Consider the following 72,089-nt stretch of genomic DNA (forward strand, 5'->3'; position numbering starts at 1 on the left):
AGGGGGTGTGGCTTCATAATATTCAGTAGTGAGCCAGATTGCTAGCAAAAGAGGGTTGCTGTTTTATGGCTCAGGCAACCGCTTTTCCGGTGTAGCTCCCTTCCGGCCAACCATCCTCTCTCCACTCCCGTACCCCAGAGTCTGCACCGACTGGCTGCGCCCAGCACTGTCTACACCCCTCGAGCAATTGCCCAAGAGTCTGGACCCCTGGGGGACAGGCCTCCAGATCTTGGTGCAAGAGGGGAGCATGGGGAGTGCTGGGAGCCTGGGGTTGTGGGCAGAGAACACACACAGCTTTACACAGTTTTATGCCTGGCCATATTGTCACCAAAAGACGGTTGTCGCACTGTGCCTCAGGGAACTGCCACTCTGGTGTGGTCTCCTCTCCGCCGACTGGGACTGGCCTCCAGACCTCAGTGTGAGTGAAGGGGAGTGCTGGGAGCTCAGAATTCCAGGTAGAGACTATATACAGTTTATACAGTTTTATGTCTGGCAGGAGGATGCCGTGGCACCCTAGTAGGGGAGGTAGGTCCAGTTTTTAGAGAGTCTCTCTCGTGGAGTGTAGTGGGAGGACCTTTGAACTCTGCCCAGTTGTTTGTGGGGCACTCTGAGCCGTTCTCATGGAGGAGGGCACTCCCGTCCGTTTGGTGATGGATTTTGTAACTTTTGTTTGTATCCTTGTGGTCGCAGCTCACCTAAGCTGGGTTAACGTGCGTTCTTCAACCTTCTCTCTTAGTGCAGCTCAAATCCACCAGGTTACTTGCTGAATTTTTGTCCTTTAACTATCCTACTGGATGGGAGCCTCTGTGGAAAGCTGGCTTCAGTCAGCCATCTTGTCCCCTCCTGTTTCTTCTAATGTTGTGGTGTGATATAGAGGTTTTAAGTGTTATTTATTTTTCATTAATTATAATTGAAGGTAACAGTCTATATTGCATGTGTCCACTGGCCAAGTAGCTATCTGCACTGTATTGGGAGCACAGGACTATATTTCATATTAACTTCTTGGAATTATGAGGTTATAGAATATTCTTGGGAAATCTTCCATAAGAAGTTAAAAATGTGAGTATTCTATATTGGTGTAGTCACATCGCAGGGGTCCTCAAACTACGGACTGTGGGCCACATGAGGCAGTGTGATTGTATTCGTTCCCCTTTCATTTATTATTTGTTTTACTTCAAAATAAGATATGTGCAGTGCACATAGGAATTTGTTCATAGTTTTGTTTTTTTTTTTAACTATAGTCCGGCCCTCCAATTGTCTGAGGGACAGTGAACTGGCACCCTGTTTAAAAAGTTTGAGGACTTCTGGAGTATATGTTTACACATGCATGCTTATAATGGTTATTTGTCTAGTTTAAACCTTCCTATAAAGAAACATCACTTAAGCCCAGAATTTTGAGGTTGTAGTGATCTGTCCTCATGCCACTGTACTCTAGCCTGGGTAACAGAGCAAGACCCTGTCTTAAAAAAAAAAAGAAAGAAATAAAGAAAAAGAAAAGAAAAGAAATAAAGAACTAATCAAAATCCCTGCATCTGGAGGAATTGTGGGACAATGCTGACTAGAAGCTGCTTTCGCCAGAGGCTTATGCCAAAAAGGAGAGATGTTGGACTGAAGTGGATGGAAGCTGAATGTGAGGAGCTGAGAAAATGCCATGAAGGCTACGTTGAATAGTTTGATGAGAATATTTCAGATTGTATGAAACCAGCACATTGTACCCTATGATTGCACATGTACACAGCTATGATGTAACAATAAAAAAAGAATATAAACATTTAAATTTGTTCAATGTCATTGCATGTACATTATCTTTTCTGCTTTTAATGATTATAATATTTTCTAGCATGTAACACATAATATATTAAGCATGATGGTGACCAGTCACATCTCAAAAGTTTCTTATATATCTTGACTCTCCAGAAGCATTACTTCAGTGTTTAGTATAAGAGATTGATATAAAGAACAAATCTACAGACAAGTATACCCCAAATCTTTGTAAATAACCAGTAAGACACATTTGCCAAACTTAGCACAGGTCTTTTTTTTTATATATATATATATAAATGGTCATTAACTTTACCAATATGATAGTCAAAAAGAATAATCTTTAGTTTTTAAAATTTAATTTACTCGCTATCAGTAAGAATTAGCATTTATTCACATTTTTAATTGATTTGTGATTTTTTAGTTCATATTTCACATTTCTTTATTCTTTTTGCCCATTGGTGAAGGGGTAAAGGTTATCTTTTCATATTTGTTTATTTATTTATTTATTATTTTGAGACAGAATCTCACTCTGTCACCCTGGGTAGAGTGTCCTAGAGTCAAAGCTATAGCAACTTCAAATCCTGGGCTCAAACAATCCTCTTGCCTCAGCCTCCCCTAGCTGGGACAGTCCTCCTATAGCTGAGACAACAGGCTCCAACCACAAGGGCCAGCAAAAAAAATGTTTTTTTGTACAGACGGAGGTCTCAATATTGTTCAGGCTCCTGAGCTCAAGCAATCCACCCACCTCAGCCTCCCAGGGTGCTAGGATTCCAGGCGTGAGCTGCTGCACACAGCGAGTCTGTCCTTATTGATCTCTATGTGTTCTTATATTTGACTTTATACTAGTAACAAATATTTTTTTCTAGCCAAATTCATTTTTTTTAGTGTTTATTTCCATTATATTTTTTCTTAGTATTTGTCAAAGAAAAGTAAAAAAATACCTTAAAGTTTGTGACAAAGACCTAGGTTTCCTGTAGGAGTGATTGGCCAATGCAGAGTGGAAATGATTTGAAGGTGGGAAGCAGAGACTGAGCAGCCAGAGGGCAGGGGCCTGTGGGGATGACAGTGATGGGGGTAAGGTTTGTGGTTCACTGCCTTTGGTGAATGGAGAGGTTTCTGGGTGTTCGCTACAACAATAAGAAGAGGGGAAATGAACTGCGATAGGACAATAAAGTTAATTTATAAGAAAAATAAGTGAGGAGGCTAGAGGAGAATGAAGTCAGAAGTTTACATTAGGTAGTAAGAAAGTTTACTACCCACAAGCTGATGTCCATGAAGTCTCTCAAATTATATGTTATATAATTTATTACTGTGTCAAACCAGACTACATTAGACTACATTAGGCTATACTAAACAAAATGGAAACATTCTACAGTGGGTTCTGATATAGGCTATGGGTAAGGATTATCATTTATAATTTACTGGTGAGGCTAAAAATATAATTTCTATTCTAACAAATCAACATACTTTTCTATGTTTTTACATGTAATCTTTAACACAACACCCAATATGATTCTTTTTTTTTTTTCCTTTAAAGCCTCAGACTTAATATTGGGAGGTTCTCATTAAGCAATATGTAAATTTAATATTCTTCTCATTTTTGGTTGAAATATTTATGATTTGTGAAATATCTTTCAAAGTACCAAAAGTCATGGCAACACTCTAAGCCTCAATGGATATTTGTGGAGGAAAAAAACTACAAATCAGCAATTACATGAGAACTTCCTTTGTAGTTTTTCACAGACTCTCATTAACAAAGTATTCTAATATCATTACTAGATTTTCTAAAAGTTTCTCCTGTAGGTTCTCAGATATTCTTCTGTACAATAAATTAACTCTATCCTGAAATAATTTTATACTGTTTTACAATTTGGATTCTTCTATGAAATTTTTAATTTTATTTTTCAAGTAGGTGAGCATAATTGCTTTCACTTATTTGCTTCTTTCAAAAAGTTATTACAGAAATGACTCCTGGATGTTAATTTCAGCTCTCAACCCAGAATATACTTAATCATAACTGAGAGTAAAAACAATGTCTTTAAATGCATGAGATGTCCTTTTATAAACTAGACATAAGGCTTCAATTCAGCTATTCCTTCTGGGATTTTTTTTTGGGGGGGGGGGTTTGTGATATCTTCTTGTTTTATTTTCCCAACCATATAGGTGCTTTTTCCAAATCAACCTGTTTAAAACAGAATTATTTTTCACCATCTTGAACTGTGAAAACAGTAGGTTCATAAATATTTGGGGTTTTAATATATACTAATAAATTTCTTTCCAGTAAAGTGGCGCGGAGTCATAGATTAGGAGAAGCTTCTGTGAATGATGGCTGGTTTCCTTCCCTAAACATCGTCCAAATATGGGTAATTATATTTGGTTTTCAAATATTTACTCATAGATAAAATTTCATTGTCTTAGTTTACAATTATATTTTATTTAATATTTACTGATTTTATAGATAAAATATCAATATTCTTTTTATTTTGTTGATTAGTGATGAAATAAAGTTATTTAACATGATTACATCTAAATAACATGGTGATAAAAAATATTTTTGTTAATAATTATAATGGTATATCTATAGCTCAAGCAAAATTTTTCCTCATTGTTGTGTAGTTATAAAGTTATAATTATTAACCCATACTTTCTTTTAGCTCTTTAAGTGTCCTATTGTTTAACTTTAACATTTTGGTTTAACTGAAATGTAAAGCTGCAATTTTGAATTGGATTTCCATGTGATTCGATCACCAGGCTAATTCTGCTTTGCATTCATTTCTTTTTTTTTTAATTAAAAAAAATTTTTTTTTAATTTCAGCTTGCTTGTTCATTCTTCATTTGAAGTACTTTTCTTTTGTTCACTTTCTTTCTTCTTTTTTTTTAGATGTTCTTTCTCTGGCGATGCTCTGTCCCCTTGCCTCCCCAGTAGTGGGGATTACAGACGCCCACCACAACGTCTGGCTAGTTTTGATGTTAGTAGAGACGGGGTCTTACTCTGGCTCACTGCTGTTTCATACAGGTCTCCAACCTCTGAGCTCAGGCAATCTACCCGCCTCGGCCTCCCACAGCGCTGGGACTACAGGCGTGAGCCACCACGCCTGGCCTCTGCTTTGCATTCATAATAACAATGGCAATTTTATTGCTATTCTCTGCTACAAAAAGAATTTAATTATCCTAGATATTTGGATTGCAATAACTGATAATTCCACCATCACATTAAATTAAATAACATTATCTTCTGGTGGATTTATGAATTGACAAAACACTTTCAAAAAACAATTGTACAAATATAAAAATCTTTAATTATTTTCATATTTTATTTTAGTTTTTCTTGAAAATTGACTCTTTGGAAATAATTATGTATATAGGAAAGGTATTCGATATAAATTTAGTTGTCATTCAATATTTTTAAACATTCAAAATTTTACCTTTAAGAAGCTTTTAACATAGGCTTTAATTTTTAATAAAATAGAAACTAATACAAATCTTTTGAAATGCTATCCATATATAACCAATTCAGACACAGAATATTACAATCTATTGTTTTGCTGTACATATTAAGGACATTTGTTACATTAAATGATTACCGGTGCTCTATTTATTAATCATAATTATTTTCGTTGCTAATCTCATTATTTGTTTTCCTGGTATTTCCATTACAGAAAAGTAAAAGAAGATAAACCCCTGTGCTGCATACCTTTTAATATGTTCTTAGAACTTACACAGGAGAAATTATTTAAAATGGAAAGTGAAAAGTCTGCATATTTTCTTTTAATAAATATAGATAAGTAATTTTCTATTCACATTAATTTGCCAATTCAAAAGCTTATCAATTGTTTAAAATATTTAGTGTTGTCACAAGTGAAAACTGTTCCCATTTTTAAATTTTCACTTATGAATTTCTAAGTCAAGATTTCATATTTTTATTGGACTTTGTGAATATGTGTTTATCTCCCTTCTTTGTTTTTAGTGGTTTATTGGTATTTTCTCATAAATACAGATATTCTATTTGTGTGCGCCTCTGTACATATGTTTGTGTGTGTGAGTGTATTGAAATATGCTCTGGTTAGGTTAAAAAGAAAATGGTAGGCTGGCAAATTTAGAGATACCTGGTTATTTTTCAAATACAGATTATACTTTTAATTCCTGAAAAGGATGAGTTTTCCTCTATTTTATGAAAGAATTCATCTAATAATAGATTGTTTCAGTGATAAAATAAACTTTATGTCAATTAGATAGTAGGTTTACCTAGTATGCTTACATTTTTCTACAATGTGCCTGTGAAACAATTAGATTGGATTTGGAAGTAGTTGCTATCACTTTTGCTAATAAGCCAAAACCTGGCTAAAGAGCCATGCTACCTGTGTGAAACTAAATTCTCATCTTCTGAAGATAGATACTGAGAAAGAATTGGTACAACTGTAGTCACTTCTACTTTTGTGTTACACCATAGCTATTTGGCTTGGAATCATTGGTATATAAGTCCCCATTTAATCTAGTCCTTTGCTGACATTTTATAATGTTTGTGTTTTTAAAAATTTATACTAGTCTGTTAGATTTGAAATTATTTGCTTTTATATAATAAAAACTTTCCCTAACTACATTGAAAGTTGAGCATCTTTGCATGTATTAATCATACTTTGCTTTCAGAGCAACACCTCCTTGAATCCTTGTTCCCCAATGGACTCCAAAAGACTGCATGGTCATCCTGTTGGTTGCTTATTCAGTTTCTTATGCAGTCCATATACTCCGCTGGGTATTTGTGTAGAACATAAATATTTCTACATTTGTTCTTATTCTTAGAGGCCTACTCAACTTATTGCCATTTTACCAAGACTGATTAGCCTGCAACTCTTTAGACCCTGGCATTACACACAATGAAAATCAGATGGGCTGCTTGGAGTTCTCACCACTGGCTTTACTTTTACTTTTTCTTCCCACTTTCTTTCAAGGTCATGTCTAGCACAGCAGAGAAACATCTGGAAACAGAGTCAGTAATTTGTACAGACTTATCTGCAAATCAGTTCAAGATTTTTTCAATCATCCTAACTTGTCCTAGGTAAGTGAGCCAGTCTTATCTCTGAGAGTTACCCCATGTACGTGACAAGCCAGGAGTATAATGGATTATTCTTTCACGATTCTAATGGTTGGAAGTACAAAATAAATATCACTGGACTGAAATGAAGGTGTCGTAATGACCATACTCCTTTTGGAAGGTCTAGGGGAGAATCCTGTCCTTGTTTCTTCCAGTGCCTGGTGGCTGTAGCATTCTTTGGCTTGTGAGTGAGTCACTTTAATTTTCAAATCCAATATCTTTGGATCTCTCTCGGCTCCATCTTCACATTCTTTACCCTGAGTATCATGAAAGAGTTTTGAATTTTTTTCAATTCTTTTCTTCTACATCGCTCAAGATAATCTAGTAGTTTTATCTTTTATTTTATTAAGGGTACATTGCATTTACTGACTTTCATATATCCTAATGTCGTGGTATTTCAGAAATAAATCCCACTAGGTCATGGTGTTTTATTCTTTAAATATGCTATTGAATTCTATTTTCTACTATTTTTTGGAGAATGTTTACACCAATATTCATTGTAGATATTGGTCAGTAGTTTCCTTGCATATAGTATCCTTGTCTTCTGTTGAGATCAGGGTTAAATGTCTTATTTTTTAAGTAGGGGAAATACAAGGCCTAACAGGAAAATATCCAGCCATTATTAATACTGCATTTCATAGTATGTGGCTAGATACCTTTCAAACTGCCCTCATATTTTAAAATTACTTCCTTTCCACCACTTAGTTTGACTCAGGCTTTAATCACTTACAACAAATAATCCTATTAAAATAGAGATAATTAGTCATGCTAGAAAATGAATCAATGAACACTATAATGAGTAATTATTAATAATTTTAATCCCTGGCCTGCTGATGTATTTAAAAATTGAGTAATGTTTTGTCTTTCTCAGAAAAATTTATTTTTGTCATATTTTAAAAATAAAATTAAATGAAAGATGTAGGAATTAAGGCAGAAAAATGAATATAAGGTTGGAAATGATGGATTTTGTGACATCTACAATAAATTGAAACTATAGTAATTTCTCAGTATAATTAATGACAAATATCAGTAATTATCAGCTGACAATGTTACTATGAATTTTAGAGTTTTTTCCATGTGAATAGAAGTGACATGACAAAAATATGGAAAGAAGTATGTTAAGTTTTAACAACCTAGTCTAAAAGGGAGTCTTAGCCATCTGAGGCATACTTAAAGCTAAGGTGGCATATTCATGATTGAGATGAAAAAAAGTGACCCACAAGAGCGGTCAAGTTGCTTCCCCCATATTTTGTAGAATATGAACACAGCTTCTCAGAGTCACTTACAATGGACAAACTTCAGAAGTCTACTTTGTCCTTGCAGTAAGACCCCAGTGTCTCCTGTTTTGGGAGGTGTCTGATCAGATAAACTGATTTCAAATTAGCCCGTTATGTGAGAATTTCCTGTGCAGAACTTAAGTGACGCAATGATGAGAAATCTACTTTTTCCACTCTTGCGGCACTCTGAGCCTTTGCAGGGCACTCTGTGAAGATCACAGACATTGTTTTTTCTTGTCCAGAACTGATGCCTTTACATTTCACCTTTTATTTCTCAGCTGCCTTGGGACTTTTCTGAGAGCAACCTCGGCTCTGCACTACAGAATGCATGACCCATGGACGCAGAAGGTATGTGTTGCTACCCTCTATCTCTCAGCTAGCCTTCCTCATTTAGTGGAAGATTCCAAGTACCAGGTGTGATGCCTCTGAGGAAATTAATATGCAATAAAATCAGAGTAGAAACCAATTTCCTTATTTGAATAATTCAGGTTAAAAATCTAAAATATGGAATATGTTAGAGGATTTCCCAAGTTTGCAGATTGCTAACCTTATCAATTTTATTTCTCTGCCTTAGTTTCTGTGGAAACATCATCAAGACATATACGTCGGCTAGTTAGCAAACTTAATTTAAGGGAAGCCCCTAAACATCAGCACAATGAAGAGTTAACTGAGGATTAGCCATCATTACATTGTTTGACACTGAATAATAACATAATTTTTATTTATTAAATATAATTAATCAAATATTGCAGAAAGTGCACTACACTGACATAAGCAATTTGTGTAATGATTTATTTTCCATGCGTTTACTGACATGAATCAGAAACAATAAAATAGCAATTGTGAATAAAATAACTACGTAGGTAATTTTTACAGAGAACTCTAGGTGCCGGCTTGAGTGGTAGATGTTTTACATACGTTATATTTTGTATGCTCTTATTCCTATTTTAGAATATGAGGCCAGGTTATTAGATACTAAGTAACTTTTTAAAGGTCACACCGTGTGAATTGCAAAGCCAGAATTAATTCTAGATCTCAGGGACTCCAGAGCCCAGTGACTAAAGTATTACATTCCATTATATGAATTAATGAAAATACTCAAACTACTAATGTGTGCTTTGTTGACACTGACTAACATAATAACTTTCTGGAAGTTTGAAATAAAAGTGTTCTTCCATAGCTGATATACATTTTCTATTTATAATTTATGGTTTTATATTTTAACAATAAAATTAACTGCCAAATCTTCTATAAATAAGACTCAAAAATATTTTATAGTCTTTCTAATACTGTTTCAGTTAATGATTTCTCAATACCCTCTGTTATTCAAACGAAAGCCCACTTAATAACACTGAATCCATTTTAATAAAGAAGTGTAAAGTACAAAATAAAAGTAATTTAGTGCACAGGCTAAAAGGCATGTCAACTTTCCTATTCTCCATTTTAAGATCACTCAGTCTTTAACCATTATTGGCTTTCAAAATTTGATTTTCAATTAGTGCATATATTTTCATACATCCATATTAGTTTTAATAATTTTTAATAAAACATTTTAATTTTGATATAGATATATATATTAATGTAAAAATATATCTTTTGATCAGACTTTTAAAAATATGTACATATTTATGGAGCTCTTTATTACTTGCTACTTTTGCTTTTCCTTATTCCAACAGCAATGTTGGAAAAATGTAGAAAATCTTATAAAAAATATTTTATCTTAAGGTGGCAGCTGTGGCTCAGGGAGTAGGGGGCCGGCCCAATATGCCGATGGTGGCAGGTTCAAGCCCAGTCCCAGCCAAACTGCAACAACAACAACAAAATTATCTTAAATAAATTGGGTAAGCTTTAAGGAAATTACAGTGAGAAATTTAGATTCTTCAATGCAGAATGAGAACCAATACCCACTCTCCACCTCATCCTTTCTGATTGCACTAGGTATCTTGTCCTTATATAAACCATTTACTACTTTCTTAAAACCAGGAACCATAAAGCACAGTCCTGACATCTTACAGCTGCAGGGATGGATAACCAAAGAGTGATCTACTCTGATATAAATCAGGCTAAAACCCCAAAGAAGCAGCAAAGGAAATCTAAGTGCACCAAAAGCTCCATTTCAGAACAAGAACAAGAAATAACCTATGTGGAATTACGCCTTCAAAGAGAAGCTCAGGATTTTCAAGGGGATGGCAAAGCTTACCACTGCAAAGGTAAAGCTCTAAATAGCTCCTGCAAACTGTTCCAGGATGGACAGTTGTGGTGCAGGGGTGTGGGGAAAGAGCAGGGCGTGCTCACATAGTTTTATTCATAAAGATGAGAGTTCTAAGTTGACATATACTATTTTAACGTGAAATAGGCAGACTAATTTTACTCACATGTTGTTGAAAACTGTAGTCTTTGTCCAACAACTCATGGGGCACGACATTTACTGAGAATGCAGTGCTATATCCTCAGAGGAAGATTCCTCTGGTGGTAGGTGTGGGTTTGGTGATTCTCTGTGTATCTGGGGTCTCTTGTACATATTCTAACAGACTGCCTCCATCTCTCCTTTCTCAGTGTTTCCGTTTCTCTCCCCGCAGGTTTACCATTCCCTCCAGAGAAGCTCATTGCTGGGATCCTGGGAATTCTCTCTCTTGTCTTGCTATTCACTGTGGTAACCAGACTTGTCATTCCCTGTAAGTATGTTTTGTTCTGCAAGAATTGTTGAAAGTACCTCTAAACACTTCATAAGATCAAGCCATACTAGAATTCTCATTTTTAAGTATGTTTTAGACTAAATGAGGAATGATTATTCAGAATTTTTCAAAGTATAAATAAAAGAATAACTGTAGAAAGTCTTTGCTTTTAATTATATGTGTATGTTAAAATTTCATAACACGGACCTATTTTAAGAGTCTGAAAAACTTACTGAGAAATAGAAATTAATATTTGAAAGTGGTTAAATCAAATAATTCCAGTATTACAATATATGAAGTACACAAATGTGGTAAAAAAAAAAAAAAGTGGTAAGTTTGGTTTTGTAGTCTCTGAAAGATTTTTCCCCTCAAATCTTCTTTAATCTTATTTATTTTTTCTGGCGAAAATCAGTTTTACCATAGATAATTCTAAGCAATATACCAAATTTCAAAGACTAAAATTATCGTGTCTCATTTAGGCACTAATTTTTAATAAGGATTACTCTAATTTTTCTAGCTACAATAGCTCAGACACAGAGCAATTCTTCGCAGACCATAGGAACTCAGAAAGGTACTGATGTTAGTCATTTTATATTTTGTTTTGATCTTTGGCTGTGAAAAAATGATAATAAATATTCTTAAGGGTAATAAAATATTGAATAATAAATATCCAGAGCTAAAAGTAATAGGGGGGCATTCTCTTATCTTCAATAATAAGTATAAATACTCATTTGAAATCACTACAACCATTTTTTGCTATTTGACTCAAATTGCTACTGCTACCACTTGATAACATGTAATTTTGATTTTTCCAAGAAAAGTAATATTGTCAGTGATTTTTCAGATATATGGAGGGTGGGTTTTTATTTGATGTATTTCTTTTTATGACAATACGATTAGGGGATAAGAGGCTGATGCTATTCTGTGCATATGTATGAGTGCTTTTCTTTAAAATATTTATGCCTATGAGGATGTAAAGACAGGTACACACATTTTTGTACCTTTGAAAATATGTAAACTAATAATCTTTTAAAAAAATCATATTGTGGAGATAGTAATTCATAATTTTTCCTCAGCATATCAATGTGGTCATTGCCCAGAGGACTGGTTCACACATTCCACCAATTGCTATTACTTTGGTAAGGAATTAAAAACTTGGAATGAGAGTTTGAGGGCCTGTGCTTCTAAGAACTCCACTCTGCTATACATAGATAGTGAAGAAGAAAAGGTAAGATGTCAAATGTTTCGAACATTTTAGAAGCTTATTTCAGTCAATATTATATTTGTAGAATTCATCATATTCTTGTACATATTTTAGGTTAATTATTTACAGGTCTATACATTATTCTGTTGTGTGACTTTGCCAGGCACTATTTATTTCTATTCATAAGCTAATGTATACTTAAGTGTTACAAGTTTTTGTTGCTCATGGAAAACGATGCTTCTGTAAATGCTTTTATTCTAAATTAAATTATTCTATTTAATTATACTATATATAAACACACCATGAATGGGCAAACTTATCACAGAGTGAATGGACTCCTATAATACACATCAAATAACAAAATAGAGGATTTTAGCCCCAGAAGCCCTGCTCGTGTGAATGATCTCATCACTTCTCCCTCCTTCTCAAACCACTGTCCTGAATGTTAACATTACAAACTTTACCAGTTTTGAATTTTCATAAGTGACAGTATGCACTTTCCTGTCTGTCTCCTTTACCCTGTGTGATGTTCGTGCACTTCACCCATATTAATGCAGTGACTAGTTTGTTAACTTTCACTACAGTATTATGCACATAGAACATTTTAAAATCTATTCTATCTGGTGTCTCTGCATGGGGGATGTGAGTCTCATGTCCCTGGGGACACAAAGGCTTCCTAGATGGGGTACATGTAATCATGGGATTCATTTGTTGGTCCCCTCAGCCACACCCACCATGGTGTATCTTGGTGGCAGAGCAGAAACTCTTCCTCTGGCTTTTTATTATTAGGAGGTCTGCTGTTAGATCTCTCTTGCTGGTGGTGCCAGCATTGCTGGTGATGCTGGTAGAATGCCCTCTCAATACAGAGAAGACATGAGCTCACTGAGGCACCTATCATTGCTGGGTTGAGTGCTGGGAAACAGCAGGGCAAGGTCACGTTCTTCTGTTGGGTAAGATGCCCAGACACTGTGTTGATTCTTTATCCTGCAGTCACAAACCATTCCACCTTCTCCTTACTCCTTTCAGAGTCTCCTTTGCTTGAGTCTTTCATAAATTTCAGAGCTCATAGTTGTATTTGGTAGAGAGTAGCACGTGTTTGGGGGCCACTGGTGTTCTACCTACACCAAAACAGACAACAGTGGGGGTTTAACTAGTTAAAGAATGGTGCGGTATGCACAAACCACTATTTTTGGCTTCCACGTCTCTTATTTCCTTAATGCAAACCCTTTCAATTCCCTTCAAGACCCCAAACTCTGAGAAACAGTAGAAATGTGCATTGAGTTAGTATTAGCATCAGGAGAAATGTACACAGTGTCTGAAAATTTATTTAAATTCGTGCTATATTTGTTTTGCCAACATAGTTTCCTATTAAATTACATCAGTCATAATTTTCAAAATTAATTCAAGGAGAATAATAAAATTACTAAGTATAAATGTTTAATAATTAATTTTAAGCCAGAATCACCCATGTTTGTGGATGTTTTTAGTAATATATAAAGTGGTTTTCAACTTTAATATACCTTAATATACTGATTTTGTTTTGGAAATTGTAGATCTAATGAAAGAACACAGTACTTGCACTTTTAAAATTTTGTAAAATCCTTTTTAAGAATTTTTTTAGTTAAATCATAACTGTGTACATCGATGCATTAAGGGGGTTCAGTGTACTGATTTGATATACAATGTGGAACGCTTACCTTGAACTGATTAACACATCCGTCACCTTGCTTACTGATTTGTTGTGGTAAGACAATTATACTCTTTTCTTGTGGACCAGCCATGACACAGAGTGGGTTTACTTCCTTGTGGCCTGGTGGTGTGAGGAGACCAAAGAAAATTATTAGTAAGAGTTATAGAATATTAGTACAGAGAAATAATAGACAGAGACAAGGAGTTAGTTTTAAGAGCAGCAGGGCTCAGGAGGCGGCACACACTTCTTAGTGAGGCTTCCAGTCTGCCACCCTGAGTGTCAGGCTAGCTCTGAATTTATTCCATACATCAGTGTTACAGTTCTTTATTCCATACATCAATGTAACAGTGTCCTGTTACAGTCATAAATCTCAAGAAAGCAAGGCAAACAACCCCGCCAAGGTTATTTGTGCACTTACACAAATTTCAAAGTTTAAATAAAAGAATAACTGTAGAAAGTCTTTGCTTTTAGTTATATGTGTATGTTAAAATTTCATAACACGGACCTATTTTAAGAGTCTGAAACCTCAAACTCTTCCTACTAACTAGACTAACTCTATAGCCGATTACATTAATTGCAAGGATTTACTTACTAATTTTTAGTGCTTCAAAATATAATGGTCTTAATGTAAACAAAGTCTTGACAAGGAAGTCAACCAGAGGCCAACTCAAGAACCAAATCCTAGCTGACCCACAGTCACACACCACAGATGTGATTTTTTTGTTTGTTTTTTTTTTGAGACAGAGTCTTATTATGTCATCCTTGGTAGAGTGCTGTGATGTCACAGCTCACAGCAACCTCAAACTCTTGGGCTTAAGCTATTCTCTTGCCTCAGCCTCCCAAGTTTCTGGGACTACAGGCGCCTGCCACAGTGCCCAGCTATTTTTGGTTGTAGCTGTCATTGTTGTTTGGCAGGCTCGGGCTGAATTCGAACCCACCAGCTCCAGTGTATGTGACTGGCGCCCTGGCCACTGAGCTATAGGCGCCAAGCCACACAGATGTGATGCTTTAATATTCTGAAGGCCTTGTGTCCAAACAGATAGATTCTTCTGGCCCAATCAAGGTGACAGAAGAGAGGAGATCTTTCTTCTCCTTATCTGATCCAGAGCAAGTCTTCCTGAGTTGGACAAAGTTTGAAGAATTCACATTCTTAACTCTCAAAAACCACTCCCTCAGAGCACACAGCCTTGTCCTGGCAGAAAGCAGCTTCAAAGCCTCCAGCCAGCTGCTGGGCTACAGCTGCGAGGGGAGGGGAGATATACCACACACTAGGCTGGAAAAATATTAAAGTGACAGGATCTTGCACTTTGTGCTCAGAGCCCAGAAAAATCAGCCCAAATCAAAACACTCATAAGTGTCCTCCTTTGTCTAGACTTTGTTCCCTATTCCTAATAATATGTCTAATTTACTAACCATTAATAATTGAGTATGAGTTTCCAACTTATAAAATCATTATTACTAGCAACCCAAGCTCATCAAGATATGACTCCTCCCTTAAGCCTTCCCACATGCGCGCTTCATTTTCTTAATAGTTTTGAAATGCAACATTGCATCATACATAAAAAATATTCTATATGTTCCTATAGAAATTTCTGAGCATTCTGTTATGGCATTCCTGGACTGGAGTCTTTCGTCAGAGCAGTGGTCATCCATGGGTGTCAATAAATGGCTCAGCTTTCAAACTTAAGTAAGTTTTCTTCACTGGTGCTATATAGTAGGAAAATAATAAACAGGAGAAAAACAGCAGACTAATACAAGTAACTTTAAATTGAATTACAGACAGGAAGAAGATGTTGAAAGTTAATGAAATGTTGACATAAATATTAAAGAATGGACCATATTAGTCTCCCTTTAACGATGGTGTCGCTTTCTTAGTTTGAGGTATATGAATTCAACCATGGTCAGAATATTTTGAAATGAAAATTCCAGGAAAAAACACTTTATGAGCTCAGTGTTCTGAGTAAGTGGGAGATTGAAATTACACATCGTTCCACTCTGTCTTGCCTGGGACTTGAACCATCAGTTTGACCAGCACATCTACACTCTAGAGGTGATCCTTCTACCAATCAGTTAGTAGCTCTCCGGGGAGCAGATCAATTGTAATAGTATTGCAGTGCTTGAGTTCAAGCACCTCCTATTTTATTTGATAATCACCCAAAGGCAAAGAGTAGTGATGCTGGCATGTCGTTATACTTACTCTTTTGTACCATTAGTTATTGCTTCTAATCCACTCTTGTACCTAATTTATAAATAAAACATTATCATAGGTGTGGATATGTATAGAATACACATAGTATATAGTAGAGTTCAGTACAATAAGTGGTTTCAGGCATCTACTGGTGGCCTTGAAGCACATCCCCTACAGATATGGGGAACTAACGTGTTCAGTTCTCATAATAGCCAACTCCTACTAATGCAGTGAAATGTCATTAATTGTATTCATAAAATTCTTTTCTTAAATTACATGGGAAATGCTTTTGTTTCATGGATTGTCCCCATAAAATATGACAGAAAATATGTATTTTTCTCCATTGCAGCATAACAGAAATAGAACCTGGTAAACGGAACTGTGCTGCGCTAACCTCAGGTAAACTTCAATCAGATGAATGTGGATCTTCAAAAATTTACATCTGTAAGCACAAGCTTTAGAAGTAAAGCACCTGAATTTGGATTTGGCTATGCAATTTTATATTTTGTGAAATGGAAATAGTATTTTTATTGAATAAGTCAAAAAATGTTATTTGTTTATAGATAAAAAGATTAAAAAATCTTTGCAGTATAATATACACACCACAAAGAACAGGATATCATTTCTTTGTGTCTGGCTCTTTTTGTGGAGCATTGCATGTGTGGCATGTCACCTTTTTTTTTTTTTTTGTAGAGACAGAGTCTCACTGTACCGCCCTCGGGTAGAGTGCCGTGGCGTCACAGGGCTCACAGCAACCTCTTACTCTTGGGCTTACGCGATTCTCTTGCCTCAGCCTCCCGAGCAGCTGGGACTACAGGCGCCTGCCACAACGCCCGGCTATTTTTTTGTTGCAGTTTGGCGGGGGCTGGGCCTGAACCCGCCACCCTCGGCATATGGGGCCGGCGCCCTACTCACTGAGCCACAGGCGCCACCCCAGCATGTCACCTTTTTAAAGTTGCATGTTATGTGTGTCTGTTTATATGAAACATCAGAAATAGACAAACCCACAGAGAAAGTGGAGTAGTGTTTGCCAAAGGCTAAGGGGAGATTGCTATGAGATGTGACCACAAATGACTACAGTTTATTCGTTTGGGGGTGACAAAAATTTTGTAAACCTTTGGAGCTGATTTTTTGTTGTAAATCTGCAAATATACTAAAAGTTTACATACTTGCACACTTAAATGGATGAAATGTATACAATCTACATGACATCTCTATAAAAAATATTTGAAAATAACTGTCCTAGGATGATATTTGGGACTGTCATATTTGAATATTCTGCCTCTTTATAAAGTTGACTTTCCAAGCAATTTCGTTCTATGTCTGGCAATCTATTAGGTTTTCTTTAATTTCTCTCTGTCATATTTTGTATTTTGGGTATTGAAGTCATGTAGAAATGCAGCTATTTCACATTTATGCTTTTGTAAATAGCATCCTTATTTTAAAATTTTCTTTAATTATTTTGTTGCCATAAATACAAATACAATTGAGGTTTGCATGTTGATCCTATGTCCAGTTACTTCAGGGATTTTGTGTATTAAATCCCACAATTCAAGTATAGAGTGTTCTGGATTTTTGATGTAAACTATTTTATCTATAATAGTCACACTTGTTACCCCAGATGCCATAATTTTTTAAAGCCACAGCACTCTGCCCAAGATGACAAAGTGAGACTCTGTCTCACAGGAAAAATAAATAAATAAATAAATAAATAAAAATTATTTTCAATGATGAAAAAGAGTCAATAATGGTTTGAATTTTTCAAACCATTATTAAATTTTCAATAATGGTTCTATGTATATTATACATTCATTATTTCCTGCTTTTGATGAGATTTCAACATCTCAATCATATTTAAAAAATTTTTATCATACTTTTCTCATATTTCAGTAATTTTATAATATTCCCTTTTTCTAATATATTTTTCATTGCATCGATGTTGCATTTTTACTCTTTTTGCAGCATTTGAAATTATATTTGTTTTCTCTGTATAATCCGTATAAGGTATATTACTCTTATTTCTTGTAAATATTAAACCAGTGTTGTGTTTCTGAGATAAACTCACCCTGGTCATTTTGTATTATCCTTTTAAAAAGATCAGTGCATGTATTATATTAGAAGTAAGATTTGTTTCTTCATGCATGTTCACAGGGAGATTGTATTATGCTTTTATTCATTGCTATGCACTTGAAAGTTCTTGCTATTGAGACTATGCTGGGAAGCATTTCTTTTTTGATACCCTGCAAGCCTTTGTGTAAGAGTATTATTTTATTTTGAAATGTTATTATTAATTAGTGATGTGATCTGAGTCTGTAGAATATATTTATGACAATGTTTCTATAACAAGCTCAATTTGTTTACTACCTGTAGTGCTTATTCAAGTATCTTTTCTTACTATATTTTGGTCATTTGTGTATTTTAGGATTTTTTATTTCAAATGGATATTAAATTGTATTTATAAGATGGATCATGCCTTGTTTTTCACCTGTAATATCCAAAAGATATACCCACAATTAATCTAGAAATAAAATATTTGTGCCTCATCAAGTACTTTCTTAAATAATTAATCTTTTGTTAATTTTATTAAGTATTTTCAATGAAAATATCACTGACTTTGAACCCGCCTGCTCCGGTGTATGTGGCTGGCACCTTAGCTGCTTGATACATTCTTCTTAGTAAAGTATCTCAAGAATGGAAGAAAAAGTATCCAATGTACTCAGCTCTACTGTGAAACTAATTTATGGCTTTCATATGAAAGCTATAACCCAGTTAAACCTAAGAATATGGGGAAGGGGGAAAAGGAGGGGAGGGAGGAAGAAGGATGGGTGGAGGGAGGGTGATTGGTGGGATTACACCTACGGTGCATCTTACAAGGGTACATGTGAAACTTAGTAAATGTAGAATATAAATGTCTTAACACAATAAGTAAGAAAATGCCAGGAAAGCTATGTTAACCAGTGTGATGAAAATATGTCAAATGGTATATAAAACCAGTGTATGGTGCCCCATGATTGCATTAATGTACACGTACACAGCTATGATTTAATAATAAAAAAAAAAAGAATTTTATGGCTAGACATGATGGCTCACGCCTGTAATCCTAGCACTTTGGGAGGCCAAGGCAGGAGGATTGCTTGAGGCCAGTGATTCAAGATCAGCCTAAGCATCATTGTACACCATGATTGCATTAATGTACACAGCTATGATTTAATAATAAAAAATCAGCCTAAAAAAAAAAAAAAAAGAAAATGTCACTGGCTTTGTTGACCCTGTCTATTGTGTCTTATGATTTTATACTATGTGTTATTTTCTTTCATCTATTTCACTTCTACTTAATTTAATTTCAACTTTAAAAAAATTTTTTGATGCATATTCAGATAATTCCATTTCTGAACTTAGTTTTTATAGTATATGTCTTTAAGGCAATTAATTTTTCACAAGAAAGAACTTTGCTCTACTTTACTCATAATTCAAATAATAGAATTGGTGACTATCTATTGTCTTAATGTTTGCCTCTTTCTGTAGTAACATGACAATTAAAAATCATGTAGATTTTTGAATTTTTGGTTATAAACTTCTATTTAAATAAACTGTAATTACAGTATTTATTGTGAAGCTGAAAAGATCTACATGTTTCTTCTAATGTGGTGGTGTGTAGAGGAACTGGTTTTAAGTGTTATTTATTTTTCATTAATTATTATTAACTGAATAGTGGCCATCATGACATGTGGGAGTTAGGTTTCTAGTGTAGTTCAGGCCAGGCATTTCTGGAGAGCTTATTGATCAGAGTCCAGGTTCTTCAAACCCCATAAGTACTGACACATCCCACAGAAGGCTAGGAATAGCCTGATGGTTCACACAGGATGTCTGGCACCAGGCAGCTCAGGGATAGCATTCTGGAGGTCTCATTTGACCAGAGTTCAGAATCCTGCTCCTCCAGGTGCCACATATGGCCTGACTGATATCTTGTGGCTGAGAATGGAACACTTAGCAACTAAAGAATACTATGCCTGAGTCTTGCCCAGTTGTAGATGGGAATCACTGAAATGAGTTAGGCAAGTTAAAGTTTACCCACAAATATGTAAAGTGTATGTTGTAAACATATGATGTGCTTGCATGATTTCTCGTCTTTTGTTTCCCTCTTCTGACTATTAATGATTACTTAGGGTGCTGTGCTTTAAATAAAAAATTAACTTTATGCTTTGTGTTGTCAACATGATTTATGGTTTTGGATTGAATAAAGAGACCTTTGGGATAATGGGCCGAGGCTGCACTTACTAGATGCTACTAGCTGTAGTATATGACTCTCACTAGCTCCCATCAGTTACATCACCAGAGATAATGATGAAGTCTTAGTCTTTTCTCACAGAGACTACCCTCAATGCAGATCCCAGCAATGATTGTGGGACCCAGGCCACCACAGTGACAGGGATTTAGTGTAATCACCTTTTTATTTTATTTTTGAGACAGAGCCTCAAGCTGTCACCCTGGGTAGAGTGCTGTGGCATCACAGCTCATAGCAACCTCCAACTCCTGGGCTCAAGTGATTGTCCTGCCTCTGCCCCCAATTAACTGGGACTACAGGCGCCTGCCACAACCTGGCTATTTTTTTTTTTTGGCCGGGGCTGGGTTTAAACTTGCCACCTCTGGCATATGGGGCCAACACCCTCCTCCATTGAGCCACAGGCACCGCCCCACCTTGTAGTTTTAATTGGCATTTCTCTAAGGATTAATTATGTTGAGCATTTATCATATTCTTCTTATCCATTTGTCTATCTTCTTTTTTAAAAAATCAAAATATTAAGTGGGTACAAATATTTTAGGTAAAATTGATTGCTCTTATGATGCTTGTTGAGTTCCGGCTCTAGGTGTGCCCATCATCCAAATAGTATTCACTGTACCCATGAGGTAGGTTTTTCTGTCTCCTCTATTCCCTCTTCCTTCCTGGTGGATGTTCACTGGGTTTTACTTCCCTCTGTGCACACGTGTGGTCCTTAGTTAGTTCCAATTTAATAGTGAGTATGCATGGTGTTTGTTTTGCCATTCTTGAGATACTTCACTTAGGAAAATGGTCTCCAGTTCCACTCAGATTGTTGCAAAAGGTATTAATTCATGGTTTTTATAACTAAGTAGTATGCCACAGAATACATATGCCACATTTTATTAATCGGCTCATAAATTGATAGGTAATTGAGTTAATTACACCTCCTTGCGATTGTTAATTGTGCTGCGATAAACATTCAAATGCAAGTGTCTTTTTGATGAAAAATCTTTTCTTTTTAGTAAATACACAATAGTGAAATTCGTCCTCAAACTTTTTAAACAGGGGGCCAATTCACTGTCCCTCAGACCGTTGGAGGGCCGGACTATAGTTTAAAAAAAAAACAAATTCCTATGAACAAATTCCTATGCACACTGCACATATCTTATTTTGAAGTAAAAAAAACAAAACAGGAACAAATACAATCACACCACCTCACGTGGCCTGCAGGCCGCAGTTTGAGGACCCCCGTGATTGAATGGTACATCACCTTTTAGTTTCTTTGAGTTATCTCCATGCAGCTTTCCATAGAGGTCATACTAAGATGCCATCCCATCAATAGTGTATAAGTATTATATTATCTTTGCTTCTATGTCAGCATCTATTGTTTTTTGACTTTTTAATAAAAGCCATTCTATGCACTAATGTATTATCTCATTGTGTTTTTAATTTGCATTCCTCTGATGATTAGTGACATTGACTTTTTTCATATTTATTGGCCATTTTTCTCTCTTCTTTTGATAGCTTCTGTTTATGTCTCTTGCCAAATTTTAAAAGTTTTATTTATTTGTTTGTTTCTTGAGACAGAGTGTCACTATGTCGCCCTTGGTAGAGTATCGTGGCATCATAGATAACAGCAACCTCAAACCCTAGGGCTCAAGTGATTCACTTGCCACAGCTGGAGCTACAGGAACCTGCCACAACGCCTGGCTATTTTTAGAGACAAAGTTTCACTCTGGCTCAGGCTGGTCTTGAACCTGTGAGCTCAGGTAATCCAACTGCCTCGGCCTCCCAGAGTGCTAGGATTATAGGCATGAGCCACCATGCCCAGACTGTTTTTTATTTCTTTATTGCTAATTTGCATAAGTTCTTTATAAATTCTGAATATTAAGTGTGTATCAGATAGGTAACTTGCAAATATTTTTTCCCATTCTGTAGGTTGTTTTCTCTGTGTATGTAGCCAGTATTACCTTGATACCAGAGCCAGAAAAAGACAGAACATAAAAGAAAATGATAGTCATGCCTTATAAAAAGGGATTTAAAAACCCTCAAAAAAATACTAGCAAACTTAGGGCGGTGCCTGTGGCTCAGTGAGTAGGGCGCCAGCCCCATATATGGAGGGTGGCAGGTTCAAATCCGGCCCCAGCCAAACTGCAACAAGAAAATAGCTGGGCAGTGTGGCAGGTGCCTGTAGTCCCAGCTACTCGGGAGGCTGAGGCAGGACAATCACCTAAGCCCAGGAGTGGGAGGTTGCTGTGAACTACGATGCTACAGCATTCTACCGAGGGTGATAAAGTAAAACTCTGTCTCTACAAAAAAAAAAAAAGAAAAAGAAAAGAAAAAAAAAATACTAGCAAAGTGAATTCAACAGAACATCAAAAGAAAAGAACATCCACCAGAGTGAAGTGGATTTCATTCCAGGGAAACAGGATGATTAAAGATACGTAAATAAATAAATGTGATTCACCACATAAACAGAAGCAAAAACAAAGACCATAAGATCACCTTAAAAGATGCAGAAAAAGCATTCAACAAAATTCACATCCTTTCATGATAAAAACCACAACAAACTAGGCACAGAAGGAAGATTTCCCAGGATTATAAAAAACATATGTGAGAAACCCACAGCAAACATCATACTGATTTGGGAAAAGTTGAAAGCATTCCCCCTAAGAAACGGAACATAACAAGGATGCCCATTGTTACAATTTCTATTCAATAGAGTGCTTGAGTCCTAGCCAGAGCAGTCAGGCTAGGAAAGAAAATTAAGAGTTTCCAAATCAGGCAGGAAAAAGTCTATCTAGCTATCACACTTTTCTGATGATATGATGTTGTATGTAGAAAACCCCAGAAATCCCAAGAACAGTTTTCTCTAATGTTACCAGAAATTTTTTCTGTAGTAAGTCCTTGGTATCAGAGTTTCAAAGAATGAACATCTGGACCACAGAGATCAGTGATAAGATAGGATTTATTAGATAGAATGGACTGAAGGAAGGAAAGCCACCAGAGCCTCTGGCAGAGGAGGAGAGATCTAAATGGAAAACCCTGCTTGGGTCTTTGATCTAGGAGCTCTATACTGTTTAGGGAATTACAGTTGGTCAGGACCTGGCAGACTTCAATGTTGATTAGTGACTGAGGGCATTAACAAATGAATGCAATTCCTCCTGCTCTGGAAAAAAGCAGCAGGAGATTTTTAGAGAGTGCAGTTTGGAGAGAAAAAGTATGTTTGCTTAGGCCTGGAAAATGGGGAAGGGTCCTCTTCCAGCTTTGAATGGGGGAACACGGTATTGGTAATGGATGAAGAAATTCAGCAAAGTCTCAGGATACAAAATCAATGTACATAGATTAATATAATTCCTATACCTTAATAATAGTTAAGAATCAAATCAAAGACTCAATGTCACTCACAATAGCTACAAAAAAAGTATCTAAGTATATATGTAACCAGGTGTTAAAAGAGCTCAACAAAGAGACTATGGAACCCATAGGAAGAAAATGTAAAATATATTAAACAAATGGAAAAATGTATCATGATCATGGACAGGTAAAATCAACATTTTTTAAATGTCCATACTATTCAAACTTATTTACAAATTCAATGACATTCTCATCAAATTGCCAACATCATAACAGATTTAGAGAAAATAATTCTACACTTCCTTTGGAACCAGAAAAGAGTCTGAATAGACCAAGCAATCTTAATCAAAATGAACAAATGTGGACACATCACTTTATCAGACTTCAAACTATACAATAGGTTACAACAGGTTATGGTAATCAAAACAGCATGTCATTTGTACCAAATAGAGACATAGACCAATGCAACAAAAACCCAGATATAAAAAACCATTGACCTACAACCAACTGATATTTGATGAGGTGGAAAACAATATACAATGGGGAAAAGATACCTTATGCAATAAACAGTGGTGGGAAAATTGGATAGCCATCCACAGAGGAATGAAACAGAACTACGACCTCTCAACACTCCCAAATATTAGTTCAAGATAGATAAAGGACTTGGATCTAAGGAATGAAATCATAAGAATTCTAGAGGATAATGTAGAAAAAAACTTTCTAGATATTGGCCTACACAATAAAAATTATGACTAAGACCCCAATGACAATCATAGCAACAATAAATATTAATAAATGGGATTTTTATATTTTCTTTAGAAAAGCTACTGATGAGATTGTTTGTAAAGGAAACTTCAAAGTTTCCAGCTTCCTAGATATTTGCTGAAGTTCACAGTTGTTAGGGATGGAAATTCTGGTTTATAAATGTTGTTCTTTATATGGGGTATGCAGAGGTGTTATAGGTATTGTGAAAGAGGCACATAATTTTTTTCTAATTCAGAGATTGTTTTTAAGTTGATTGCATTGTGTCATCTACAATAAATTGAAACTATAGTAATTTCTCAGAATAATTAATGACAAATGTCACTATCTGTTGATAATATTACTATGAGTGTTAGATTTTTTTCCATCTTAATAGAAGTGACATGACAAGAATATGAAAAGAGATATAATATTAAGATTTAGCAACCTAGTCTAAAAGGGAGTCTTAGCCATCTAAGGCATACTTAAAACTTATTGACATATTTGTGATTGAGATGAAAAAAGAAAATGACCCACAAGGTTGGTCAAGCCTTTTCCCCTGTACCTTGTAGAATATGAACGCAGCTTCCCAGAGTCACTTACAATGGACGAACTAAAGGACACACTTTAGAATCCTACTTTGTCCTTACAGTAAGAGCCCAGTGTCTCCTGTTTTGGGAGGTGTCTGATAGATAAACTGATTTGACATTAGCCCGTATGTGAGAATTTCCTGTGCAGACCTTCAGTGACGCAATGATGAGAAATCTACTTTTTCCACTCTTGCGGCACTCTGAGCCTCTGCCGGGCACTCTGTGAAGATCACAGACATTGTTTGTTCTTGTCCAGAATTGATGCCTTTACATTTCACCTTTTATTTCTCAGCTGCCTCGGGCCTTTCCTGAGAGCAACCTGGGTTCTGCCCTAAAGGATGCGTGACCTTATGGATGTGGAAGGTATGTGTTGTTACCCTCTATCTCTCAACTAGCCTTCCTCATTTTGCAGAATATTCTAAGTACTAGGTATGATGCATCTGAGGAAATTAATATGCAGCAGAATCAGAGTAGAAACCAATTTCTTTATTTGAAAAGTTCGGGTTAAAAATCTAATATATGAAATATGTTGGAGGAGTTCCCAAGTTTGCAGATTGCTGCCTGTGGAGACATCAAGACATTTATGTGGGTTAGTTAGCAAACATAATTTAAGGGAAACCCCTAAATATCATCACAGCGAACAATTAACGGTGGATTAGCCATCATTACATTGACACTGAATAATAACATAATTCATACTTAGCTTGCCCACTATAAAAGATTACTAAAAGGAAATACTTCTACGATGAAAGCTGCACATAATTCTTCAGTGACTTGTATTAAAACAAAGAATATTTTATTTTTAATTAAAATAAAGATAAGGTAAATTACATAAAATGCTGAACTTAGTTAATATACAATTGAAAGACGTTAAAAGATTAATCAAATATTGCAGGAAAATGTACCAGACTGATATAAACAATTTGTGTAATGATTTATTTTCCATGCATTTACTGCCATGAATCAGAAACAATAAAATAGCAATTGTGAATAAAATAACTACATAGCTAATTTTTACAGAGAACTCTAGGTGCCGGCTAGAGTGGTAGATGTTTTACATACATTATATTTTGTATGCTCTTATTCCTATTTTAGATTATGAGGCCAGGTTATTAGATACTAAGTAACTTTTTAAAGGTTACACCATGTGAATTGCAAAGCCAGAATTAATTCTAGATCTCAGGGACTTCCAGAGCCCAGTGACATTCCATTACATGAAAATACTCACACTACTAATGTGTGCTTTGTTGACACTGACTAACATAATAACTTTCTGGAAGTCTGAAATAAAAGTGTTCTTCCATAGCTTATATACATTTTCTATTTATAATTTATGGTTTTATATATATATATATTTTTTTTATTGTTGGGGATTCATTGAGGGTACAATAAGCCAGTTACAATGATTGCAATTGTTAGGTAAAGTCCCTCTTGCAATCATGTCTTGCCCCCATAAAGTGTGACAAACACTAAGGCCCCACCCTCCTCCCTCCATCCCTCTTTCTGCTTCCCCCCCCATAACCTTAATTGTCATTATATTTTAACAATAAAATTAACTGCCAAATCTTCTGTAAATAAGACTCAAAGATATTTTGTAGTCTTTCTAATGCTATTTAAGTTAATGATTTCTCGTTATGCAAATGAAAGTCCACTGAATAATACTAAGTCCACTTTAATAAATTAGTATAAAGCACAAAATAAAAGTGATTAGTGCACAGGCTAAAACACATGCCAACTTTCCTATTCTCCATTTTAAGATCACTCAGTCTTTAACCCATTACAGCCTTTCAAAATTTGATTTTCAATCAGTACATATATTTTCTAATACAATATTATAGTTTTTGATACATGTATTATATTAATGTAAAAATGTATCTTTTAATCAGACTTTTAAAAACATATATACTTTTATGGATTTCCTTATTACTTGCTACTTTACCTTTCATTATTCCAGGAACAATGTTTTGAAAAGTGTAGAAAATCTTATAAAAATATTTTATCTTAAGACAACTTGGTAAGCTTTAAAGAAATTAAGAGTGAGAACTTTAGATTCTTCAATGCAAAATGAGAACCAATACCCACTCTCCACCTCATGCTTTCTGACTGCACCAGGATTCTTGTCATTATAAAAACCATTTACTACTTTCTTAAGACCAGGTATCATAGAGCACAGGCCCTGACATCCCACAGCTGCAAAGATGGATAACCAAAGAGTGATCTACTCTGAAATGAATCTTCCCCAAAACCCAAAGAAGCAGCAAAGAAAGTCTAAAATCTCCTTTTCAGAATGTGAACAAGAAATGACCTATGTGGAATTGCACCTTCAAAATGAAGCTCAGGATTTTCAAGAGGATGGCAAAGTTTCCCACTGCAAAGGTGAAGAACTCAATAGCTCCTCAATGCAACTGTTCCAGGATGGGCAGTTGTGGTGCAGGGGTGTGGGAAAGACCGGGGAATGCTTATATAGTTTTATTCCTAAAGATCAGAGTTCTGAGTTGACATATACAATTTTAATATGAAATGAGCAGACAAATTTTACTCATGTTGTTGAAATCTGTAGTCTTTTCCCAACAACTCATGGAGCACTACATTTACTGAGAATGCAGTGCTATATTCTGAGAGAAAGATTCCTGTGGTAGGTGTGGGTTTGGTGATTCCCTGTGTATCTGGGGTCTCTGGGGTCTCTTGTACGTATTCTAACAAACTGCCTCCATCTCTCCTTTCTCAGTGTTTCCGTTTCTCTCCCCGCAGGTTTACCATTCCCTCCAGAGAAGCTCATTGCTGGGATCCTGGGAATTCTCTCTCTTGTCTTGCTGTTCACTGTGGTAACCAGACTTGTCATTCCCTGTAAGTATGTTTTGTTTTGCAAGAATTGTTGAAAGTACCTGTAAACACTTCATAAGATCAAGCGATAGAATTCTCATTTTAAAGCATGTTTTAGACTAAATGAGAAATGAGTATTCAGAATTTTTCAAAAGTATAACTAAAAGAATAATTGTAAAAAGTCTTTGCTTTCAAATATATGTATATATTAAAATTTCATAGGGGTGCCTGGAGCTCAGTGGTTAGAGTGCCAACCATTTGCTTCGTGGCTGGTCGGCTGGAATCCACCTGGGCCTGCTAACCAATAAACAAAACAAACAAACAAACAAACAAAACCAGCCAAATGTTTTGGCAGATGCCTGTAAGTTTCAGCTACTAGGGAGGCTGAGGCAAGAGGATCACTTGAGCCCAAGAGTTGGAGGTTGCTATGAGCTATCACACCACAACACTCTTCTAAGGGTGACAGGGTGCGACTCTGTCTCAATGAAAAAGAAAAAAAATTCATAACATAGACATATTTTAGGAAGAGTGACAAGCTTACCAACATATAAAAATTAACTTTTGTTAGTGGTTACGACAAATAATTCCTGCATTACAATATATGCAGTACACAAAAGTGGTGAAGTATGGTTTTGTAGGCTCTGAAAAGATATTTTTCCCTCAAATCTTCTTTACTTTATTTTTTCTAGCTAAAATCAGTTTTACCACAGATAATTCTAAGTGATACAGCATATTTCAAAGACCTTAGTTATTGTGACATTTTTAGATACTAATTTTTAATAAGGATTACTTAAATTTTTCTAGCTACAATAGCACAGACGCAGAGCAATTCTTCGCAGACCATAGGAACTCAGAAAGGTACCGATATTAATAATTTTATATTTTGTTTTGATCTTTGGCTGTGCAAAAATGATCATAGATATTTTTTAAGGGTAACAAAATATTGAACAATAAATTTCCAGAGATAAAAGTAATAGGGGGGTATTCTCTTATCTTCAATAATAAGTTTAAATACTCATTTGAAATCACTGCACCCTCTTTCTGCTATTTGACTCAAATTTCTACTGCTACCATTTGGAAACAGTTAAATCATTTTGATTTTCCAAGAAAAGTAGTTTTGTCGGTGATTTTTCAGACATTTGGAGGGTGAATTTTTGTTTGATGTGTTTCTTTATATGACAGTATGATTAGGAGATGAGAGGTTGATACTTTTCTGTGCATATGTATGAGTGCTTTTCTTTAAAATATTTATGCCTATGAGGATGTAAAGACATGTACACACAGTTTTATACCTTTGAAAATGTATGAAATAATAATCATCTTAAAAATTCATATTGTGGAGATAGTAATTCATAATTTTTCCTTAGCATATCAATGCGGTCATTGTCCAGAAGAGTGGTTCACATATTCCACTAATTGTTACTACTTTGGTAAGGAACGCAAAACTTGGAATGAAAGTTTGATGGCCTGTGCTTCTAAGAACTCCACTCTGCTTTACATAGATAGTGAAGAAGAAAGGGTAAGATGTTAAAAGTTTCAAACATTTTAGTAGAAGCTTATTTCAGTCAATATTGTATTTGTAGAATTCATCAGATTCTTGTACATATTTTAGGTTAATTATTTACAGGTCTATACATTATTCTGTCATGTGACTTCACCAGGCACTGTTTGTTTCTACTTATAATCTAATGTATTTTTAAGTATTACCAATTGTTGTTGCTCATGGAAAACGATGCTTCTATAAATGCTTTTATTCTAAATTAAATTTTGCAATTTAGTTGCACAATGTATAAACACATTGTGAATGTGCAAGTTTATCACGGAGTGGACTCCTAAAATACACATCAGATAGCAAAATAAGAGTTTCTAGCCCCAGTAGCCCTGCTCTTGTGAATGATCTCATCACTTCTCCTCCCTCCTTCTCAAACCACTGTCCTGAATTTTGATATTACAAACTTTACCAGTTTTTGAATTTTAATAAGTGACAATATGCACTTTCACAGCTGTTTCCTTTTATCCTTTGTGATATTTGTGGACGTCACCCCTATTAATTCAGTGAGCTCTAGTTCTTAACTTTAGTTAACTAGAGTATTATCCACATGCCCTTAGGGACATAGGGGCTTCCTAGATGGAGCAGAAACCAGTATTTTTGGCTTCTATGTCTCTTATTTCCTTAATGGGGGCCCTTTCAATTCCTTTCAAAATGATAACTCTGAGAAACACAGAGTTTATATTAGCATCAGGAGAAATGTCTGTATTGGAAATTTATTTAAATTCATGCTATATTTGTTTTGCCAACATGAGTTCCTATTAAATTACGTGGATCATTATTTTCAAAACTAAAAATAAGAAGAAGAATGAAATTACTAAGTATTAAGTGTTTAAGAGTTCATTTTAAGCCAAAATTATAAAGTGGTTTTCAACTTTAATATTGCTTAAAATATTAATTTTGTTTTGACAATTATAGATCTAATGAAAGAACATGGTACTTGCACTTTTAGACGTTTGTAAAATTTCAATAATTATTTAAATATAGAATATTTATGTTCTTGTAGAAATTTCTGGATTCCCTGTCACTTTGGTCATGGGTTGGAACCTTTCGTCAGAGCAGTGGTCATCCATGGGTGTCAATAAATGGCTCAACTCTCCAACTTAAGTAAGTTATTTTCAATGGTGCTATCTAGTTGAAAAACAATAAAATGGAGAACAACAGAAGACAAATATAAGTAAGTTTAAGTTGAATTACAGGCATTTAGAAGATGTTGAAATTTAGGGAAATGTTGATGTAAATATTAAAGATTGAACCACAGTAGACTCCCCTTGTCAATGGATTCACTTTCTGTAGTTTGAGGTAAACGTAGTCCAACCCTGGTCAGAATATTTTGAAATGAAAATCTGAGAAAAAAACATTTTATGAGCTCAGTGTTCTGAGTGAGTAGCAGGATGAAATTTCACATCGGTCCTCTCTGTCTTGCCTGGGACCTGAACCATCTGTTTGACCAGCAGATCTGCACTCTAGCGGTGACCCACGTATCAATCACATAGAAGCCCTTTGGGGAGCAGACCAGTTGTAATAATAGTGCAGTGCTCACATTCAAGCACCTCCTTTTTACTTAGTAATCACCCAAAGGCAAGGGGCAGTGATGCTGGCCTGTTGTTATCCTTACTGTTTTGTTCTATTAGTTATTGTTTTTAATCACTTTTTGTACCTAATTTCTAATAAAACATTATCACAGGTGTGTTTATGTATAGAATAAACACAGTATATAGTTGAGTTCAGTAAAATAGGTGGTTTTAGATATTTACTGGTGGTCTCGAAGCACATTCCTTATAGATATGGGGGATTATTGTGTTATTTTCATAATAGCAATTGCATTGAAACTTACTAGCATTGCATTAGAACTTCATTAACTGTATTCTTGAATTTCTTTTCTTAAATTACATGGAAAATGCTTTTGTTTAATGGATTGTCCCCATGAAATATGACAGAAATATGTATTTTTGCATTGCATTGAAACTTCATTAATTGTATTCATAAAAGTCTTACTAGCATTGCATTGAAACTCATTAATTGTATTCATAATTTTTTTTCTTAAATTACATGGGAAATGCTCTCATTTCATGGATTGTCCCCATAAAATATGACAGAAATATGCATTTTTCTTTATTGCAGCATAGAAGAAACAAAACGTGGTGAACGTAATTGTGCTTTCTTTTTCTATAGACTTGAATCAGATGTATGTGGATCTTCAAAAATTTACATCTGTAAGCACAAACTTTAGAAGGAAAACACCTGAGTTTGAATTCAGCTATTCATTTCATATTTTGTAAAATGGAAATGATATTTTTATTGAATAAGTCAAAATGAATTATTTGTTTATAAATAAAAATATTAACAAATATATTTGTAGTATAATACACACATCACAAAGAACAGGATATCATTTCTTTTTGTGTCTGGGTTTTTTTTGCAGAGCATTGTGTTTATGACATGTCACCTTTTTAAAGTTCTATGTTATGTGCAGATTCTTTATATGAAATATTAAGAAGAGGCAAACCCATACAGAAAGTGGAATAGTGGTTGCCAAAGGCTAAGGGGAGATTAGAATAGGATGTGACCACAAATTGCTACATTTTTTTTCATTTTGGCGTGATGAAAATATTGTAACTTTCAGAGGTGATTTTTGTTGTAAAACTGCAAATATGCTAAAAGTTTGCTTATTTTTATTCTTACATGGATGGAAAGTATACAATCTAGCTGGGTGCAATCTTGTATGCAGATACAATTGGATTTAAACCAACACGAATAATGAAAGACAAAGATGGACACTACATACTGGTTAAGGGAAACACACAATGTGAAGAGATTTCAACAGTTAACTTCTATGCACCCTATCTTAATGCTCCTTGATGTATAAAATAAACCCTAACTGATCTTAAAAATATGATATCTTCCCCCACTATAATAGTTGGAGATTTTGACACCTCATTGGCAGTACTGGACAAATGCTCCAAATAGAAACTAAATAAATAAATAATGGATATAAATAAAACCTTAGAACAAAAGGACTTAATAGACATTTATAGAACACTTTATCCTAACAAAACTGAATATACATTCTTCTCATCAGCCCACAGATCATGCTCCAAAATTGATCACATCTTAGGTCACAAGGCTAACCTAAACTAAATTAAAAGAACATAAATTATCCCCTGTATCTCCTCAGACCATCATGGAATAAAAGTTGAACTCAACAGCAACAGAAATCTTCATACTCAAATAAAATCATGGAAACTAAATAACCTTATGCTGAATGATAGCTGGGTCATAGATGGCATCAAAAAAGAGATCATTAGATTTCTGGAACAAAATAATAATGAAGCCACAGACTATCAAAACCTGTGGGATACTTCAAAGGCAGTCCTTCAAGGGAAATTTATAGCATTAGATGTCTTCATGAAAAAAAAAACAAAAAAAACAGAAAGAGAGGGCAGGACCTGTGCCTCGAGGAGTAGGACACCAGCCCAATATACTGGGTGGAAGGTTCAAGCCCGGCCCTGACCAAAACTGGAAAAAGAAGGAAAGAGCTAAAGAAATAAAGCAATAAAGAAAGAAAGAGAGAGAAAGAAAGAAAACAGAAAGAGAACAAGTCAGCAACCTAATGGGCCATCTCAAGCAACGAGAAAAGGAAGAACAATCTAACCAATTTAGAAATCTTGAGTAGACCAATACTCAAGTACTGAATAGCATCAATTATACAAAATATCCCAAAAAAGAAACCCCCTGGACCAGATGGTTTCACACCAGAATTCTATCAAACCTTTAAAGAAGAACCATATCTATAATGCATAAACTTTTCCAAAATATACAGAAAGAAGGAATCCTCCTCAACACATTCTATGAAGCAAATATTACCCTGATCCCTAAACCAGGAAAGGACCCAACAAAAAAGAAAACTTTAGACCAATATCATTAATGAATATTGATGTAAAAATATGAAAGAAGATGTTAGCAAACAATACAACAACACATTCAAATTGATAAAAACCCATGATCAAGTAGGTTTTATCCCAGAGACACAGGGTTGGTTCACCACACCCAAATCTATAAATATAATTCACCACATAAATAGAATCAAAAACAAAAAGCATAGGATTCTTTAAATTGATGCAGAAAAGGCTTTGCTAATATCCAGCATCCTTTTATGATAAAAACAGTCAAGAAAATAGGCTGAGAAGAAACATTCCTTAAACTGATAGAGGCTATTTATAGGAAACCCACAGCCAATATCATATTGAATGGAGTAAAACTCAAAGCAATTTCACTTTGGAACCAGACAAGGATGCCCACTGACTCCACTGCTATTTAACGTAGTGTTGCAAATCCTAGACTTTGCAATCAGGCAAGAGAAGGAGATCAAAGGAATCCAAATGGGGGCAGAGAAGGTCAAACTCACCCTCTTTGCAGATGACATGATCTTATACCTGGAAAGCCCCACGGACTCAAGTACAAAGCTCTTGAAGTGATCAAGGAATACAGCAGTTTCTCAGGATACAAATCAATACCCATAAATCAGTAGCCTTCGTATATGCCAACCATTGTCAAGCTGAGAATAAATCAAAGACTCTATTCATTTTACAATATCACGAAAGAGATGAAATACCCAGGAATATATCTAACAAAAGACATGAAAGATTTCTATAAAGGAAATTGTAAAACTTTGAGAAAGGAAATAGCAGAAGACATCAACAAATGAAGAACATACCATGCTCATGGCTGGGAAGAATCAACATTGTTAAAATATCCATACTACCCAAAGCAATCCACAGATTCAATTTAATCCCTATCAAAGCACCAATGTCAAACTTTAAAGAACTTTAAAAATAGTACTTCAATTCATAATGGAAACAGAAAAAACCCTGAATACAGTTCTTAGAAATAAAAACAAAACTGGAGTCATCACATTGCCAGACGTTAGGTTACATTACAAGGCTATAGTGATCAAAACAGCACGGTCCCGGCACAAAAATAGAGACATAGATCTATGAACTAAGATAGAGAATCTGGAGATAAACCCCAGTCATATATCATCATTGAATCTTTGATAAGCCTAACAAAAATATTCAATGGGGAAAAGAATTCTTATTTGACAAATGTGCTGGGAGTACTTGTTATCCACATGTAGAAGACTGAAACGAGACCTGCATCTCTGAACATTGACAAAAATTGATTTTCTTTTCTTTTTTTTCACATAAGGAAGCATTTATTTGAAGTTTAACATGAAGTCATACAAACAAAATGTATATAAACACAAATCTACATTGAGTCATAACACAAATAGCAAAGGATGAAGTAAAAACAAAGAAAACTAATTGGCAGCTATATACAGCTGGACACACTTGTGTCTTGTACACTAGAAAGTCTTTTACAAAATAATCATCTTAGATCAACAGAAGACCAATCTTCATTGTTGTCCTGCAAGATGGGTTACGTTAGGATTTCCTCCTGTTTTCTCTAATGTCCTCCTTTAGTATGGCTGGTAATTGTTTTGGTGATTGCCACCCCCTCCAGATGCCTTGCCATAGGTGCTCTGTTGTCTGCATATCCCCGTCCATACCCATAGTTCCCATAGTTATACCCAGTATAACCATATCCGCCATAGCCACTATAGTTTTGATCACCACCATAGGCACTATTGTAATTTCCATATGCTTGATCATAATAGTTATTAAATGCTTGGTTCCAGTTCTGGCCCTGACCTCGGCCTCTACCCCTGTTACCACCTCGTCCACTGGACGCAGCACCTCTTCCTCCTTTCTGTTGTTGCTGTCGCTACCTATATACTTCTTTGGGCTGTGCAACTTTGATTTCACACTTCCCAGAACCAATTTGATGATATCTGCTTTCTAACAATTTCTTTACTGGCTCTTCATCTGTATATGTGATAAAACAAAATCCTCTCCTTTCATTTGTTTTTGTATCCATGGGAAGTTCAATATTGTCAATCTCTCCAAAGGCTCCAAAATATTCTTTAATTTGTTCTTCAGAAGTATCTGGGCTCAATCCTCCCACAAAAACCTTTTTAGGGGGCTCTTTCCCTTTTAAAACTTTGGCTCTTTGGGGGTCTATCAATTTGCCATCCAGTTTGTGTTCTTTCAGTTCCAAAACCTTATCAACACTAGCAGCATCTTTGAAAAGCACAAATCCAAATCCTCTTGATCTTCCAGTGACTGGATCTGTTTTAATTGTGCAGTCTACAACTTCCCCAAATCGAGACAAATATTCAGTCAGATCTTTCTTGCTTGTATCCCAGCTCAAGCCTCCAATAAACATTTTACCGTCATCCTGCTGATTCTTGCTCGCGTTGATCTTGGATCCCTCTGCGAATTCCTCTATGTTGCTGTACTCGGTCATGTCCTCTCTGGTGGCGGAGCTGTGGGCAGCGGGTTGCTGGTGTGCAGTCCGGGTGGCCGCAGGAGCGGCGGTGGAGCGTTGTATGGAGCTGGATTTAAAATGGCGGCGGAAGAGCAAAAATTGATTTTCATTGAATAAAAGATTTAAATTTAAGGCATGAAATATTAAAAATTCTAGAAGAGAGTACGGGAAAAACACTTGAAGATTTTGGCCCAGGAAAAAAACTTTATGAAGAAGACCCTCCTAGCAATTGCAACAACATCAAAAATATGAATTGATCAAGCTAAAAAGCTTTTGCACAAGTAAGGGTACCACAAACATAGCAAACAGCCTTCAGAAAGGAAGATTGTTGCATGTTATAAATCTGACAAAGGCCTGATAATTAGAATCTACAGGGAAGTCAAATTAATAAGAAATGTGTAAACAACCCTTTGCATAAGTGGGTGACAGATTTGAACAGAAACTTCTCTGAGGATGACAGATAAATGGCCAACAAACACATGAAAAAATGCTCATTGTCTTTAATCATCAGAGAAATGGAAATCAAAACCGTTCTAAGATATCACCTAACCAAAGAAAGATTAGCCCACATTACAAAGTACTGAAACACCAGATGCATACATGGATGTGGAGAGAATCTACACTGATAGTGGGATTCAAAACTAATACAGCCTTTTTGGGGAGAAGTATGGAGAATCCTCAAACCTCTAAAAGTAGACCTTTCATTTGACCCTGCAATCCCATTACTAGTATCTACCGAAAGAACAAAAAGCATTTTACCACAAATACATTTACACTAGAAAGTTTATTGTGGCTCAATTGATAATTGATAAGTCATGGAAACAAACTAAGTGCCTATCAACCAGTGAATGGATCAACAAACTGTGGTATACATATAACACCAAATATTATTCACCTATAAAAAAGATGGAGAGTTTACATTTTTATATTTACCTAGATGGAGTTGAAATACATTCTTCTTAGTAAAATATCACAAGAATGAAAAAATAAACATCCAATATACTCCTTACTAATATGAAATCAACATATAAATAATTAGATGCTTATAGAATAATAAAACATTAATATAGTCCAGTTTGGGGGTAGAGGGAAGCAGAAGGCGGAGGGGGAGGATGTTTGACAGATGGAGGAAGGGCATGAGGCAGATTCTCACCTAAAGTGCACATTGTGAGGGTTTATAACAGGCCCCCTGGGTGAGAGGCTTTTCTACAAATGGAACTTTCCCCTGCAAATGAGAACAATGTAACCTAAAAATTGCATCCTTATATTAATTAGAAAAAATTAAAAAATACAAAAAAAACTTTCTAAAAGCTCACTATTGTACCTGGGCAATAAACAGTGAGTCAGAATTATTTATTACATGATGATTATTTATTCATTCACTTCTTTTGAGTTCTATGTTGAAATAGTATTCTTAGGTACATACATTTTTTTTTGGTAGAGACAGAGTCTCACTGTACCGCCCTCGGGTAGAGTGCCGTGGCGTCACACGGCTCACAGCAATCTCTAACTCTTGGGCTTACGCGATTCTCTTGCCTCAGCCTCCCGAGCAGCTGGGACTACAGGCGCGCGCCACAACGCCCGCCTATTTTTCTGTTGCAGTTTGGCCGGGGCTGGGTCCGAACCCGCCACCCTCGGCATATGGGGTCGGCGCCCTACTCACTGAGCCACAGGCGCCGCCCGGTACATGCATATTTTAAAAGAAATTAACTACTGGTTTGAAAAATAAATCAATTATCATTAAAGTGTATTCCCAATAATTATTTTTGCCTTACATAATGACACTACATTAACTCCAGAAGTTTTCTACTTTATTTTGTTGCACAGTGTATATCTTCCTTTCTTTACTTTAATTTTTTAAATCAGTAAAAATTTAAATTATTAAGGAGAGACAAATGTTTTTGTTACCTGAATACTTTGAATCATGCTTGAGTCAGGCCTGTAACCAGAATAATATTCATTGCACTCCGTAGGCATGTGTTTTTTCTTCAGTTTCCCACTCTTCCCCATTCTTGGTTTTGAATGATTAATGAGAACACACAGTGTTTGGTTTCTATTTCTGAGATAACTTCACTTAGAAAAATAATCTTCAGTCCATCTAAGTTAGTGGAAAAGACATTATTTCATTCATTTGTATGACTGAATAGTAATCCATGATATACATACCATATTTTCTTTATGCATGAACGAATTGATGGGCACTTAGGTTGATTTTACATCTTTGCAATTGTGAATTGTGCTGTAATAAACATTTGAGTGTATATGATTTTCATAAAATGACTTCTCTTTACATTTGTTTTCTTTACATTTATTTATTGGGGGGAATCTCCATACCTTTTCTATAGAGTTTACACTTATTTGCAGTCCCACTAACCATGATTAACATCTTGTTCTCTGCATGCATGCCAGCATCTATCACTTTTTTCACTTTTGAATAAGGGCCATTGTGACATGTGGGAGTTAGGTTTCTAGTGTAGTTTAGGCTAGGCATTTCTGGAGAGCTTATTGATCAGAATCCAGGTTCCTAAAACCCCATAAGTGCTGACACATCCCACTAACGGCTAAGAATAGGCTGGTGGTTTAAACAGGATGTCTGGCACCGGGCAACAAGAGAAGAAAGCTGAAGAGGCAGATATTTCAGGTCCTGTGGGCCATGGGAGGACTTTGGTTTTGCTATGAGTGAGGTGGGAGCCATGGAGGGCTCTAAGCAGAGGAGTGACTTGCTTTAATGTAGGTGTTCACAGGTGCCCTGTCTGAGGACAAGGGTGGAAGCCAGAAGCAGGTAAAGGGGACTGCAACTGCAGCAACGATGACGATGCTGATGGCTCAAACTAGATGTGTGCCCTGAATAGGCTCTAGAGGCAGCAGACAGAATTGCCAAGGACATGGGTGTGACAGTGATAGAAAGTTACCAAGGAAAACACTAGTGGGAAGGCACCCCCAAATTTAACTCTTGGAGACTCAGTCAAATCTTATCTGACAATTAAATTTTTGTGAGTGCTGTGTCAGAGCCTTCATCAAAATTGAAAATATAATAAAATAACAAGAGCAATTATTAAAACAAATTCTGTGCCTGCTGAAATGTCCTAGAAAATTAAGTACAGGTGGTCATAAAAGTGTTGGATTTGAATGCATGCTGGAGTGAGGAAAGAAATTATTAATGGTTGCTGGTAATGAAAATGCATTTCATAGCCTGAGGGAGCTTAGTCAAAATTTTATCAAAACTGATAAAAGGCTCAACATAAATTTGAAGTGAATGCCTTTGTCCAATATTTCTAGTATTCAGAGGAATATTGGAAGTAGGAAGAAGAGACTACATGAACTTTACCAATGTGAACTTATTTTTCATAGAGTATGGTGTGCTAGGATTCTTATCCAAAAATAGAGTAGAATCTTTACTCTTTCAATTATCCATTCTCAGAGTAATAAGTAAATGACTGATTCACAGGTAGAATCACACTGTTAATGTGATTAAAACAAGCAAGAACTGATATCCAAAGCAAACAAGTATAAATAAAAGTCCAAATAAATAAAATGTACAGAGCATAGTTTGTTGCTTTATTTTAAAAAAAATTTTAAGCTAAAATAGGTAGAAGATATTATTATTATTGTTATTATTTTGTCACTCTGGGTAGAGCGGTGTGGCCTCATAGCTCCTAGCAACCTCCAACTCTTTGTCTTGAGCAGCCCTCTTGCCTCAGCCTCCTGAGTAGCTGGAACTACAGGTGTGTGCCACTATGCCTGGCTAGTTTTTCCACTTGAGTAGAGATGGGATCTTGCTCTTGCTCAGGGAACTTTCTTACTCCTGAGCTCATGCAATCCACCTGCCTTGGCCTCCCAGGGTTACCAGTATGAGCCATCATGACTGGCTGTAGAAAAGTTAGATAATTAGGATTAGAAGGGATGGAATTATACTAAAGTTGAAGTAAGTATTGATACTTTCTGAGATTCACAAGCTTAGTATTAACTAGTTCTTGAAGTCACACTGTTGTATTTTTATTTTAATATAAACTTTATCAATTACATCTTGATGCTTTGATAAAGCTGAATCATACAGAGAACTGCGTATTCTTTAATTCTTCTACTGGCCTAGAAAGAAAATGAATTTTTATTGACATGAACAGAAGAATGAATTAATGGCAATATCACCTCAATGATTTCACTGATAATGTCTTTTTATAATTTCAAATTAATGTGAGGGTCAAAGAACTAGGTTACAATGTTTGCATTTGATAGGTAAAGTTCCTCTTGTAGTTTGTTCTGAACCTGAGAGGTGTCCCATATAACCTTACATAGTGCCCATTAATAGGAGCACACCAATCCTCTTCCATCCTCCCCTTTCTCGCCTCTCTCATTCCTCCTCCCCTCAACTTGAATTGTATAGAGTTTTTCTCTTATGTGGACATGTATCAGATCATCTACTGGTTTCATATTAGTATCGCCTACATGGGATAATTGCTTTTCCATTCTTCTAATACTTTGCTAAAAAGAAAATGTTTTAACTCCATCCAGGTTAATACAAAAGATGTAAAGTATCTTTTTAATGGCTTAATAGTATGACATGGTATACATGTACCACAGTTTTTTAACGCATTCCTGAGTTTACGGGCATATACGTTTTTTCCACATTTTGGCATTTGCAAATTCAGCTGTGATAAATAATCTAGTCTAAATGTCCTTATCATAAAATTATTTTTTTTTCTTTCTGGATAGATGCCCAGTAATGGTGCAATTGGAATTTCTTTCTTCAGTAGGTCCTTGGTCTCAGGAATTCAAAGAATGAGCTGATAGACCACAGATCATTGGTAAGATAGGATTTATTACACAGAAAAGAATACAGAAAAAGCACCAGAGTTTTTGGCAGAGGAAAAGACTCTAGTCAGAAAATCTCTGTGTGGCTCCTTTGTCTAGGGGTATATATAGCCCGGAGAGTTACATTTGCCCAGGACTTGGTAGATGGAAAAACACTTTTTCAAAGTGACTGAGCACATTAATGAATGAATGAATATAGTTTCTTCATGAAATTGCTCAGGCCTATCAAATCAGGGAACCCTGTTCAGCCATCAATGGGGGAACCCTGTTCACTGTCATTTTCAGCATTAGAAGTTGTGTGTGCTGCATAGGGCAGCTTCACACTGGTAGGTACTGTACTCTGACAGCAGAGGGAGCTGTCTGAGGCCTCCCTCAACTTCCTTCGGACTTAGGCCATGGTGGCCCAACTCCACAGCACTTGGCTTTTTAGCCCTGGCCTGCCAGGGCCACCTCACCAACACCCCTCTGGGCACAGACACAGAAGGTGTGGCAGGTCCTCCTGGGAGGTCTGGTGCAGACTGAGCTGGGGCACCACCCACCCTGTATCAATGGGATTGCAGGATCAAATGGAGATTTCTTCCTCCAAATTTATAGTGGTTCTTTATTTCTGAAAAAAACATTGAGGCGAAATGTTTTTTAGTAAGTTAAATGAGCAGTAGTACAGTCATTTGCATTGCTTGTGAACAAAATTATCTCTGGTTAACCACTAATTTTATTCAATTAAGTTATTATCATGGGATAGTCTCTGTTTATCTATATATTAATTGGCATTAATCATTAAAACAATGAATATTATTTCAATTTTGCTACTCCCACCAGAGATAGGCATAGATAGCAGAGAACTTTGCTGAAACTAGGTATTCATTGAAATAAAATCAATACAAAGATAGGTAATGGCAGTTGCCTAAATCTTAATCTCCTAAAATAGTATTAAAACATATACCAATAACACACAAAAACTAAAAAACACCCAAATTCATATCTTCAGTATGTTTAGGGGTCAGAGGATAGAAAGATAGTAATCCGTTTCTTGGGAGTTAACCCTAAATCTCATTACAAATCTTTCACAGAGCTCTAGGGATTTCACATAAACAGGCAACCCAGAAATAGGAAGGCCATACTAATTGTGGAGAATCCAAAAAGGAGTCCCAGTAGATCCGTTTTCTGAGTAGAGGGAAAAGACTTGAAAGTTTGTTCTGGACTCTATGAGTCAGTCTTGGAAACAACATTTCTGGGGAGAAGAGGGTAAAAAGCAAAGATGCCGAAACTTTTCAAGCCAGAAGAGGATGGTCATCAACCTTCCATCTCTTAAAACAAAACAACTTTCAGCCCAGCATCCTGTATCCAGCTAAATTGAGCTTCATTTATGATGGCGAAGTTAAATATTTTAATGACATACGCACATTGAAGAAATTTGCCATAAACAAACCAACTCTTCAGAATATCCTCAGATCCATCCTCTATAAATACAAGCACAATGTTCTACCACCAAACTAAACTCACTCTGAAATTCTTAACCAAAATCCAATTTCCACAGTGTGAAAAGATTCAAAATTTCCACTGGACTTTTAAAAAACTTGACACCCAAAATGCTTCCAGGCTTATCAATACCCTCAATTAATGTGAACAGCTTAAACTGTCCTCTTAAGAGGCACAGGTTGGCTGACTGGATACAAAAACTCAGGCCAAATATCTTCTACATATAAGAATCTCATCTTACCTTAAAGGATAAACCACCCTGATGCCCTTCCGAGTGAAGGGATGGACATTTGTAATCCAGGCTAATGGAAATCAGAAAAAAGCAAGGGTGGCAATTTTATTTGGAGATACACCAGATTTTAAACCAACTAAAGTAAGGAAAGACAAGGATAGTCACTTCATATTTGTTAAGGGCAACACTCAACATGATGAGATTTCAATTATTAACATGTATGCTCCCAACCAGAATGCTCCTCAATTTATAAGGGAGACCCTAACAGACATGAGCAATTTAATATCTTCCAGCAGCATAATTTTTGAAGATTTTAACACCCCTTTGACAGTGTTGGATAGATCCTCCAATAAGAAAATAAGCAAGGAAATTTTGGACTTAACTTCACCATACAACAATTGGATTTAACAGACATCTACAGAACATTTCATCCTGACAAAACTGAATACACATTCTTCTCATTGGCCCATGGAACATCCTCCAAAATTGATCACATCTTAGGTAAGAAGTCTAACCTCAGCAAATTTAAAAGAATAGAAATTATTCCTTCTATTTTCTCAGATCATCAAGCAAATAAAAGTTGAACTCACAAATAACGGGTATCTGCATAATCATACAAGGACATGGAAACTAAATAACCTTATGCTGAATGACAGCTGGGTAACAGATGAGATTAAGAAGGAAATTTCCAAGTGTTGGGAACAAAACAATAATGAAGACACAAATTATCAGAACCTATGGGATATTGCAAGGGCAGTCCTAAAAGGGAAATTTATAGCATTGCAAGCCTTCCTCAAGAGAATAAAAAGAGAAGAAGTCAATAATTTAATGGGACAACTTAAGCAACTGGAACAAGAAGAACATTCCAACCCCAAACAAGCAGAAGAAAAGAAATAACTAAAAATTGAGCAGAATTAAATGAAATTGAAAATAAAAGAATTATTCAAAAGATCAATGAATCAAAAAGTTCAACAAAATTGATAAACCTTTGGCCAACCTAACCAAAAATAGAAAATTAAAGTCCATAATATCATCAATCAGAAATGACAAAGGTGAAATACCAACAGACACCTCAGAAATTCAAAAAATCCTTAATGAATGCTGCAAAAAACTATATTCTAAGAAATATGAAAATATGAAAAAATTGACCAATACTTGGAAGCATGCCAACTTCCTAGACTTAATCAGAAAGAATTGGAAATGCTGAACAGACCTATATCAAGTACTGAAATAGAATCAGCTATACAAAATCTTCCAAAAAAGAAGAGTCCAGGACCAGATGGCTTCACATCAGAATTCTGCCAAACCTTTAATGAGGAACTACTACCTATATTACTTAATCTTTTCCAAAATTTCGAAAAAGAAGGAATACTTCCCAACACATTCTATGAAGCAAACATCACTCTGATGCCCAAACTAGGAAAATATCCAACAAGAAAAGAAAATTATAGACCAATATCTTTAATGAACATAGATGAAGAATATTCAATAACATCCTAGCAAACAGAATCCAGAAACACATCAAACAAATTATACACCATGACCAAGTGGGTTTTATACCAGGGTCTCAAAGTTCGTTCAATATAGGTAAATCTATAAATATAATACATCACATAAACAGACTATAAAACAAAACCATATGATTCTCTCAATTGATGCAGAAAAAGCTTTTGACAATATTCAGCATCCTTTCATGATCAGAACACTTAGGAAGATAGGTATAAGAGGGACTTTTTTAAAACTGATAGAGGCCATATATAGCAAACCCACAGCCAATATCATATTGAACAGAGTAAAACTGAAAACATTTCCACTCAGATCAGGAATGAGGCAAGTTTGCCTATTGTCTCCACTGTTTTTTATCATTGTAATGAAAGTTTTAGTCATCATAATTAGGCAAGAGAAGATGATCAAGGGTATACAAATAGGGTCAGAGGAGATCAAACTTTCACTCTTCGCAGATGATATGATTTTATACCTGGAAAACCCCAGGAACTCAACTACAAAACTCTTAGAAGTGATCAAGGAATATAGTAGCATCTCAGAATACAAAATCAATACTCACAAATCAGTAGCTCTTACATATACCAATAATAGTCAAGCTGAAAAAACAGTCAAGGACTCTATTCCCTTTACAGTAGTGCCAAAGAAGATGAAATATTTTGGAATTTACCTAACAAAGGACATGAAAGATCTCTATAAAGAGAATTATGAATCTCTGAGAAAAGAAGTAGCTGAAGATGTTAACAAATGGAAAAACATACCATGCTCATAGCTAGGAAGAATCAACATTGTTAAAATGTTCATATTACCCAAAGCAATATACAAATTTAATGTAATCCCTATGAAAGCACCACTGTCATACTTTAAAGATCTGGAAAATATAGTACTTCATTTTATATGGAACCAGAAAAAACCTCAAATCACTAAGACATTACTCAGAAATAAAAACAAATCAGGAGGAATCATGCTACCAGACTTCAAACTATACCATAAATCTATAGTGGTCAAAACAGCATGGTATTGGCACAAAAATAGAGAGGTAGATGTATGGAACAGACTTGAGAACCAAGAGATGAACCCAGACACTTATTATCATTTGAACTTTGATAATCCCATCAAAAATATAAATTGGGCAAAAGATTCCCTATTTAACCAATGGTGCTGGGAGAATTGGCTGGTGACATATAGAAGACTGAAACTGGACCCACACCTTTGACCATTAACAAAAATTGACTCTCACTGGATAAAAGATTTAAACTTAAGACAGGAAACTATAAAGATTCTTGGAGAGAGTGAAGGAGAAACACTTTAAGAAATTGGCCTAGGAGAATACTTTATGAGGATGACCACCCCCCTGCCCCGGGCAATTGAAGCAACACCAAAAATATATTATTGGGATCTGCACAGCCAAGAACACAGTAAGTAAAGCAAGCAGACAGCACTCAGAACAGGAGAGGACATTTACAGGTTATGCTTCTGACAAAGGTTTGATAACCAGAATCCACAGAGAACTCAAACGTATTAATAAAAAAAGAACAAGTAATCCCATTTCATTGTGGCAAGGGACTTGAACAGAAGCTTCTCTGAAGAAGATAGGCTCATCGCCTACAGACACATGAGAAAATGGTCATCTTCTTTAATCATCAGAGAAATGCAAATCAAAACCACTTGGAGATATTATCTAATGCCAGTAAGAGTGGCTCACATAACAACATCCCAAAACTACAGATGTTGGCATGGATGTGGAGAAAAGGGAACAACTTCTGCAATGCTGGTGGGAATGCAAGCTAATAAGTCCCTTTTGGAAAGAAGTATGGAGAATACTCAGGGGTCTGAAAGTAGACCTGCCACTCAATCATGCAATTCCTCTACTAGGTGTATATCCAAAAGACCAAAAATCACTTTATAACAAAGATATTTGCACCAGATTGTTCATTGCAGTGCATTTCATAACAGCCAAGCCATTGAAGAAGCCCACATGCCCACTAACCTATGACTAGATTAACAAACTGTGGTAGATGTATACTGTGGAATATTATGCAGCCTAAAAAAAGGTGGTGACTTTACCTCTTTTACGTTTACGTGGATGGAGCTGGAACATATCCTACTTAGTAAAGTATCTCAAGAATGGAAGAAAAAATACCCCATGTACTCAATACTGTTATGAAACCAGTTTACGATCGCTCACACTTTCATATGAAGAATAGATCACAACTATGGACCAAGATGAAGTAGGGAGGAGGGGAAATGGGGGCAGTTCAGATCGAGGGAGGGTGAATGGTGGATCACACCTGTGGCACATAATGCAAGGGTACATGTCAGATCTAGTAGTATAGAATATAAATGTCTTAACACAATAATTAAGCAAATAAAGTGAGATATATATTAACCAGTGTGATGTAAGCATTCCTAATTCTATATGAAATCAGCACAATGTACCCAAGAAATGCATTAATGTATACATGATCTATGTGTTTATGATTTAAGAAAAAAAAAATTTAGGTTGATAAAAATTCCTTTACAAAAACAGTCATAAAACACAAGAAAACTATAATACAACACTTAAAACCTATTTAAATATCCTAAAACAAACAAAAAAAATGAACAAAAAATTCACAAATTAGGGACCAAACTGTAGGAGGTAGAAATAAATGTAATAATTATTTGATTTTTACCTTTTAACTCTACAATTTTTTTCACCCAAACAGTAGATTTTATAGCTAAAAGCTTTTTCTAGAAACATCCTATATTTTAGTTAATTTCAATATATATTTTACTCCTATATATATATATACACACACATCAGTCTTTGTTAAAGTTCATTTTTCATCATCAAGTCAAGGGTTATGTTCTTATATATTATTTAGAGCATAATGTTATGTATTCTGTTGGAGTAATTATCTAATACAATATATTCAACATGTTAAATAAAACTATATTTCAGGCCTATGACAATGGGAACTGTTTGGAAGAACTTTCTCTTCATAGTATACAATGGAGTAACTTACAACTCATGCACACTCTTGTATGTGAATCATTAAGTTTTGAGCTACATAAAAGTCAAGAACCTTAAAATTTGCATGGATGGAAACAAATGAAGCCCTCTTAGCACACTGATAAGCCGAGCAAGTTGAAAGTTGCACAAGTAAATCAGGCCAAGAATAAGGAAAGTCAAAGCAGGAATAGTTATACCCACATAATTTTAGAAACAAGTAAATAGCAGAGTTCTGGGGATACCTAGAAACTCATTGAAATACAATTGATACCAAGAGTGATATAGGCAGTTGCCTCAACTGCCATTAAAATTGACACCAATAACATGCAAAAAACAACTTCATGCCTTTTTCATAAATGGAAGTCAAAGAATACTAAAACTTCAAAATACTGTGCTTGTAAACAGAAAGATAGTAACCAAGTTGTAGTGGACTAAGTCCTAGATCCCATCACTAACTATTCAAGGAGCTCTACTGTTTCAGAAAAGGAAGACCACACTAATAGTGAAAATTTCACCAAAAGTTCCAATAGTTCATATTTCTGAGTAGAGACGAATGACTTAAAAACCTGTTCTGGACTCCCTCAGTCAGTCTTGTAAAACAACACTTCTAGCAAAAAGAGGGTAAAGGGCAAGGAAGAAGCACATTTGAAACAGTAAAGGAGAAAAAAGCAGTGTGTGTTTGTGTAAGAGACAGGGTGTTAGATATTCTTAAGCAAAGAGATATTTAAAACACATCCACATACACATAAAAAAAAAAAAACCCTCCTCTCTTCAAAATCCACCCATTTAGAGGCTGCATTATATTGTCTTGACAGAAGAGGACCCTCTTGACACAGGAATCCAACAAAGTGCTTCAGCTGTCACAGTCTGCGGAACCATTTTTTATCTATATGTTGCACAGAGAAGAACACAGAAAATTGGAATCAAAATGTTTTAGCTCATAAAAATCTCCCTTAAAAACAGCCATGAAACACAAGAAAAAACTGATACAACATATAATATGATAAAACAACAAAAATTGGACCAAAAATGCATAAGAACCGAACTGTAAAGTACAAATAAATTCAATAATTCTTTTATTTTCCATTATTACCCACCTATTATTATAAAAAAAATTTTCCTAAAGAATACATTTTATAGCTACAAGCTTCTCTTCTTACAAAACATCCTCTATTTTAATTACTTTCAGTATCAATTTTACTTTATTAATCTTTAATAATTTCACTTTTATAGTCAAGTGTTAGAATGTCTGTAATACAATTTTTAGAACATAATTTATGTTATCTCTTTTGTTGGAGTAATTAATATATTCAAATTTATGACAATATTGTTTGGAAGCACTTTCTCTTCAAAGAATAAATGGAGTAATTTAGAGCTTAAGCACACTCTTGTACTAAAAAGTAGACAAATCAATTAAAATAATAAATAAAAACTCATATTAGAAATAATAGTCACACTAAACCTGTATGATTTTTTATTTTCAGATTGTCTGACAGTTTGCCTTAATATTCAAGAGTTTTGGTGGTAGAAATCTATAAGTTTACTAGTTAAGGAGTTAGTTTATCTGAGCTTGAAAGAAAAAAATAGAAATTTAGGGAGGCAATTTGGAACAGAAAACTATCATGGAAGGGGTCATCCACCCAAATCCACTCAACCCCTTTGCTAAGAACATGACTACACAAGTGCAGAGGAGCCTCAGTGGAAAAGTTTGGGGGGAACCTGTTAAATTGAAAGAACTGAATGGAATTTCAATGGCTGCCCAACTGAGTGGAGAATCTGGAGTTTGTGTCCAGCCATGTGAACTGAGTTTATAAGAAAAATAATTATTTAGATGGGAAAATCACTGAATTCAGAGCTTTTAAAACATGTCATACATAATATTATAATACAAATTATTAGTATTGTTGTTGTTGTTGTTGAGACAGAGTTCAACTCTGTTGCCCTGGGTAGAGTGACATGGCATCATTGTAAAACAGAGCAGCCTCAAACTCTTGGGTCAAGGGATTCTCCTGCCTTAGCTTCCCAAGTACTTGAGACTACAGGGACCTGCCATGCCTGGATAGTTTTTCCCTTTTTAGTACAGATGGGGTCTTGCTCTTGCTCAGACTGATTTCAAACTCCTAAGCTCAAGCAGTACACTGGTCTCAGGCTTCCAGAGTGCTAGGTTTATAGGTATGAGCCATTATACCAGGCTACAGTCAAGGAATTTAAAGCAGCTATTATAAATATAAGAAAAAAGTATTAAGAATAACTATAATGTCAAAAATTAGTTAAGAGATGCCAAAACCCCCCCAAAACAAAAACAAAAGCAAACAAACAAACAAAGTAATTTCTAAAGCAATACAATAAAGTTGGAGAGGGGACTAAAATGGAGAGATTTGTATGAAATGCATATCTAGATGTTATCAGGTCAATATATATGTTATTATAATAAGTTTTATTTAGCCTTATTAAAAAGGAAAGGGAAAACCTACAGTAAACACATACAAAAAAAACTAAATATAATCAAAGCATATCAGTGCCAATCATCAAATCACAAAGAAGACACAAAGAGAGGAACAAGGAAATACACAAAGAGCAACAAAACCCCCCAACAATTAACAGAATAGCTATAGTAAGTCCTTAACTGTCAATAATTACTTTAAATGTAAATGGATTATACTCTCTCATCAAAAGACATTGGATGACTGAAAGAATAAAGTAAAACAGAAAGATTCAACTGTATGATATCTATAAGAGAGGCACTTTAGATTTAATGACACACATATGTTGAAAGTGAAAGGGTTGAAAAAGATATCCCATGCAAATATCAAACAAAATACAGCATGGATGACAACATTTATATCAGACAAAATAGACTTTAAGTCCCTAACAGTCACAAAAAAATTAGTCATTACATGGTGATAAAATGTCCAATTAAACAGGATGATACAATAACTATAAATACATATGCACCCAACATTAGAACACTTAAATATATAAAACAAATATTAACAAATATGAAGGAAGAAATAGATCAAATTACAATCATAGCAGGAGTCTTCAAAACCCCACATTCAAGAGTAGATAGATAATCTAGACAAAAAGTGAATAGGGAAACAACACTATAAACCAAATGGACCAAGGAGACATATATAGAACCCTTCTCCCAACAGTAGCAAAATACTCATGCTTCTGAAGTGCACATGTGACATTCTCCAAGACAAATCATATGCTAAGTCACAAAAGAAGTCTTAATAAATTTAAGAAGATTGAAATCATTTCAATATCTTTTGAAAACAATAGGATGAAACTAGAATTCAATAATAAAAGGAAAATGGAAAAATTCACAAACAAATGGAAATTAGACAGCATACTGTAGAATAAACATGGGAAAGAGGAAGCCAAAGGGAAATCAGAAAATATTTCCAAATAATAAAACACAATATACAAAGACTTATGGGATACAGGCAGCTCAGTACTAGGAGGGAATTGTGTAGCCATAAATGCTTCTGATAAGAAAAAGAAAGAAAATCACATAAACAGGTAAACATTATATAAAAGGAAGTAGAAAAAGCAGAAAAAAAAACTTAAGCTTAAAGTTAGATAAAGGAAATAAATAATAAACATCAAGATAGAAATAAATGAAATAGAGGATGGAAAACAACAGGGGAAAAACACTAACAAAACTGAGCTGGTTCTACAAGTTCAATCTCTCTCAAAATCTCAATGCCGTTTTTACAGAAATAGAAAATATATTTCTAAAATTCATATGAATCTACAAAGTTACTGAATAGCCAAAGCAGTTTTGAGCAAGAATTACAAAGCTGGAGGCATCATATTTTCTGATATGAAAATATATTACAAAGCTAGAATAATGAAAATATTTTGACACAGCATTAAACAGACATATAGACTAATTGACACAATAGAAAGTCCAGAAAAAGGTACACATTGCTGTTCAACTGACCTTCAATAAGAGTGCCAAGAATATATAATAAGGAAAAAAAATAAAGCCTCTTTAATAAATGGTGATGGGAAAACTGGATTGCATGCAAAAGAACAGAATAGCATTGGATAATCATCTGACACTATACAGAAAAATCAGCTCCAAATGGCAAAATTCTTAAATGTAAGACCTGAACTCCTCAGACTCCAAGAAAACATAGCAAAAAAATCTCTGAACATTAGCCTTGGGAATTTCTTGGATGTGACACCAAAAGCACAGAAAACAACAGTAAAAATAGTGAGATTATATAAAATATAAAATATAAGCTTCTGCACAGCAAGGAAAGAAAAAAACAAAGAAAACCAACCTACAACATAGGAGAAATATTTATAAACCATATATTGATAAAGGATTAATATCCAAAATATGTAAGTAACAGTTATAGGTTAATAGCAAACTGATAACACAATTTAAAAAAACTTATTAGATTATTTTTCGGGGAATACATGCAAATGGTCAAAAATATGTGAAAAAGTTGTCACCATCATTAATCATAGGGGAAATGAAAACCAAAACTACTGTGAGCCATCATTTCATGTTTGTTAGATAGTCTATTACCCTAGTCTATTTCCCTGAAAATAAGACAGTGTCTTATATTAAGGTGTGCTCCCAAAGATGTGCTATGCTAGGTCTTATTTTCAGGGGACATCTTATCTTTCCTGTGAGTAGGTCTTATTTTTTGAGGATGTCTTATTTTCGGGGAAACAGGGTATTAAAATATCCCCCCCATTCCAAACTACCTCAACAAACAAAAGACAACAAGTGTGCAAGGATGTGGTAAAAAGAAAACAATGGTAAACTTTTGGAGCAAATGTAAATTTATGAAGCTTCTATGGAAAACAGTGTGGAGATTTTTGAAAAAACTAAATATAGAACTAATCATTTCATTGGACTAAAGTCCTCCTTTATTTCTGAAGGAATTAAATCAAGATCTCAAAGAGACCTGCACTCCCATGCTCGCTGCAGCATTATTCACAGTAGCTAAGATCGGGAAACAATTGATGGAACAATGGATAAAGAAAACATGGTCTTTACCTGCAATCTAGTATTATTTATTCAGCTATAACAAACACAAATCCTGTCCTTTACAAACAAGTAAGTGAACCTAGAGGACATTACGCTATGTGTAATAAGCTAGAGGCAGAAGGACAAACACTGCAGGATACCATTTCCATGATGAATTTACAACAGTCAAACCTACAGAAGCAGCAAGTGGGAGGGTGGTTGACAGGGACGAGGTGGAGTGAAAACAGGGAGTTTTAGTCAAGTGTACAAAGTTTCTTTTATATAAGATTAACAGGTCCTAGAAATCTACTGTAAAGCAAGTGCTTATAGTTTACAACACTGTATCAGGTGTTAAAAATTTACTAAGAGGGTAAGCCTTATGTTAAGTGTTTTTAATCAGAAAAAGTAATAATAATAAATAAGAACAAGGCCATCAAGCCACTTTGAGAAGTGGATAGTTTTGTGACAAGTTGTAGTGATCAAGTTGTATGCATTTATTACTTACAGCTTTTGTTTACAAAAATAATAATGATAATCCCTAAAAATCCATTTTTACTATTTAAAAATAAAGTATCTTAGTTGTAAAGGATGATATTCTGACATAGAGCTGTAAACGGGGATGGGGACTGTATCATATTAGATATTTTAGAAAATAGAATTTATTAAACTTATATAAGATGCTACAAGGTTCAGAAATTTCATATCTGAAATCTCTATTCATAATTTGTTTTTGAAAGCATGTTTGAATCCTTTACCATTATATTTTGACAACACAGACATAAGTGATTGCACTAGTTAAGGTTCTTCAGAGATAAAGAAGCAACAGGATATACACAGAGGTTGTCAAAAAATGTATACATACTTTAAGCAAGGAAAAAACTTCATTACAATCGTAATATACATATATATTATATAATATATACTATATTGATAAAATTTATTATCTTGTACATTGTATCTTGTATCTCTTATAATTGCAGAAGTCAAACACCACTTGAGTATAACAATTTAATACAGCTTTTTTCCTTGCTTAAAATGTGTGTAAACATTTTTGGCACACTCTGTATATTGCATGTAGAATTACTGTATATGAAGGAGGGCTTGTTAGGGGTATTTTTTTAGGCAATTATAAATACTGAAAAGTCCCAAGCCAGGCCCTCTGCAAGATGGAGACCCTGCTCTTGTTAGGTTAAAAAAAGATGGTAGGCTGGCAGATTTACAGATACCTGATTATTTTTCGGGACCTAGCTGCAAACCAGTTCAAGATTTTTTTCTATCATCCTAACTTGTCCTAGGCAAGTGAGCCAGTATTGCCTCTGAGAGTTACCCCATGGTCCATGACATGCTGCGAGTATAACAGGTTATTCTTTCACAATTCTGATGGTTGGAAGTACAAAATAAATATCACTAGACTGAAATGAAGGTGTCATAAAGACCATACTCCTTTCCGAAGGTCTAGGGGGGAATCCTCTCCTTGTTTCTTCCAATGCCTGGTGGCTGTAGCATTCTTTGGCTTGTGGGTGAGTCGCTTTAATTTTCAAGTCCAGTATCTTTGAATTTCTTTCTTCTCATGAAGAAGAAAGAAATTTCTTTCTGCTTCACATTCTTTACTCTGTATATCATGAAAGAGTTTTGATTTTTTTGAATGATTTTTTCTTCATTACTTGAGATAATCTTTTAGTTTTATCTTTTATTTTATTAAGGGTATATTGCGTTTACTGACTTTCATATAGCTTAATGTTCTGGTATTTCAGAAATAAATCCCACTAGGTATGATGTATTATTGTTTAAATATGCTATTGAATTCTATCTTCTAGCATTTTTTTTTAGGATGTTTACACCAATATTCATGGTACATATTGGTCAGTAGTTTCCTTGCACGTAGTATCCTTGTCTTGTTTTTGAGATTAGGGTGAAGTTAGTCTATATATGTTAAATGTCCTATTCTTTACATACGGGAAATGCAAGCCTTCCTGGAAAGTATCCAGCCACTGTTAATACTATCTTTCATAGTATGTGGCTAGATACTGTTGGAACAGCCTTCATACTTAGAAATTACTTCCCTTCCCCCATTTAGTTTGACATAGGCTTTGATTAACAAATAGTCCTATTAAAATAGAGATAATTAGTCATGCTAGAGAATGAATCAATGAACACTATAATGAATATTTATTAATAATTTTAATCCCTGGCCTGTTGATGTATTTAAAAAATGAGTAAGGTTTTATCTTTTTCTGAAACATTTATTTTTGTTGTATTTTAAAAATAAAATTAAATGAAAAATGGAAGAATTAAGACAGAGAAATGAAGATGATAATGTTGGCAATGATGGATTTTGTGTCATCTACAATAAATTGAAACTATAGTAATTTCTCAGAATAATTAATGGCAAATATCAGTAATTATCTGTTGATAATGTTACGTCGAGTTTTAGAGTTTTTTCCATGTTAATGAAAGTGACAGGACAAGAACATGAAAAGAGATATAATGTTCCGATTTAGCAAACTAGTCTAAAAGGGAGTCTTAGCCATCTGAGGCACACTTAAAACTTAAGTTAGGATATTTGTGACTGAGATGAAAAAAAGTGACCCAGATGGGTGGTGAAGTCGTTTCCCCCATATCTTGTAGAATATGAACACAGCTTCTCAGAGTCACTTACAATGGACAAACTAAAGGACACACTGTAGAATTCTACTTTGTCCTTGCAGTAAGAGCCTAGTGTCTCCTGTTTGGGGAGGTGTCTGATGAGATAAACTGATTTCAAATTAGCCCCTATGTGAGAATTTCCTGTGCAGACCTTCAGTGACGCAATGATGAGAAATCTACTTTTTCCACTCTTGACACACTCTGAGGCTCTGCAGGGCACTCTGTGAAGATCACAGGCATTGTTTGTTCTTGTCCAGAATTGATGCCTTTACATTTCATCTTTTATTTCTCAGCTGCCTCGGGCCTTTTTCTGAGAGCAACCTGGGCTCTGCACTAACGGATGCGTGACCTTATGGATGTGGAAGGTATGTGCTGCTACCCTCTGTCTCTCAACTAGCCTTCCTCATTTAGTACAATATTCCAAGTACCAGATGTGATACATCTGAGGCAATTAATATGCAATAAAATCAGAGTAGAAACCAATTTCCTTATTTGAATAATTCAGGTTAAAAATCTAAAATATGAAACATGTTGGAGGATTTCCCAAGTTTGCAGATTGCTGCCTTTGGAGACATCGTCAAGATATTTATGTGGATTAGTTAACAGACACAGTTTATGGGAAGCCCCTAAACATTATCACAGCAAACAGTTAACTTTGGATCAGCCATCATTACATTGTTTGACACTGAATGGTAACATAATTTAGATTTAGCTTGGCCACTATAAAAGATTATTAAAAGGAAATACTTTAATGATGAAAGCCAAACGTAATTCCTCAGACAATAAAAGACAGCACTTTTTATTTTTAATTAAAATAGGAATAAGGTAAATTATATAAAATGATGATCTTAGTTACATACAATCAAAAGACTTTTAAAAATTAATCAAATATTGCAGAAAAATATATCACACTGACAGAAGTGATTTGTGTAATGATTTATTTTCCATGGTTTTACTGCCATGATTCAGAATCAATAAAATAGCAATAGTGAATAAAATAACTACATAGCTTATTTTTACAGAGAACTCTAGGTACCAGCTTGAGGGGTAGATGTTTTACATACATTGTATTTTGTATGATCTTTTCCCCATTTTAGATGAAGAGACCAGGTTATTAGATACTAAGCAACTTTTTAAAGGTCACACCGATTGAATTGCAAAGACAAAATTAATTCTAGATCTCAGGGACTCCAGAGCCCACTGACTAAAGTATTACATTACATTATATGAATTAATGAAAATACTCAAACTACTAATGTGTCCTTTATTGACACTGACTAACATAATAACTTTCTGGGAGATTGAAATAAAAGTGTTCTCCCATAGATTGTATATATTTTTTATTTATAATTTCAAGGTTTTATATTTTAACAATAAAATTAACTGCAAACTCTTTTGTAAATAAGAATTAAAGATTTTTTGTAGTGTTTCTAATACTGTTTAAGTTATGTATAAGTTTGTGTATGTATATTTTAAAACATATAAAATATCCTGTATATTTTAATGATTTCTCAGAACCCTTTTGTTATTCAAAGGAAAAAACACTTAATAACTCTGACTTCATTTTAATAAACAAGTGTAAAGTACAAAATAAAAGTAATTTAGTGGCTAAAAGACATGTCAACTTTCCTATTCTTCATTTTAAGATCACTCAGTTTTTAACCATTATTGGCTTTCAAATTTTGATTTTTAATCAGTGTATATATGTTTTAATACAATGTTTAAATTTTTGATACAGGTATGGTGTTAATGTAAAAATATATCTTTCAATCAGACTTTCAGAAATATATACACATTTATGGAGTTCTTTATTACTTGTTAACTTTTGCTTTTCATTATTCCAGTAATGTTTTGAAAAATGTAGAAAATCTTATAAAAATATTTATCTTAGGACAATTGGGTAAGCTTTAAGCATTAGAGTGAGAACTTCAGATTCTTTAAAGCCAAATGAGAACTAATATCCACTCTCCGCGTCATCCTTTCAGACTGCACTAGGGATCTTGTCCTTATATAAACCATTTACTACTTTCTTAAGACCAGGTATCATAGAGCACAGTCCCTGACATCTCACAGCTGCAGAAATGGATAACCAAAGAGATTCAGTTCAGTATTCTGTTCAGTATTCTGAACTGAATCTTCCCCCAAAGCCAAGGAAACAGCAAAGGAAACCGAAGGGCACTAAAAGCTCCGTTTCAGAATGTGAACAAGAAATAACCTATGCGGAACTGAACCTTCAAAGAGAAGCTCAGGATTCTCAAGGGGATGGCAAAGCTTACCACTGCAAAGGTAAAGCTCTAAATACCTCCTCTAAACTGTTCCAGGATGGGCAGTTGTGGTGCAGGGGTGTGGGGAAAGAGCAGGGCATGCTCACATGGTTTCATTCATAAACATCAGAGTTCTATGCTGACATATACTATTTTAAAATGAAACATGCAGACAAATTTTACTCACATGTTGTTGAAATCTGTAGTCTTTGTCCAACAACTCATGGGGCCATACATTTACTGAAAATGCAGTGCTATATTCTGAGAGGAAGATTCCTATGGTAGATGTGAGTTTGGTGATTCTCTGTAGATCTGGGGTCTCGTGTGTCTCTTGTACGTATTCTAACAGACTGCCTCCATCTCTCCTTTCTCAGTTTCCGTTTCTCTCCCTGCAGGTTTACCCTTCCCTCCAGAGAAGCTCATTGCTGGGATCCTGGGAATCATCTCTCTTGTCCTAATGTTGACTGTGGTAACCGGACTTGTCATTGCCTGTAAGTATGTTTAGTTTTGGAAGAATTATTGAAAGTACCTCTAAACATTGCATAAGATCAAGTCATGGAATTCTCATTTTTTAAGTATGTTTTAGACTAAATGAGGAATGATTATTCAGAATTTTTCAAAGTATAAGTAAAAGAATAATTGTAGAAACTCTTTGCCTTTGATTATATGTATATATTCAAATTTCATAACAGACATATTATGAGTCTAAAAACCTTACTGAGAAGTATAAATTATTTTTTAAAGTGGTTGAATCAAATAATTGCAGCGTTACAATATATGAAGCACATAGAACTGGTAAGTTTGGTTTTGTAGGCTCTGAAAAGATTTTTTTCCCTCAAACTTTATCTTTATTTATTGTTTCTGGCTACACTCAGTTTTACCACAGATAATACTAAGTGATATACCAAATTTCAAAACTAAAATTATTGTGACTTATTTAGATGCTAATTTTTAATAAGGACTACTTAAATTTTTCTAGATACTAAACCACAGAAGCAGAGCAATTCTTCACAGACTATCAGAACTCAGAAAGGTACTGACATTAGTTATTTTATATTTTGTTTTGATCTTTGGCTGTGCAAAACTGATAATAGACATTTTTCAGGGTAACAAAGTATTGAACAATAAATATCCGGATAAAAGTAATAGGGGGGCATTCTCTTATCTTCAATAATAGGTATAAATACTCATTTGAAATCACTATGCCCTCTTTTTGCTATTTGACTCAAATTGCTACTGCTACCGTTTGGTAACAGTTCAATAATTTTGATTTTCCAAAAAAAGTAGTTTTGTTGGTGATTTTTCGACTTTCGAAAGGTGGATTTTTGTTTGATGTATTTCTTTTTGTGACAACATAATTAGGGAATAAGAGGCTAATGGTTTTATGTGCATATGTATGAGTGCTTTTCTTTAAAATATTTATGCCTATGAGGTTCAAAGACATGTGCACACATTTTTATACCTTTGAAAATGTGTAAACTAATAACCATTTTAAAAATTCATATTGTGGAGATAGTAATTCATAATTTTTCCTCAGAATATCAATGTGGTCATTGTCCAGAGGAGTGGTTCACATATTCCAACAATTGTTATTACACTGGTAAGGAATTAAAAACTTGGAATGAGAGTTTGATGGCCTGTGCTTCTAAGAACTCCACTCTGCTTTACATAGATAGTGAAGAAGAAAGGGTAAGATGTTAAATATTTTAAACATTTTAATAGACGCTTATTTTAGTCAATAGTGTATTTATAGAATTCATCATATTTTTGTAAATATATTGGATTAATTAATTACAGGTCCGTACATTATTCTATTGTGTGACTTACCAGGCACTGTTTATTTCTATTCATAAGCTAACATACATTTAAGTGTTACCAGTTCTTTTTGCTCATGGAAAACGATGCTTCTATGAATGCTTTTATTCTAAATTAAATTTTGTAATTTAATTCTACTGTATATAAACACACCATGAATGGGCAAATTTATCCTACAGTGAATGGACTCCTACCATACACATCAGATAACAAAACAGAGGCATTTCCAGCCCCAGTGGCTCTGCTTCTGAGAAAGACATTATCGCTTCTCCTCCCACCTCCTAAAACCATGGTCCTAAACTTTAGCATTACAAACTTTACCAGTTTTTGAATTTTCATAAGTGACCAATATGCACTTTCATGTCTGTCTCCTTTTATCCTGTGTGACATTGGTGCACTTCATCCATATTAATGCAGTGAGCTGTAGTTTGTTAACTTTCACTACAGTATTATGCACATATAGGATTTTAAAACATTCTGTCTGGTGTCTCTCATTGGGGGATGTGAGTCTCCTTCTCTCAGGGACACAGAGGCTTCCTGGATGGAGTATTTGTAGTCATGGGATTCATTCGTTGGTCCCCTCAGCCACACCTACCCTGGTGTCTCTTGGTGGCAGAGCAGAAGTTCTTTCTCTGACTTCTTAGTGTTAGCAGGGCTCCTGTTAGACCTCCCTTGCTGGTGGTGCTGGTAGGACTCCCTCTCAAAACAGAGAAGACATGAGCTCACTGAGGCACTTTTCATTGCCGGTTGAGTGCTGGGAAACAGCAGGTCAAGGTCATGTTCTTCCGTTGGATAGGAGCCTTAAGATGCCCAGAGAGTAGCTTGATCCTTTACCCTGAAGTCACAAACTATTTCACCTTCTCCTTACTCCTTTCTGAGTCTCCTTTGCTTGAGTCTTTCATAAATTTCAGTTCATTATTATTTATAGTTGTATTTAGTAGAGGGTAGCAACTGTTTGGGAGTCACTGGTCTTCCACCCATTCCAAGGCAGACAACAGTGGGGGTTAGCTAGTTAAAGAATGGTGTGGTGTGTACAAACCAGAATTTTTCCAGTGTTACACGTCTCTTATTTCCTTAATGGAACCTTTTCCATTCCCTTCAACACACCAAACTCTGAGAAACATAGTAGAAATGTGCATTGCGTTAGTATTAGCATCAGGAGAAATTTACACACAGCGTCTGGAAATTTATTTAAATTCGTGCTATATTTGCTTTGCCAACATGGGTTCCTATTAAATTACATGAGTCATAATTTTCAAAATTAATATAAAAAGAAGAATGAAATCACTGAGTATGAATGTTTAAGAGTTCATTTAACCCAGAATTATATACATTTGTTAGAGTTTTTAGTTTATTTTAAACAACTTTAGTATTGCTTAAAATGTTAATTTTGTTTTAACAATTGTAGATCTAATGAAAGAATGCAGTACTTGCACTTTTAAAAATTTGGAAAATCTTCAATAATTATTTAAATATAAAATATTTATGTTTTTATAGAAATTTCTGGGAATCCTGTCAGAGCATTTCTGGACTGGAGTCTTTCGTAAGAGCAGTGGTCATCCATGGGTGTCGATAAATGGCTCAACTTTCAAACTTAAGTAAGTACTTTTCATGGTTCTATATAGTAGGAAAACTATAGGAAGGAGAATAACAGCAGAGTAGTATAAATAAATTTAGGTTGAATTATAGGCATGAAAAACATGTTGAAAGTTAGTGAAATGTTGACATAAATATTAATGAATGGACGGCATGGGCTCCCCTTATTGATGGCTTCACTTTCTGTAGTTTGAGGTCAACCACGGTCGGAATAGTTCGAAATGAAAATCCGAGAAAAAAGCACTTTATTGAGCTCAGTGTTCTGACTAAGTAGTGGGATGAAATTTTACATTGTTCCACTCTGTCCTGACTGGACCTGAACCATCTGTTTGACCAGCAGATCTATACTCTAGAGGTGACCCACCTATCAGTGATCAGTAGCCCTCCAGTGGGCAGATCAATTGTCGTAGCATTGCAGTGCTTGTAGTCAGGCACCTCCTATTTTACTTTAATAATGACCCCAAGGCAAAGAGTGGTGATGCTGGAATGTTGTTATACTTATGCTTTTGTACTAATAGTTACTGTTTTTATCCCTTTTTATACCTAATTTCTAAATAAAACATTATCACAGATGTGGACATGTGTATACTAAACACAGTAGATAGTAGAGTTCAGTAAAATACGTGGTTTCAGGCATCTACTGGTGGCCTTGAAGCACATCCCCTATAGATATGGGGGACTACTGTGTTCAGCAACTCTTACTAACATTGCAATGAAATGTCATTAATTGTATTCATAAAATTATTTTCTTTAATTACATGGAAAATGCTCTTATTTCATGGATTGTCCCCATAAAAGATGACAGAATATATATTTTTCTCCATTGCAGAATAGTAGAAATAAAAGGTGGTAAACGTAACTGTGCTGTGCTAACCTCACTTAGACTTCAGTCAGATGAATGTGGATCTTCAATATGTTTTATCTGTAAGCGAAAGCTTTGGAAGTAAAGCACCTGAGTTTGGATTCGACTGTGCAGTTTTATATTTTGTGAAATGGAAGTATTTTTATTGAAGAAGTCACGATGAATTGTTATTTCTTTATAAATAAAAAGATTAAAAAATATTTGCAGTATAATACACACACCACAAAGAACAGGATATCATTTTATGTCTGCCTTTTTTGCTGAACATGGCATGTCACCTTTTTAAAGTTGCATGTCATGTACATCTGTTTATATGAAATATCAAGACTGGAAAACCCATAGAGAAAGTGGAATAGTGGTTGCCAAAAGCCAAGGGAAGATTGGAATAAGATGTGACCACAAATGACTACATTTGTTCATTTTGAGGTGCCGAAAATTTTGTAACCGTTGGAGGTGATTTTTGTTGTCAACTTGCAAATATACTAAAAGTTTACTTATCTGTATACTTAAATAGATGAAATGTATACCAGCTGTGTAATATCTCAATAAAAAATATTTGAAAATAACTCTCCTGGGATGATGTTTGGGACTGTCACATTTACATATTCTGCCTCTTTATAAAGTTGACGTTTCCAAGAAGTGTTGTGCTATGTCTGGAACTCTATTAGGTTTTCTTTAATTTCTCTCTGTCATATTATGTATTTTTGGTATTGAAGTCATCTAGAAATATAGCTATTTCCCATTAATGCTTTTGTAAATAGCATGCTTATTTTAAAATTTTATGTAATTGTTTTGTTGCTGTAAATAGCAATATAATTGAGAATGGCATGTTGATCTTATTCCAGTTAATTCACCAATTTTGTGTATTAAGTCCTACAATTCAAGTATAGAGTTTTCTGGATTTTTGATATAAATTACTACTTTATCTATAATAATGATGCTTTTTTCACCAGGTGCAATAATTTTTTTAAAGCCACAGCCCTCTCCCCAGGGTGACAAAGTGAGATTCTGTCTCAAGAAAAAATAAATAAATAAATAAAAATTATTTTCAATGATGGAGGGAAAGTACAATAATGGTTCTATGTATATTACACGTGTATTATTTCCTCTTTTTAAGGAGAAGATTTCAGGATTTCAATCATATTTTAAAAAATGTTTATCATAACTTTATCATATTTTGGTAATTTTCTAATATTCCCATTTCCTAATATATTTTGCATTGAATCACTGTTGTATTTTTACTATTTTTGCAGCATTTTAAATTATATTTGTTTTCTCTGTATAATGTGTATAAACTATCTTACTATTATTTCTTTTAAATGTTAAACCAGTCTTGTGTTTCTGAGATAAACTCATCCTGGTCGTTCTGTATTATCCCTTAAAAAAGAACAGTGCATATATTATACTAGAAGTAAGATTTATTTCTTGATGCATGTTCACAGGGAGATCGTATTATGCTTTTATTCATTGCTGTGCACTTGAAAGTTCTTGCTATTGAGACTATGCTGGGAAGCATTTCTTTTATGATACCCTGGAAGCCTTTATGTACAAGTTTTATTTTGAAATGTTATTATTCATTAATGATGTGATCTGTGTTTGCAGAATATATTTATAGGAATGTTTGTAAAACAAGTTCAATTTGTTTAGTACATGTAGTGCTTACTCGGGTATCTTTTATTTCTAATTTTGGTCATTTGTATACTTTAGAAATTTTTATTCCAAATGGATATTAAATTGTATTTATAAGGTGAATAATACCTTGTTTTTTATCTGTAATATCCAAATGATATTCCCATAATTATTCTAGAAATAAAATATTTGTGTCTTATCAGGTACTCTCTTAATAATTAATCTTTTATGAATGAAAATATCACTGGCTTTGTTGACCCTCTCTACTTATTGTGTCTTATGATTTTATACTATTTGTTATTTCCTTTCTTCTATTTTACTTCTACTTAATTTAAAAGTAATTTCAAGCTTAAAAGAAAGTTTTCCATGCATGTTCAGATAATTCCATTTCTAAATTTAGATTTTATAGTATATGTATTTAAGGCAATCCATTTTTCACAAGAAAGAACTTTGCTCTACTTTACTCATAATTTATATACTAGAAACAGTGACTGCCCATTTTCTTAATTTAGTAATTTATGACAATTAAAAATCATGTAGATTTTTAAATTTTTGGTTATAGACTTCCACTTAAATGAAATGTAATTAGAGGATTTACTGTAAAGCTTAAAATGTTCTACATGTTTCTTGTAATGTGGTGGTGGGATACAGAAGCTGGTTTTAAGTGTTACTTATTTTTCATTAATTATTATTGAAAGTGAAAGGCTGTATTACACATGTCTACTGGCCAACCAGCTAGTAATACTATATTGGGAGCACAGTACTGTATTTCATATTAACTTGCTTGGAATTATGAGTTATAGAATATTCTTGGAAAATTTTCCATGAGAACTTAAAAATGTGACTATTCTGTATTAGTGTAGAGTGTGTGTGTGTGTGGGAGTGTGCATGTTCGTAGTGGTTAATTATCTAGTTTAAATCTTTCTATAAGGTCTCTCTTGCACCTGTGTAATAAACAGAGTCAGATTGTTTATTACATGGTGATTATTTATTCATTCACTTCTTTTGAGTTCTATGTTGAAATAGTATTATAGGTACATACATATTTTCAAAGAATATAACAAAGGTTTGAAAAATAAATATATTATTATTAAACTGCATTTCCAATAATTATTTTTGCCTTACATAATGACACTACATTAACCATTGCAGTTTTCTATTTTATTTTGTTGCCCAGAGCATATATATTTTTTCTTTTAGTTTTTGAAATTAAAAACATTCAAACTATGAAGGAGGTACAAATGTTTTTGTTACCTGGATACCTTGCATCATGCTTGAGTCAGGGCTTTGGTGTGACTGTAAAAAAAGTATTATTCATTGTACTCTGAAGGTGTGTGTTTATTCTTCAGTCTCCTACTCTTCCCCATCCCTCGTTTCCAATGACTAATGAGAACACAACAGTGTTTGGTTTTTCAGTTTTGGTATACTTGACTTAGAATAATAGTCTCCAGTCCATCTAAGTGGGTGCAAAAGACATTTCATTCCTTTTAATATATCCATCAGCCCATGGAACTTACTCCAAAATCGATCACATCTTAGGTCACAAGTCTAACCTCAGTAAATTTAAAGGAATAGAAATTATTACATGCATCTTCTCGGACCATCATGGAATAAATCTTGAATTGAGTAACAACAGGAATCTGCATACCCATACAAAAACATGGAAGTTAAATAACCTTATGCTGAATGATAGCTGGGTCAGAGATGAGATTAAGAAAGAAATCGCCAATTGTTTGGAACAAAACAACAATGAAGACACAAACTATCAAAACCTCTGGGACACCACAAAGGCAGTTCTAAGAGGGAAATTACAGCACTGCAACCCTTCCTCAAGAGAATGGAAAGAGAGGAAGTTAACAACTTAATGGGACATCTCAAGCAACTGGAAAAGGAAGAATATTCGAACCCCAAACCCAGTAGAAGAAAAGAAATAACCAAAATTAGAGCAGAATTAAATGAAATTGAAAACAAAAGAATAATACAACAGATCAATAAATCAAAAAGCTGTTTTTTTGAAAAGGTCAATAACATAGATAAACCTTTGGCCAACCTAATCAGGAAAAAAAGAATAAAATCTCTAATCTCATCAATCAGAAACAACAAAGATGAAATAACAAGAGACTCCTCAGAAGTCCAAAAAATCCTTTATGAATATTACAAGAAACTTTATTCTCAGAAATATGAAAATCTGAAGGAAATTGACCAATACTTGGAAGCACGTCACCTTCCAAGACTTAGCCAGAATCAAGTGGAAATGTTGAACAGGCCTATAACAAGTTCGGAAATAGCATCAACCATACAAAACCTCCCTAAAAAGAAAAGCCCAGGACCAGATGGTTTCATGTTTGAATTCTACCAAACCTTTAAAGAGGAATTAGTACCTATATTACTCAACCTGTTCCAAAAGGTAGAAAAAGAAGGAAGACTACCTAACACGTTCTATGAAGGAAACATCACCCTGATCCCCAAACCAGGAAAAGACCCAACAAGAAAAGAAAATTATAGACCAATATCACTAATGAATATAGATGCAAAAATATTCAACAAGATCCTAACAAACAGAATTCAGCAACACATCAAACAAATTATACATCATGACCAAGTCGGTTTTATCCCAGGATCTCAAGGCTGGCTCAATATACGTAAATCTATAAATGTAATCCAGCACATAAACTAATTAAAAAACAAAGACCATATGATTCTCTCAATTGATGCAGAAAAAGCTTTTGATAATATCCAGCATCCCTTCATGATCAGAACACTTAAGAAAATCGGTATAGAACGGACATTTCTTAAACTGATAGAGACCATCTACAGCAAACCCACAGCCAATATCATATTGAATGGAGTTAAATTGAAATCATTTCCACTGAGATCAGGAACCAGACAAGGCTGCCCCTTGTCTCCATTGCTCTTTAACATTGTAATGGAAGTTTTACCCACTGCAATTAAGGAAGAAAAGGCGATCAAGGGTATCTATATAGGGTCAGAAGAGATCAAACTGTCACTCTTCGCAGATGATATGATCGTATATCTGGAAAACACTAGGGATTCTACCACAAAACTCTTAGAAGTGGTCAAAGAATACAGTAGTGTCTCAGGTTACAAAATCAACATTCATAAATCGGTAGCCTTTATATATACCAACAACAGTCAAGTTGAAAAAACGGTTAAGGACTCTATCCCATTCACAGTAGTGCCAAAGAAGATGAAATACTTGGGAATTTATCTAACAAAGGATGTGAAAGATCTGTATAAGGAGAACTATGAAACTCTAAGAAAAGAAATAGCTGAAAATATTAACAAATAGAAAAACATACCATGCTCATGGCTGGGAAGAAGCAACATTGTTAAAATGTCTATACTACCCAAAGCAATATATAATTTCAATGCAATCCATATTAAACTCCACTGTCATATTTTAAAGATCTGGAAAAAACAATACTTTGTTTTATATGGAATCAGAAAAAACCTTGAATAGCCAAGACATTACTTAGAAATAAAAACAAAGCAGGAGGAATTACGCTACCAGACCTCAGACAATACTACAAATCAATAGTGATCAAAACAGCATAGTATTGGAACAGAGAAGTAGATGTCTGGAACAGTATAGAGAACCAAGAGATGAATCCAGCTACTTACCGTTATTTAATCTTTGACAAGCCAATTAAAAACATTCAGTGGAGAAAAGATTCCCTATTTAACAAATGGTGCTGGGTGAACTGGCTGGCAACCTGTAAAAGACTTCAAGTGCACCCACACCGTTCACCATTAACTAAGATATACTCTCACTGGATCAAAGATTTAAATTTAAGACATGAAACTATAAAAATACTAGAGGAGACTGCAGGGAAATCCCTTGAAGAAATCGGTCTGGGCGAGTATTTTATGAGGAGGACTCCCTGGGCAATTGAAGCAGCTTCAAAAATACACTACTGGGACCTGATCAAACTAAAAAGCTTCTGCACAGCCAAGAACACAGTAAGTAAAGCAAGCAAACAGCCCTCAGAATGGGAAAAGATATTTGCAGGTTATGTCTCTGACAAAGGTTTAATAACCAGAATCCACAGAGAACTCAAACGCATTAGCAAGAATAGAACAAGGGATTCCATCGCAGGGTGGGCATGGGATTTGAAGAGAAACTTCTCTGAAGAAGACAGGCGCGCGGCCTTCAGACATATAAAAAAATGCTCATCATCTTTAATCATCAGAGAAATGCAAATCAAAACTACTTTGAGATACCATCTAACTCCAGTGAGACTAGCCTATATCAGAAAATCCCAAGACCAGAGATGTTGGCGCGGATGTGTAGAAAAGGGAACACTTTTGCACTGCTGGTGGGAATGCAAATTAATACATTCCTTTTGGAAAGAGATGGAGAACACTTAGAGATCTAAAAATAGATCTGCCATTCAATCCTGTAATCCTTCTACTGGGCCTATACCCAGAAGACCATAAATCACATCATAACAAAGATATTTGTACCAGAATGTTTACTGCAGCTCAATTCATAATTTCTAAGTCATGGAAGAAGCCCAAGTACCCATCAATCCACGAATGGATTAATAAATTGTGGTACATGTATACCATGGAATATTATGTAGCCTTAAAGAAAGATGAAGACTTTACCTCTTTCATGTTTACATGGATGGAGCCAGAACATATTCTTATTAGTAAAGTATCTCAAGAATGGAAGAAAAAGTACCCAATGTACTCAGCCCTACTATGAAACTAATTTAGGGTTTTCACATGAAAGCTATAACCCAGTTACAACCTAAGACTAGGGGGAAGAGGGAAAGGGAGGGGAGGGAGGAAGGAGGTGGGCAGAGGGAGGAGGATTGGTGGGATTACACCTGTGGAGCATCTTAGAAGGGTATATGTGAAACTTGGTAAATGGTCTGTGAAGCTAGTGAATGATGCCCCATGATCATATCAATGTACACAGCTATGATTTCATAAAAAAAAAAGAAAGAAAAAGAAAAACAATCATGAGGCGAAATCAACAGAAAAACTCTGGCAATATGAATAATCAGAGTAGATCAACTCCCCCAAGGATCAATGGGGCAGAAACAGCACAAGACCCCATGCACAAACATATAGCTGAGATGTCAGAAATTGAATTCAGGATCTGGATAGCAAATAAGATCAAATTAGAATTCCAAAAGTGATCTCAAGAATTCATTGGATTCAAAGACCAAATGACCAAAGACTTTGACACATCGAGACAAGAAGTTGCATCCCTCAAAGATCTGAGAAACACAGTAGAATTCCCCAGTAACAGAATGGAGCAAGCAGAAGAAAGGATTTCTGGCATTGAAAACAAAACTTTCGAATGCTCCCAAACCCTTAAAGAAGAAGAGAAATGGAGAGCAAAAACAGATCACTCTCTCAGAGAGCTCTCAGATAATTGGAAGAAAACCAATATTTGTCTTATAGGGATCCCTGAAAGTGAAGAAGTGGCCTCACAAGGCACAGAGTCTCTTCTCCATGAGATTATGAAGGAGAACTTTCCAGACATGCCAAGAGATTCTGAAATTCAGATAGCAGACAGTTTGAGAACTCCAGCACGACTCAACTCAAATAAGACATCTCCCAGACACATCATAATCAATTTCACTAAAGTTCATATGAAGGAGAAAATTCTGAAAGCTGCCAGATGAAAGAAAACCATTACTTACAAGGGGAAGAATATCAGAATAACTACAGATCTCTCTGCTGAAACCTTTCAAGCTAGAAGAGGATGGTCATCGACTTTTAATCTCCTAAAACAAAATAACTTTCAACCCAGGATCCTGTACCCAGCTAAACTGAGCTTCATTTATGATGGAGAAATTAAATACTTCAACAACATTCACATGTTGAAGAAATTTCCCACAACTAAACCAGCTCTCCAGGACATTCTTAGACCTATCTTCCATAAAGACCAGTGTAATTCTCCACCACAAAAGTAAACCCACCCAAAAAATTTTTGATCAAATTCCAACTTCCACAGTCGCAAAAGTATTAAAAATGTCCACCGGTCTCTCGAAAGGCTTATCAATACTCTCAATTAATGTGAATGGTTCAAATTGTCCTCTAAAGAGGCATAGGTTGGCGGACTGGATACAAAAACTCAAGCCAGATATCTGCTGCATCTAAGAATCTAATCTTACATTAAAAGACAGATATAGACTCAAGGTGAAGGGATGGTTATCTATATTCCAGGCAAATGGAAAGCAGAAAAAGCAGGCATTGCAATCCTGTTCGCAGATGCAATTGGCTTTAAACCAACCAAAATAATTAAGGATAAGGATGGACACTTCATATGTGTTAAAGGTAATACTCAACATGATGAGATCTCAATTATTAATATTTATGCACCCACAACGCACCTCAATTTATAAGAGAAACTCTAACAGACATGAGCAACTTGATTTCATCCACTTCCATAGTAGTTGGAGAGTTTAAAACCCTTTAGCAGTCCTGGATAGATCCTGCAAAAAGAAGCTAAGCAAAGAAATTTTAGATTTAAACTCAACCATTCAACATCTGGACTTAACAGACATCTACAGAACATTTCATCCCAAAAAAACTGAATACACATTCTTCTCATCAGCCCATGGAACATACTCCAAAATTGACCACATCCTAGGCCACAAATCTCACCTCAGGAAATTTAAAAAAATAGAAATTATTCCTAGCATCTTCTCAGACCATCATGGAATAAAAGTTGAACTAAATAACAACAAGAACCTGCATACCCATACAAAAACATGGAAGCTAAACAACCTTATGCTGAAGGATACATGGGTTATAGATGAGATTAAGAAGGAAATCACCATATTTTTGGAACAAAACAACAATCAAGACACGAATTACCAGAACCTCTGGGATACTGCAAAGGCCGTCCTAAGAGGGAAATTTATAGCACTGCAAGCCTTCCTCAAGAAAACGGAAAGAGAGGAAGTCAATAACTTAATGGAACATCTCAAGCAACTGGAGAAAGAAGAACACTTCAACCCCAAATGCAGCAGAAGAAAAGAAATAACCAAAATCAGAGAAGAATTAAATGAAATTGAAAACAAAAGAATTATATAACAGATCAATAAATCCAAAAGCGGGTTATTCGAAAAGATCAATAAAATAGATAAACCTTTGGCCAACCTAACCAGGAAAAAAAGAGTAAAATCTCTAATTTCATCAATCAGAGATGGTAATGATGAAATAACAACAGACCCCTCAGAAATCCAAAAAATCCTTAACAAATACTACAAGAAACTCTACTCTCACAAATATGAAAATCTGAAAGAAATCGACCAATACCTGGAAGCACGCCACCTACCAAGACTTAGCCAGAATGAAGTAGAAATGTTGAACAGGCCTATATCAAGTTCTGAAATAGCACCAACTATACAAAATTTCCCTAAAAAGAAAAGCCCAGGACCAGATGGCTTTACGTCAGAATTCTACCAATCATTTAAAGAAGAACTAGTACCTATACTACTAAACCTCTTCCAAAATATAGAAAAAGAAGGAATATTACCCAGCACATTCTACGAAGCAAACATCACCTTGATCCCCAAACCAGGGAAAGACGCAACAAGAAAAGAAAATTATAGACCAATATCACTAATGAATATAGATGCTAAAATAATAAGATCCTAACAAACAGAATCCAACAACACATCAAAAAAATTATACGCCATGACCAAGTCGGATTTATCCCAGGGTCTCAAGGCTGGTTCAAAATACGTAAATCTATAAATGTAATCCAACACATAAACAAACTTAAAAATAAAGACCATATGATTCTTTCAATGGATGCAGAAAAAGCTTTTGATAATATCCAGCATCCCTTCATGATCAGAGCACTTAAGAAAATTGGTATAGAAGGGACATTTCTTAAACTAATACAGGTCGTCTACAGCAAACCCACAGCCAATATCGTATTGAATGGAGTTAAATTGAAATCATTTCCACTTAGATCATGAACCAGGCAAGGTTGCCCATTGTCTCCATTGCTCTTTAACATTGTAATGTAAGTTTTAGCCATTGCAATTAGGGAAGAAAAGGCGCTCAAGGGTATCCACATAGGGTCAGAAGAGATCAAACTTTCACTCTTCGCAGATGATATGATCGCATATCTGGAAAACACTAGGGATTCTACTACAAAACTTTTAGAAGTGATTAAGGAATATAGCAATGTCTCAGGCTACAAAATCAACACCCATAAATCTGTAGCCTTTATATATACCAACAATAACCAAGCCGAACAGTCAAGGACTCTATTCCTTTCACAGTACTGCCAAAGAAGATGAAATATTTGGGAGTATACCTAACAAAGGATGTGAAAGATCTCTGCAAAGAGAACTATGAAACTCTAAGAAAAGAAATAGCCGAAGATGTTAACAGATGGAAAAACATACCATGCTTATGGCTGGGAAGAATCAACATTGTTAAAATGTCCATACTGCCCAAAGCAATATATAATTTTAATACAATTCCTATTAAAGCTCCATTGTCATACTTTAAAGAGCTTGAAAAAATAATACTTCGTTTTATATGGAATCAGAAAAAACCTCGAATAGCCAAAACATTACAGCAATAAAAACAAAGCAGGAGGAATCACGCTACCAGACCTGAGACTGTACTATAAATCCATAGTGATCAAAACAGCATGTTACTGGCACAAAAGCAGAGAAGTAGATGTCTGGAACAGAATAGAGAACCAAGAGATGAGTCCGTCTACTTACCGTTATTTGATCTTCGACAAGCCAATTAAAAACATTCAGTGGGGAAAAGATTCCCTATTTAACAAATGGTGCTGGGTAAACCGGCTGACAACCTGTAGAAATTGAAACTGGACCCACACCTTTCACCCTTAACTAAGATAGACTCTCACTGGATAAAAGATTTAAACTTAAGACACAAAACTATGAAAATATTTGAAGAAAGTGCAGGGAAAACTCTTGAAGGAATCGGCCTGGGTAAATATTTTATGAGGAGGACTCCCCAGGCAAATGAAGCAGTATCAAAAATACACTACTGGGATCTGATCAAACTAAAAAGATTCTGCACAGCCAAGAACATAGTGAGTAAAGCAAGCAGACAGCCCTCAAAATGGGAGAAAATATTTGCAGGTTATACCTCCGATAATGGTCTAATAACCAGAATCCACAGAGAACTCAAACGTATTATCAAGAAAAGAACACGTGATCCCATCTCAGGGTGGGCAAGGGACTTGAAGAGAAACTTCTCTAAAGAAGACTGACGCAAGATCTACAAACACATGAAAAAAAGTTCATCATCCTTAATCATCAGAGAAATGCAAATCAAAACTACTCTGAGATATCATCTAACCCCAGTAAGAGTAGCCCACATAACAAAATCCCAAAACCAGAAATGTTGGCATGGATGTGGAGGAAAGGGCACACTTCTACACTGCTGGTGGGAATGCCCACTAATACTTTCCTTCTGGAAGGACATTTGGAGAATACTTAGAGACCTAAAAATAGACCTGCCATTCAGTCCTATAATTCCTTTACTAGGTTTATACCCATAAGACCAAAAGTACAATATAACAAAGACATCTGTACCAGAATGTTTATTGCAGCCCAATTCATAATTGCTAAGTCATGGAAGAAGCCCAAGTGCCCATTGACCCACGAATGGACTAGCAAATAGTG

At 35.0% G+C, this 72,089-nt stretch overlaps 3 protein-coding genes and 1 pseudogene across 4 annotated transcripts; 3 read left to right on the forward strand and 1 right to left on the reverse strand.

Moving 5' to 3' along the window:
* The first annotated feature begins 10,156 nt into the window (after positions 1-10,156).
* On the forward strand, positions 10,157-16,351 carry LOC128561777 (NKG2-A/NKG2-B type II integral membrane protein-like). Its single transcript, XM_053556350.1, has 6 exons — positions 10,157-10,343; positions 10,713-10,808; positions 11,326-11,379; positions 11,885-12,036; positions 15,289-15,389; positions 16,240-16,351. Exons 1-6 carry the CDS (start codon positions 10,157-10,159, stop codon positions 16,349-16,351), a joined length of 702 nt encoding a protein of 233 aa, XP_053412325.1.
* Positions 16,352-27,037: 10,686 nt separating this feature from the next.
* Positions 27,038-31,444, forward strand: LOC128561949 (NKG2-A/NKG2-B type II integral membrane protein-like). The gene is made up of 6 exons (XM_053556603.1): positions 27,038-27,215; positions 27,591-27,686; positions 28,467-28,520; positions 29,030-29,181; positions 30,218-30,318; positions 31,387-31,444. Exons 1-6 carry the CDS (start codon positions 27,038-27,040, stop codon positions 31,442-31,444), a joined length of 639 nt encoding a protein of 212 aa, XP_053412578.1.
* A 3,237-nt stretch (positions 31,445-34,681) lies between these two features.
* LOC128561778 (heterogeneous nuclear ribonucleoprotein D-like) lies at positions 34,682-35,672 on the reverse strand (annotated as a pseudogene). Its single transcript, XR_008373334.1, has one exon. The product of XR_008373334.1 is annotated as a heterogeneous nuclear ribonucleoprotein D-like (transcript).
* A 20,667-nt stretch (positions 35,673-56,339) lies between these two features.
* On the forward strand, positions 56,340-60,976 carry LOC128561772 (NKG2-A/NKG2-B type II integral membrane protein-like). Its single transcript, XM_053556345.1, has 6 exons — positions 56,340-56,544; positions 56,918-57,013; positions 57,502-57,555; positions 58,060-58,211; positions 59,835-59,935; positions 60,763-60,976. The coding sequence occupies exons 1-6, from the start codon at positions 56,340-56,342 to the stop codon at positions 60,878-60,880; spliced, it is 726 nt and encodes a 241-aa protein (XP_053412320.1). The 3' UTR covers positions 60,881-60,976.
* Positions 60,977-72,089: the final 11,113 nt, after the last annotated feature.

The sequence above is a fragment of the Nycticebus coucang genome, chromosome 12 (assembly GCF_027406575.1).
Source record: "Nycticebus coucang isolate mNycCou1 chromosome 12, mNycCou1.pri, whole genome shotgun sequence".
In the NCBI taxonomy this organism is placed as follows: Eukaryota; Metazoa; Chordata; class Mammalia; order Primates; family Lorisidae; genus Nycticebus; species Nycticebus coucang.

What these genes read in the sequence shown, in the direction of transcription:
- LOC128561777 (XM_053556350.1), top strand. Translation starts at nt 10,157, where the DNA reads ATGGATAACCAAAGAGTGATCTACTCTGATATAAATCAGGCTAAAACC. An exon ending in CAAAGCTTACCACTGCAAAG is followed by an intron (nt 10,344 to 10,712) that starts GTAAAGCTCTAA and finishes CTCTCCCCGCAG; the next exon opens with GTTTACCATTCCCTCCAGAG. An exon ending in TAGATAGTGAAGAAGAAAAG is followed by an intron (nt 12,037 to 15,288) that starts GTAAGATGTCAA and finishes ATGTTCCTATAG; the next exon opens with AAATTTCTGAGCATTCTGTT.
- LOC128561772 (XM_053556345.1), top strand. Translation starts at nt 56,340, where the DNA reads ATGGATAACCAAAGAGATTCAGTTCAGTATTCTGTTCAGTATTCTGAA. An exon ending in GACTATCAGAACTCAGAAAG is followed by an intron (nt 57,556 to 58,059) that starts GTACTGACATTA and finishes ATTTTTCCTCAG; the next exon opens with AATATCAATGTGGTCATTGT. An exon ending in GGCTCAACTTTCAAACTTAA is followed by an intron (nt 59,936 to 60,762) that starts GTAAGTACTTTT and finishes TCTCCATTGCAG; the next exon opens with AATAGTAGAAATAAAAGGTG.
- LOC128561949 (XM_053556603.1), top strand. Translation starts at nt 27,038, where the DNA reads ATGGATAACCAAAGAGTGATCTACTCTGAAATGAATCTTCCCCAAAAC. An exon ending in TAGATAGTGAAGAAGAAAGG is followed by an intron (nt 29,182 to 30,217) that starts GTAAGATGTTAA and finishes ATGTTCTTGTAG; the next exon opens with AAATTTCTGGATTCCCTGTC. An exon ending in GGCTCAACTCTCCAACTTAA is followed by an intron (nt 30,319 to 31,386) that starts GTAAGTTATTTT and finishes CTTTTTCTATAG; the next exon opens with ACTTGAATCAGATGTATGTG.